The 72,089-nt window shown below is 41.1% G+C and overlaps 1 protein-coding gene across 3 annotated transcripts; it reads left to right on the forward strand.

The window, feature by feature from the left end:
- The first annotated feature begins 4,429 nt into the window (after positions 1-4,429).
- Positions 4,430-50,186, forward strand: ERLIN1 (ER lipid raft associated 1). Of its 3 annotated transcripts, XM_043985286.1 has the most exons (13): positions 4,471-4,560; positions 6,251-6,291; positions 7,730-7,853; positions 10,738-10,819; positions 18,242-18,288; positions 20,029-20,090; positions 22,163-22,288; positions 24,259-24,332; positions 31,089-31,147; positions 40,753-40,844; positions 44,222-44,311; positions 45,804-45,883; positions 49,923-50,186. In XM_043985286.1, the coding sequence occupies exons 3-13, from the start codon at positions 7,741-7,743 to the stop codon at positions 50,142-50,144; spliced, it is 1,047 nt and encodes a 348-aa protein (XP_043841221.1). In that variant the 5' UTR covers positions 4,471-4,560; positions 6,251-6,291; positions 7,730-7,740; the 3' UTR covers positions 50,145-50,186. The 3 variants fall into 3 exon arrangements, with proteins under 3 accessions (XP_043841219.1, XP_043841220.1, XP_043841221.1); XM_043985285.1 differs by lacking the exon at positions 6,251-6,291 and having other exon boundaries at positions 4,454-4,560; XM_043985284.1 differs by lacking the exons at positions 6,251-6,291; positions 7,730-7,853 and having other exon boundaries at positions 4,430-4,560.
- The last annotated feature ends 21,903 nt before the right edge of the window (positions 50,187-72,089 follow it).

Genomic DNA, 72,089 nt, shown 5'->3' on the forward strand with positions numbered 1-72,089 from the left:
GAAACTGAGTCACTAAGTCTTGTAATTCTTTGACGCCTCATGATCAATTTGATCAATTAAATCTACCCCCAACATCACTAACTAGGACTGAAGATGGTTCTGTGGTTAATCTCTGAGAAGAGAATGAGAGAAGCTAGCCAGAGTGGTTCTAGTCAGACACACAGACTTGGTTCTCTGGAGGGAAGCCTCCTCCTCTTCCTCCTCCTCCTTCTTCTTTCTTTTTCTTTCTTCTTCTTCTTCTTCACAATGAGGGTTAAGTGACTTGCCCAGGGTCACACAGCTAGTAAGTGTCAAGTGTCTAAGGTAGAATTTGAATTCAGGTCCTCCTGAATCCAGGGCTTTATCCACTGTGCCACCTAGCTGTCCCCATACAGTCCTTCTAAGGAACCATGTGTAAGCAGAGGGGTTCCTGGCCTCTTACACACAGTAGAAGAAGCTCCTGGACCAAGTGGGAACCATCTCTGAGGAGCAGCAGGAACAGAGACAGAATGAACAGGCCCAAGGCTGGGCTTTGCCTTTCATGGATACTTTGGGTTATATGGACTGTGCTGGTCCAAGGAAAGAGGTCAATTCTCTAGTAACCCTGAATGCTTTTCCATAGTAGGAGGGATCTCAAACTCTAGACCGATAACTGTGAGATCATGTTGTGACTAGAGCTCGCTGGAAAGGGAAGAAGAATTGTCTTAACTGTCGATGGACTTGGACGCAGGTCATTTTATGGCATTTTTTGGTTCAGTTAAAACATGCCCTAAACCTGATGTTCTATTAGCCCGAGTATCTTGCATGAAAACTGAGGGTCCTTTTCTATTCTTGTGGAGACCTAGACTGGAACCTTCAGCTGTTCACAGTGGAATTGCTGGGGCAATTGTGGTGCAGACCAGAGACCACTGTTGAGAATGCTCTCCTAATGGAACACAGTCCAGGTGAGGTACAATCTGGGCCTCTGGAGCTAGAGCAAGACTGAGAGGCTTGAAAGCAGCAAGCCTGTTTATCCAAATTGCCAGAAGTTTTGGAAAGGATTCTTTTGTAAAACTTTTTTTAAAGTGCAGTTACCTCGGGGGCAGCTAGGTGGTGCAGTGGATAAAGCACCGGCCCTGGATTCAGGAGTACCTGAGTTCAAATCCGGCCTCAGACACTTGACACTAGCTGTGTGACCCTGGGCAAGTCACTTAACCCCCATTGCCCCGCAAAATTAAAAAAAAAAAAAGTGCAGTTACCTCAACAACAACAACAACAAAAAAGTGCAGTTACCTCCAAATTGGTCTCTTAACATAGCCTGAGGGCTAGGTGGTGCAGCAGATAGTACTCTGGGCTTGGAATCAAGAAGACTTGAGTCCAGTCTTAATAACCAGGCACAGTGCTAAGTTTGGTTGGTCCTCACAACAACCCTGGGAGGAAGGTGCTATTATTACCATTTCCATTTACAGATGAGGAAACTGAGGCAAAGAGAGGTTGAGTGACTTGCCCAGGGTCACACAACTACTAAGTGTCTGAGGCTGGATTTGAACCCAGATCTTCCTGACTCTTAGGCCCAGGATCACCTAGCTACTATTAGATACTTGCTAGAAGTGTGATCCAGGGCAAGTTACTTCACCGCTGTCTGCCTCAGTTTCCCCAACTGTAAAATGGGGATAATAATAGCACCCACCTACCCACCAGGGTTGTTGTGAGGATCATTGGAGAGAATATTTGTAAAGTTACATAGTGCCAAGAAGTGCATGTTTCCTTCCTGAGTCATTCTTACAAGGGATGGCTTGCTTAGAAATACTGCCCCAGAACCAGGAGTTTATAAGCCACAAAGCCCAATCACGACTAGTTAATTAGGGGACTCAAGACGCCCGGCCTCAAAGATTGTCTAGTAGACCAGTGAGGAAATTAAGACCTATTGAGGTAAATTGGGCCTCAGACACTTGACATTTATTAGCTGTGTGACCCTGGGCAAGTCACTTAACCTTCATTGCCTTACCCCCCCCCAAAAAAAATATATGTGTGTGTGCACACACACACATTTGTGTTGGGGGGTCAGATTATTCTATTCAAGGATTGGGGCTCAGGCTGTGAATGAGTTGTTAGGGCACCATTTGAGGCAAAATGAGGGCTTGGCCTGGTTCCATGTTTAGAGCTCAGTCCATGAGTAAGATTAGAGGAGAATATGATTGTGTGGCCAAATTTCCAAGTGATTCTGTAGCCAAAGAGAGGGATCCTTCTGGTGAACTGAATTGCCTCTGGGTTAGGGATGAGTTTTTGTGGCTGGGAAGAGGTTATGGTTGAGATTCAGTATAAAATTCTGGATGCTTTTCAAGCTGAGTCAGCATCCAGGAGGTTCATTCAGCCTATGGCTGCAGTTAAGGCTTGGTTAGTGGCAAGATTGAGGGATCAGTGTATTGCCAAGTCTGTGAAGTCAGTGGTCAGGAATAGGGCTAGGTCCATGATGGGGTTAGTTTTATAGGTTGTGCCTGAGAAAAGCCAATCTCATTCTGGGCTTCAGCCTATGGTGGGGGGGGGGCTCTGCCACTATCACCACTATGAAGATGGAGGCCCCAAACTTTATTCTTTACCGTCTTCCAAGGCCTTAGGCCAATTTTTCCAACTGACTCCTGGGCATATTCACTGGGCCATCTAGTTGGTATTTTAAGCTCAAAACAGTCAAAACAGAATTCTAAGTCTTCCCCTTCCTGCAACCCCTCCCCCAACCTGCCCTGCCCTTCCTTTTAACATCTGTTTCTTTTGCTGACATTACCATCTGCTCAATTATTTTTGACTTGCCTAGTCCTGGCAATTATATCTCTCTGTAATATTTTTTGCTCTCTCCCTTCTTTCACCTTCCACTCTAACGTCCTTTCAAAGTCTCTTCTAGGCTATTTAAATAGGCTCCTAATTGGTCGGTTTGCCCTAGCTCCATTCTCCTGACCCCCCCCCCCTTGAATGTATTTGTTGTTATCTGAATAATCTTTCTAACCCTAATTTGCAGTGATCTGGTTATTTTAATGACAACTGACATTTTTCTATCCCTTTAAAGTGTTCAGAGTAGCGTGTATACATTATCACATTTGCTCCTCACCACAAAGCTAGAAAAATGAGGGCCTGGGAGATCTCTTCCATCTCTGCAACTATGAGCCTGTGACTTCAAGTTCAGTGGTTTGTTTTGTTTTGTTTTTTCTCCCAACTACACCATGCAGTTATCTCCTTGTTGTTCAGTAGTTTCAGCCCTGTCTGACTTCGTGATCCCATTTTGGGATTTTCTTGGCAAAGATAAGGTAAGGGAATGGTTTGCTATTTCCTTTTCTAGCTCATTTTACAGATGAAGAAACGAGGGTTAAGTTACTTGCCCAGGGTCACAAAGCTAGTGTTTGAGACTGAATTTGAACTCAGGTCTGACCTGGCTTTCTATCCACTGTGCCACTTAACCAGCACTCCATTCCCTCCATTGTGCTAAAAAACCTTCAGGAATGCCTCATTGCCTCTTTGCATTTACCTACAATCTGGTTCCAATTTACCTTATAGCCTTATGTTTATGCTCATTCTCCCATTTTTACTCCACTTAGTCTATCTCCTTGCCTCTTTACTTATGTGTGCCCCCCAATGGCTCTCTGCCCACAGTGGATGTGTATCTTTTCCAGAGGTAGCCTAAAGGAAGTGGAATGAGAAGAGGAGATAGAGAGAAAGGAAGATTGATAGAGCCAAGAGAGAACTGGGTGGGTGGGTGGGAAGGTGAAGAGGGAGGGAAAGCTGGCCCTGGACTCAGAAAATCCTAGGTTCTTAGAACTCTCACACATACAGATTTCATGACCATGAACACTGGCTAGTTTTTCAGTGCCTCACACAACTCTGCAAATAAGAAATATATATTTTCACATTTTAAGTAGGGAAAATAGATATAATTATAGCCAGCTAGGCATTGGAGTCCCTCTATGTGTGTGTACGCACACAATGTATATGTTATATTGAAAATGCATGTTTATGCGTGCATGTATGAGCACATGTGTGTTACATGCGTGCGCGAACAAATATGTATATTGTGTTGTGCATGTGAATGTATCACAGTGGTTTGTGCATAGCAGACAGTTAGGATTTCAGTATTTGTTGGATTGACGGGACAGCTGAGTTGGGTGGGAGGCAGGCAAAGCTGGGGAACTGCCCACCTAGCTGTCTGCGCAAGCCTACAGACCCGGCGTGAAAGAGAAAGCCTCATAGAAATTGACGCGGTTCAACGGGAACGTCACGGTCAGAGTCCCTGCCCCACCCTTCCTCGGAAAGCCCAGCCAGCTCTCGCACTCCCACGCCTATGCCACGTGGGTCTAGGCTCCTAATCCTCGTCTCCCCGCCAGGAGGAGACAAACCCAAAGAACGCGCATGGAAAGCGAGAAAACAGCTTTGTCCCTGCTCGCTCGCCGTCTCGCCTGCCGGTCCCTACGGGATGCGACTGCGCATGCGTATACCCGGGCGCCTGCGCAGAAGCGCGGGACTGTGGGCCCGCCGGCGGTTGTGGGCGACCGGTGGTGCCTGGAAAGGTGGGCGAAAAGCTCGGCGTTCCCCGCCGGGGAGATGCGCAGCCGATCGGTGAGGCTGGGAGCAGGCGGGCAGCGGGGAGGGCGGGCGGTAGAGGTCTCCTGGCTGCAGCAGCCAGCGTGGTCTCCTCCCTCCTCTGAGGGGTGTACCTGACCGGGAGGCGGTGTCCTCCGGGCTGGGGGCGTCACTGAGGGCCGCGGCCGTCACAGCAGCCTCCGCCGAGTCGGGGGCCGGGGAGACGCGGCCCCGGGGAGTGTCACTGAGGAGGCGGGGTAGCCGGCCTGGGTCCGCCGCTGACGACCCCAGGGAGCGGAGGCGATTTCAGGAAGGGGCGGGGGCTTCCAGCGGGGAGAGAGCAGGTGTGGAGGGCCCGGGGAGGGACCTCGGGGTCATCTAGTCCGATTCCTTCTCGGTCCGGAGCGGGGAGGTCAGCTCCGGATGGGCGTCCTGGGGCTCCCCACGAGGAGGCCGGAGCCCAGAGGCTTCTCTGGGGGAGTGACTGGTCCCTGAGAGGAAAGGGGCGTTAGGGGATGGGGGGGGGGCGTCACTGAAGAAGCTTCTCAGTAAATTGGGTGAAAAGTCAGCGCAGGGGGCGGGGGGAACGTCGGGGGAGCTGTCACTGCCCAGGAGGAAGGGGCGTTGCTAAGACCGCCTTGGGGCTGGAGGGGGAGCTGGACAAGGCATTGGAGGACAGAAGAGGAAGCAGGTCCGGAGACTTGTGTCTTTGCTAAGCGGGATCCGAATTCGAGACCAGGCCTTCAGACTCCGCAGTCCCGGGACAGTCCGGAGTGGAGGGACAGCTATTGGGAGCCGGCTGCTGAGGAGGGGGCGGCCAGTCACTAGTGGGAGGATCACTGGGGGCTGGGGGAAGAGTCAGGCCGGGGGAGAAGATGGGAATGGAAGGAGGCGGACATCACCGAGGGGAGTTAGGTAGACGTGGAGTCCAGAGGGAGTGAGGGTCTTAGTGAACGGGGTGTTACTGAGGCCGAGCCACTCCTTAGGTGGATAGAAGAGGGGAAAGGAGGAGTCACTTGGGCTTCCTGGCATCTCTGAGGGAAATTGAGAAGTCCGAGAAGAAGCAGGACCAAAGAAGTGGATGCCCCGATTGGAGAGAGGTGTCACTGATAGTTTGCCACTAGACTTGGAGTCAGGAGACAGGGGGTTGTTGGGCTCCCACTCTGATACTAAGTGACCCTGGACAATTCACTAACTTCCCTGACACTGTCCAACAGGGATAAATACTACTCCTATTCCTTACCTCCCAGCATTGTTGTGAGGATCAGGTGAGATCAGGTATATGTGAAGCTGTGTACCTTAAAACCCCCTACATAAGCATTGGCCATTATTTTCTCTGAAGGGCTGTCCCTGAGGCAGAGTGGGGCGACCATTTGTCAGGGAGAGAGATTGTCATTGAAGGGGAAGGAAGGAATATAACTTAAGATGTTATAGTTTCTGAAGGTGTCTCTGGAGGATATAGGGTGTAGGAGGAGTTTTTTGCTGAACCAGAAGTTCAGTACTGGAACAGAACTGATCTAGGAGGAGCTGTATGTAACTGAGGAGGAGGGAAAGGAGGGGTTATCACAGGTAGGAGTGAGGATCTCTGAGCAGAGAGAATGATTTTCTTTTTTTTTTTTTTTCCAGAGAGAATGTATTTCAATCCTAATAGTATTTTTTTTCCAGTTGCATATAATGATAGTTTTCAACATTCTATTTTTTTAAATTTATTTTATTTTTTTAACAGGGCAATGAGGGTTAAGTGACTTGCCCAGGGTCACACAGCTAGTAAGTATCAAGTGTCTGAGACTGGATTTGAACTCAGGTACTCTTGAATCTAAGGCCAGTGCTTTATCCACTGCGCCATCTAGCTGCCCCCTCAACATTCATTTTTATAGGATTTTCCAATTTTTTTTCCTCTTCCCTCCCCCCTCCACAAGACAGCAACCAATATGATATAGGTTACATATGTACAATTGTGTTAAACATATTTCCACATTAGTCATGTTGTGAAAGAAGAATCAGAACAAAAGGGGAAAACCTCAAGAAAGGAAAAAAAAAACCCAAAGTGAAAATAGTATGGTTCAATCTGCATTCAGACTCCATAGTTCTTTTTCTGGATATGGAGAGCATTTTCCATCATGAGTCCTTTAGAATTGTCTTGGATCATTGCACTGCTGTGAAGAGATAAGTCTATCACAGCTGATCATCCCATAATGATGCTGTTACTGTGTACCACATTCTGGTTCTGCTCAATTCACTCAGCATCAGTCCTTTAAAGTCTTTCCAGGTTTTTCTGAAATTTACCCGCTCATCATTTCTTATAGCACAATAGTATTCCATTACATTCATTTACCACATCTTGTTCAGCCATTCCCCAATTGATTGGCATCCCCATAATTTTCTAATTCTTTGCCACCACAAAAAGAGCTGTTATAAATATTTTTGTACATGTGGGTCATTTTCTTTTTTTTTTTTAATGATCTCTTTGGGATACAGATCTAGTGGTATTGCTGGGTCAAAGGGTATGCATGGTTTTATAGCCATTTGGGCATAGTTCCAAATGATCAGAGAGAATGTTAAGAGAAGTGACTTTGTAGTTGGGGTATGTCACTGAGGGGAAGGAGTTAGTTCGGGAAGATAAGTAGGGGAAGGGATATCTGAGCAGACTGAAGTTCATTGAGGGAAAAGGATATGTCATTGAGGAGAAAGTAATGAGCATCATTGAAAGGGAGATTCTAGAAAAGTGATTGTTAGTGAGGAGAGGGTGTCTTGGGAAGATTGCTATTAATTGAAGGAAAAGGATATTTGTCAAGAGATGATATGATTAAGAGGGATAGAGATTGTCACAGAGGGATAGATGGGAGTCTGGGGTGGGGGGCTTTCTCTGAAGGGGAAGTAAGGGACTTCTGTTTCATTTGTAATTACTGAATGAGAAAAAGGAGGTCATTGGAGAGGGAAGGGGGTGGAGATATGATTAAAGTGGGTAATGGGGGGTTTTGTGGGGATAGCTATTGGGGAAGAGGGAGGTCACTGGGTGGGATAGGGTTGGGTTTGGGGCAATGGGTGGGTTGGAGAAGAAGGGATCATTTCTATTGGTGCAGATGGGAGGGGAGGAAGAGGGGCTCCTTTGGAGACTTAGGTTTCTCATCAGTCTTTATAGAAAGGGGACTGCACACCACCTGGGGAAAGGGAGATCAGGACTATTGGTTCGCTCCTCATATAGGAAGAGCCAGGATGAATATGACTCAAGCCGGGGCTCTGGGGGCTGCAGCTGCAGGGCTGGTGGTTGTTCTCCTCTACGCCTCCATCCACAGGATCGAGGAGGGACACCTTGCTGTGTACTACAGGTGAGTGCCAGGCCATGGGAATCCAACAGGCCAGTGTGTATTTCCATCCTAGCTTATCCAACAAAGACAACTATGATCCCTGGGAATTTGGGGTCTGAAGTTGTTCTTACTACAGTATTATCTTCTAGACCTGGAATTGTGTTCATTATCATCAAGCAAGCCTTTGTGAAGTGCATAATATTGTGGGGGGTGATACCACTGACATTGGTTACAACTGATTTGATTCATACACTCAGTAGAGACCCAGGGACTGCCCTTGATCTTCAGCAGCATTCACCATTTGTGGAGCTTGGTGCTCTTATTTGTTAGCTTCTTCCTAACAACTTCTTTCTCTAGGAGTTCCCCTGAATCTGAGCACTACAGATAGTAACTGTAACATTATTATGAAGGATGAGATGCAGATCAATGTGTAAACAGTCTTTTGTACATTCAACTTTTCCTCCTTTTCATCATGCTAGTGCCTGCAGGGTGAAGGGAAAGTCGTGTGGAAAACATAGTTTCTCTTAGATGTTCTTGCCAGAATTTCTCATAGATAGAGACTTGTTTATATGCAGAGAGATCAGACAATGGTTGCCTTGGGCAGAGAGGTCATTAAAAGAGTATCTACCACTCCCAGTTTCAGTGTATCCCTACTCCTAACTCTTGAGTTGGATACATTCTTCTGATGGAAGAGAGACATATTTTATTTTTTTTGTTTTTTGTTTTTTGCAGGGCAATTGGGGTTAAGTGACTTGCCCAGGGTCACACAGCTAGTTAAATGTCAAGTGCCTGAGGCTGGATTTGAACTCAGGTCCTCCTGAATCCAAGGCCAGTGCTTTATCCACTGCGCCACCTAGCTGCACAGAGACACATATTTTAAACGTTTGTTTTTGAGTGTTTTTACTGGTAGGTCACTAATAGGGGGAATTTGGTAGGAGAAATGACAAACTGTGTGAGTAGCAGTCAGAAACAGTATTTTATTTCTAATTAAGAATGACCATGGATGCCATCCAAGATCTAGGCCTATCAGGTTAGAGATCTTCCCCCCCAACGTATCATTATCCCATAAAAATTGTCATGATTTCATTATCCATGTATTTATTACAGAACCTGTTTGCATTTTCAGCATGTTATGCTTTTTTTGCCTCCAATAAATTCCAATGTTAATATCTCATCATTGGCATGGAGATAGATTTTTTAAGACTCTGCCAGGGAAATCTTAAATTCTGGTAAACCCTACAAAGTCAGAAATATCAGCCCATCAACAACTTATCTATGCTATCTGATGGCCAGCCTAGCTGAGTGTGGAAAGGCTTCTCACCAGAAAGTTGACAACCAGGTGATTTTGGGGGGGGGGAGGGGTACCTCTGAAACTCACGAAGACCAAATACCTCTGGGGAATACTCGCTAATGAAATTGTGGATCTTTTGACATCAAAGAACTAGTTCTTGGAGAAATCAGTTCTATAAGCATACCTGGTAAAATAGAACATGGGTATAACAGATGTTTTAATAAATGTTGAAATAAAATTAAGTGAAATTTGTCTAAAATGACTTCCTTTAAGTTTTCAGACTTGGTCCCAGTTTTCTTTGTGAGCATCCTGGGATTTGATTAAAAAAACCATTTTGCCTCTGTACCATTTCAACCTTCATATTTCTAATTTAAATAATTTTCTTTTTTGTTTTTTTGTTCAAAGAACTCTCCCTAAAGGGGTTGTCAGGCTTGTGGGGGGGAAAGTGGGATCAATCATAGTGCTTAAAATTAAGTAGATAGAATATTTACACCCAAAATGTGGTCATTAATGGTTCAATGTCCTCTTGCAAAGGGGTCTTCAGTAGAATGCCCCAGTTACTTGTGCTTTACCCTGTACGGTTTAACATTGGTGACTTGAATGAAGGTATAAATGGTAACACATATTTGCAGATGACACAAAGCTGGGGAAAGTTAGCTAGCACACTGAATAACAAGAATCCAAAGATATTGGGAGTCTAGAATAATGAGCCAGATATAGTAAGATACATTTAATAGGTCAAAATGAGTAGGGATCAATGAAAAGTTCTTCATGAGTTCAATAACCAACTGCCCAAGTATAGAATGGTAGAGATATGGCTAGATAACAATCCAGGTAAAAAACCTCATCCATCCAGTAGACTGCAAGCTCAAAAGACATTGACTGTGATGTCACAGGCAGAAAAAGTGAATGCTACATTGATGGATGCATAGTGTCTAAAGTGAGAGTTTAGAATCCCACTGTATTGTGCATTTCTGGAGTGTTGTGTTCAGTTTCAGATACAAGAGTTTAGGGAAGGACATTGTCAAATGGGAGTATTTCCAAAGAAGATTAGCCAGGCTAGTGGGACACTTGAGGTAGTGCCCTTTGAGGTGGGTTGTTTGGAGGAACTGGAGATATTTAGCCTGGAGAACAAAAGCCTTGATGGGAGGAGGTGGGCAGGTGGGGCATGATGGCTTTGTTTAAAAGTATTTGAAGGGCTGTCATGTGGAAGAGGGATTTGCCCTGTTTTGCTGTGTTCTCAAGGGCGGAACTAGGAACAATACACTGAAGTTGCTGAGAGGTTGATTTCAGCTTGATATCAGCTTTAATCCCAATTAAAGCTCTCCCTAAATGAAAGGAGCTGCCCTCCAGGGAGGTATTGGTTTCCCTTTTAGGTTGGAAGGTTTTAGGCATAGACTCCATACTTTTCAACAATGTCATTGAGTGCATTAAAGTCCTGTTCAGATACAGGTTGGACTAGGTGACCTTTAAGACCCCTGTGCCCCTTCTAATTCCTCCATCCTCTGATTCCATAATGAGTTACTGTTGAAGATTTTTTTCTGAACTCTAGGTTGGAAAGGTAATCTCATTTTTCTTTAATAACCTTGACACATTGAAACATCTTTTTTTCAGGGGAGGAGCTTTACTTACTAGCCCCAGTGGACCAGGCTATCATATCATGTTGCCTTTTATTACCACCTACAGATCTGTTCAGGTGAGTGATTCCTAGAGAAACCCAAAATTTGGACAGGTAGGTGTGAGAGGAGTAATGTGAAGCCACAGGGATGGGGATCCCGCCTCCCTTTCTTTCCTAAATAAATAGAATTATTTTTAATTGTTTTAAAATTTTGAAGAATCATTGATTTTAAATGTTCTTGTTTCTCTATGTTATTTGGGCAGGCAGTTTAATCCTTAGTAGAAATTCTCCAAGGTAGCCCTTGAGGTTTTCTTTCTCTAAGGACTTATTTCATTTCATCTTGTCTGTCAAATAAAATATTGTCAATATTTCACAAAGTACAGTTCTAACTATGACACTTAATAACCGCTAGTGGCTCCCTATTACCACTAGGATCAAATAGAAATTCTTCTCTTTGGCATTTAGAACCCTTCCCGATCTCCCTTTCTGACCTTATTATGCTCAATTCCCCTTCGCAGGCTCAGCAGGTCAGCTAAGTAGGCTTCCTTAGTATTCCTTTTATGTGGCATCCTATTTCCTTGCTCTACACTAGTTGTCCCCCATTTCTGAAATTTACCCTCTCTTTGCTTCAGCTCACCACTAAGAATCTCTGGTTCCCTTCAAGCTAGCTCAAATGCCAATGTCTGCATGAAGTCTTACTCCATCAACAGTCATTGCTTTTCCTAGCAGAAGAGTTTACGTATTGATTTTGTATACATGGTATCTGAATATGTACATGTTGTGTCATCCTTTCCCTTTTCTCCCTTTTTCTTCCCTTCCCCCCTGTAGAATGTTAGCTTCTTTAAGGCAGAGACTGTTTCTTTTCTTTTTTTTGTCTTTGTAGGTCCAATGCCTAGCACAGTCCTGGAACATGGTGGACACTTAATGCTTATTGGTCATTATGATACCTTTTTATGGTTGAAAAACAGGAATAGTCACACTTAAAATACAGGTTAAGTAATGAATTTAAAAGTATGTTGGGTATTCATAGTGACTGCGACAGGGGACTCCATTAGTATAGAGGACCTGCATTCTCATAAACAGTGAGATTATCTTAACACTTTTTTTGTCAATTACATTATGCAGAATTGTATTTGAATCATTGTTAGAACATTTATTTTGACAGTGCCCCTAAACATTTTGCAAGGGCATCCAGTAAGATGAAGGCTCTTTGAAAACAAGTCCTAGTTTTCTTTTTTATTTTGTATCTCCAGTGCTGAGCATGGTGGTGGTCGTAGGTGCTGAACAGATAATTGTTGAACATTTGTCGATCAGTGCCTTGTGCATAGTAGACACGACGATTATGAATGAAAAGGATTGACCACATGGAAGTTGTTCATGGCCAGTTGGTGCCTTCAGATATCTTTTTATTCAAGAGAACTTGGCCACCAGCTGTTTCATTTTAATTTTTTTTTTATCTGCAATGTAATCTGTAATCTATTGTTTGCTGTAACTTTTCCTCACCCCTTTCAGGAAGTTGCAACCCAAACTCACCCTTCCATCATTATAATTGTTATCAATTCCAAATTATTTGAGCTGCAATCTTCTATACGATTGACACTGAGAACTCTTAGGGGTCATTCTTATCATTCTCATCCTATAGCTTAAAAACTTAATGGGTGGATCCTTAGCACCCTTCGTGGTCAGAAGAGGCGAGATGGTTGCCAACAGCACTTCTGGATGGTCATCGAGAGAGAGAGGGAGAGAGAGAGAGAGAGAGAGAGAGAGAGAGAGAGAGAGAGAGAGAGAGAGAGAAAGAGTGTGTGTGTGTGTGTGTGTGTGTGTGTGTATATGCGCTCGTGCAAAAGGTGTAAGAAGACTAGAAGAGTGAGGAGGGGTTAGGTTCTGAAGGGCATGTTATTTGATCCTGGAGGTGATAGGCAGCCACTGGACTTTATTGAGCAGGAGTGGCATGATCAATCAGACCTATGCTTTAGGAAGATTAATTTGACAGCTGAGTGGAGGATGGTATGACATGGGGAGAGATTTGTGGCTGACAACCAGCCAGCAAGCTAGTACAGTAGTCCAAATGTGAGGTGGTGAGAAACAAGGTAATGCCAGTGTCAGGGAAGAGAAGGTGGTGAATGCAAGAGATATTACAAAGGTAAAATTGACAGGATTTGGTAACAGATTGTATATGGAGGGAGTGAGAGACAATGAGGATTTGAGGTTAACATCTAGGTTTTGAGTTTGAGTAAGTAGGAAAATGATGGTACCCTCAGCAGTAATAGGGAAATTAAGAAGAGGGCAGGAATTTGGGGGGAAAGATAATGAGTTCAGTTTTGGACACGTTGAGTTTAATGTATCTATGGAATATTCAGTGCCCAGTAGGCAGCTGGAGATGTGAGTTTGGAGCTCAGCAGATAGTTAAGATTAGATAAGTTGATTTCAGAATCAATAGCATAGAAATGATAATTGAATCCATGGGAGCTGATGAAATCAAGTGAAATGGTACAGAGGGAGAAGAGAAGAGGGCCCAGGACAGAACCCTGTGGGATACTCCTGGTTCTTGGCTGTGATCTGGATAAAGATCCAGCAAAGGAGACTGAGGAGTGGTCAGATAGGAGAACTAAGAATGCTGTGAAAACCTAGAGAAAAGAGAGTATCAAGGAGAAGTGGGTGATTGCCAGTGTTAAAGGCTGTAGAAAGGTCAAGAAGGATGAGGATTGAGAAAAGATCCTTAGATTTTCTAATGAAGAGATTGTTAGTAAGTAACGGTGGAGAGAGCTGTTTGGGTTGAATGATGAGGCTGGAAGCCAGACCATAGAGAATTAAGAAAGTGGGGGCAGCCTTAGCAATGTGTTTAGCCACAAGACAGGAGAAATGTGGGAAATAGGTTGTAGGGATAGATAGATCAAGTGAGGGATTTTTGAGCATGGAGGAGATAGGAACACGTTTTTTTAGACAGTAGGGAAGCAACCACTAGACAGAGAGAGATGGATAAGTAAGGGAATGGGAATGATAAAGGGGGCATCTTTGGGAGAAAATGGAATGGAATGGAGGTGTCTGCCTTGGCAAGGAGAAAGGGCTACCTCTTCATGTGAGACAGGGTGAAGGAAAAGAGTGGGAGAAGGCTTCTGGGCCTGTTAAGTACCCATCCACATCCTCCCTGTCTGCCAAAGCATAGTTCAAATCCTCCTCCTTTCATGAAACTTTTCAGGTAGCTCACCAGCATAAATAGCTTTCCTTTGTGACTACGCTGACTTCAGTTTTGGCACTTAATTATATTTCATTCCCAAATGTATTCTGTATTTTTGTCTTGGTTTCTGTTATCACATCTTGCCTTACCAACAAGTTTATTGCCTTCTTATGTTGCTGAACACATAGAAAACATGAAATAATACTCATTGCAGGGCAGCTAGGTGGTGCAGTGGACAGAGCACCGGACCTGGATTCAGAAGGGCCTGAGTTCAAATCTGGCCTCAGACACGACACCAGCTGTGTGACCCTGGGCAAGTCACTTAACCCCCACTGCCCCACCAAAAAGAAAAAGCCAAACAAACAACTCATTGAATTGAATTATCAGGAAGTATTGTAACAAAGGAGGGAAAAAAACCCTCTAATTGGAGGTCAAGAGGCCTGGATTCTGGTCTTAGATCTATTGTCTTAGCACAGGTCACCTAATATTTCTTCCTTCTGTAGCCAAAAATGTACATTTTATAATTTGTAAAATGTGATCAAATTAGATAATTTTAAGGAGCTAAAACAATGAGATAGGGCAGGATTATTGTTTTTAAGGCCCTGTTTTACCACATGTTTCTCTAATTTTATTTGGGTGGGCCTCTAAGCTAGACAGCATTCAGTTGACTTGGTGCCTGCTTTCTAGGCATTTGAGATGTAAGCCAGGCTTGTCAGTCAATCACCAAGCATTTACTAAGCAGTCTATGTACCAGGTACTGTGCTAGGTGCTATGGGATAAAAAGACAAAAAAATTCAACAGTCTCTACCACAAGGAGTTCCCATTCTCCATGAGAAATAGACCAAATACATGCAAAGTAAATAGACGGTCATTTTGGAGGTGGGGAAAGCTGGGACCTCTGGTGAGCTTTGAACTTTGGAAGGCTAGGGATTGAGAAAGGTGGAGGTGAAGAAGAGTGTTTCAGGCATGAAAGACAGCTTCTGCAGAGGCACAGGGATAAAACTAGAGGGTAGGTGTTGTTGTGGGCCTGGACCTGAGCAGAGAGTGAGAGGGAGGGAGGAGGTGTGTAGGGCTGGGCATGTAGAACTGACAGTTGTCTTCATAAAGGTGATAATGAAACTCATGGGAGCTGCTGAGGGCAAGTGTTTAGCAATTAGAATAGAAATAATATAGATCTTTGGAAATACGGAATCTGTTGAGAATTAGACTCTTTAAAAAAGTTTATTGTCGTGCTGTATGGCTTTGAAATAGTGGTGACCTCTTCCTCCAACAGTAATTTCCGGACCTGGAATAAAATACGTGGTTTCTCCCTTTGTTCAAACAATTAGCTTGTTTATATAGAAAAGAAAGTATAGACCTTTATGATGCTCTATGATCAGATGAATTAATAGTTTAAAAAACAAACATCTCAGTAAGGGACTTTGTGGGTGAAGGAGATAATGGATTTTCTTGAAACTAGGCAAGAACAGAAAGATACAAACTCATTCAAGGCCAGGAGACTGGGAACTACAGGGAGAAGCAAAAGTGTGGAAATTAGGTTACTTGGTAATATATTGAATCTGCGCTACAACTTTAGGAAAGGTACCTAATCTGTTTGTAGCCTGTGGACTTGGCCTACTCTGCTGAATGCCCTGGGAGTGGAGGGAAGTTGTAGAATTAATGAATGGGGAGATTTTCTAGGAAAGAGGAACAATGTATACTATTGTAAAGGTTTAGCATATTACACACCTCTCTACCTCCCCTCTTCTAGTCCTACAGGAAGAAGAATGAGGCGTCAAATAAGTGGAAATGAATATAGTATAGGTCTGTGTACTACAGGGTGCCCAAGCCTCACCTACGTGTAGAATGAGACAGTGGTTGAGGTATTAAGTATATACCTTTGTAGGTAGATGCTCTTTGCCAAAGTGCCATTCCTGTTTCTGAGCCTGTGGGACCCTGCTCATCAGAGCAAAAGGATTTCCCAGGGAACATCCATACTACTATTCCATGAGCTTAGGCATGATTGCTAAGTCCAGTATCTTCTAATCTTTTGAAAATCTTGAGCAGAGTTCTTCCCCGACATTTCTAGTGCATATAATGAAAAATGAAGGCTTAGAGAAGTGGCATAAAAAAAGTCCAGCCTTCTGAAATAATGTTAGCAGCTTTTAGAAAATTCTCACTGCTATAAATAAAAATCACAAGCAGTGGTGTAGAAGGCGTCACTCCCCTCCCAGTCTCACCAAATATATCCCACTTCTCAGTTTGCCCCTTACTTTCAATAATATCTATATCTTTCCATACTTTAAACCTTGTAGTTATTTTTTATTCTCTTCCTCCACCCCATACCCCTTATTCCATAGTTGCTCTTAGTTTGATCCTCTCCCATTTCCATAGCTTCAATCCAAATCTAGACCTTCATCTCTATCTCAATTACTGCTTCCTAGCTGATTATCTGCTAGTCATCTTGCAAACAGTTGTGGTGTTTTAAAAAAAAATACCATTTCATTATCATTCATAGGCCTCATACTTTATTAAATAAGTCTTTATTGATGTATTTTTTCTTTCTTTCTTTTTTTTAAATCTCCAGAATTTCCTCCAGCATCCTCTCCCCAGAGAACCATTTGTATAACTAATGGTATTTTTTAAAAATTATGAATCAAATTTATGGACCCAATCATAAGTCCTGTCTCTTAGAATCAGAGAGCATGAGCTAAGAGGAAACATCTAGAGAAATGTGACTTGTTTTCATGTAGATTTTATTAGTGACAAAGCCAAGTTTTAATCAGAATTTGATTCTGGCATTCTTCCCATTCTTCACACAAGAAATTCCATCTCTTGTTTCCACTCCTTTGGTTTTTTGGTTTTTTGTTTTGGTGGGGCAATGAGGGCTAAGTGACTTGCCCATCGTCACACAGCTAGTAAGTGTTAAGTGTTTGAGGCTGGATTTGAACTCAGGTCCTCCTGAATCCAGGGCCAACTAATAGTATTTTTTTTTCTTTTTTTCTTTTTTTTTAAAGTGAGGCAATTGGGGTTAAGTGATTCGCCCAGGGTCACACAGCTAGTAAGTGTTAAGTGTCTGAGGCCGAATTTGAACTCAGGTACTCCTGACTCCAGGGCCGGTGCTCTATCCACTGCGCCACCTAGCTGCCCCTAGGCTTCTCTTTAATAGTATTTTTTAAGGACCAAAAAGGAGAGGAAGAGGAAAAGAAATCAGTATAACTGATCAATACAAGGGCTGAAAATATGTGCAATGTGCAACATTTGTGGACCTACCACCTCTGCAAAGGGGTGGGATACGGGAGTGTTTTGTATCTTTCTTTCAAACCATGACTGTTCTTTATAGTTTTGTAACATTTACATAATTTGGATATTTTTTTGGAGATTATTTCTCTTTACATTGTTGTAGTCTTGTGTGTTATTTTCTTGACTCTGCTTCATTCTGCATCAGTTTATGTAGATTTTTTCATGCTTTGTATTATCGAATTTTGTTATTATTCAGTCATGTCTGGCTCTTTGTGGCCCCATTTGGGGTTTTCTTGGAAAAGATACTTGAGTGGTTTGCCATTTCCTTCTCTAGCTCATTTTAGAGATGAAGTAACTGAGGCAAACAGGGTTAAGTGACTTGCCATGGGCATACATCGAGTAAGACTCTGAGTCAGGTATGTCCTGACTCCAGACCCAGCCTTCTACCGCCTAGCTGCCTTTATAGCATTTATCATTTCTTAAAGCACAGTAATATCCCATTACACTGATGTAAGTGAAGTTCAGATGTCCCCTACTGCAAAAAGCCTTCCTTGATTCCCGTAGTTGTTAGTGCTCTCTCCCACTTCCACTTTCCTTGAACTCTACTTCTCTGTGTAAATGTATCTCCTACTAGAATGCTAGTTCCTTAGGGGTGAGGCCTGTCTTGTTCATGTGCTCCTTGTACTCAAGATAACAGCATACAGTAGCTTTTCATACAGAAATCAGTTAATAAATGTTTGTTGAATTGAACTGACTCAATGAATCCCTTAACTATACCTTAACATAAATGATTAAGTCCTTCGGAAAATCTGTGATTGCTGAGGTCATAGGATTCTTTCTGCTGGTGCTACACATCAGAGTTCCTGTAAAACTGGGAGATAGCTTTTGAGAATGGCTGTGGCCAAAAAACTCATAACTGGTGGTGACCTTAATGTACCCCCCAGTTTACATAGGGAAATGACATAGTAACGGGACTCTTTCTCTCCCTGCTAGCTCAAGAACTGTGCCTGGTACCCTGCAAAGGCTTGCTTCTGGAGCATGTATTTCTTTGGGGAGCACATGCCTCTATTTTGACTACCGATTCTCTTTTTTTCCTGTAGACAACACTACAAACTGATGAAGTTAAAAATGTGCCCTGTGGAACAAGGTAAGCTTACCTTTGCCTGCTTTTGGTTCTCATTTGTTATAGAGGAGGTTCCTACCATTCAGAAATCTGGGAATTGCTTAGAAAGCTTTCAGAAACACATTTGAAAAGCTTAGGGATTTTTCTGGACTCAGTATTCCAGTGGAGGCCTGTCTATAAGCAGAACCGTTATATTTTATCCCTAACATCAGTCTTGTCTTAAATTCTATTAAACCAAAGGGAATTCCATGACAAAATTTCAGTAACACAGCAGTACTGTGTTAAATCTACAAACCATTTATAGGGGCTTCTTTATGGAACAATATGCTTCGAAGATGCAAAAGAAGGACAGGCAGTCTAGGCCCAAAGTATGTGTAGAATGAAATCAGCATGTTGAATTGTGCAAAGAAAAGAATATAAACTATAAAATCTCAGACACTAAGTTCAAGTAGATTAATAAATAATATTAGATACCTAGCAAGTTTTTGTATCTGTAAAGGGAAGTAATTGCCTATGGAGAATGCAGACTTTTTTTGTTTCTTATGTTAGTCATGCTTTCTATAAAAGTGGAGACTTTCTTTGTTTTTTGCATTAGTCACATTTTCTCTTTTATATGGATTGCTTTTAGAGGTTATTTGGAAGAATCACTTGATTCTATTTTTTTTTTTTAAGTACTCAGGGTTGAGTGATTTGACCGGGGATACACATCTAGTAAGTGTCTCAGCCTAGATTTGAACTCTGGTGCTCTATCCACTGAGACACCTAGCTGCCCCTTCTATTGTGTGGTTAACCATCTTAGTTAATTACCCATGTTAAATAAGGTTTTTTTCTCATGTGGTCTAATTCACTAATCATAGACTACACTTCCTACCCCTATAGTCATCTAAAGAGGGATCCTGTCAGTCCCCATCTGAAGATTCTGTATTTCAGTTATGAATTTTCCTACTTGCTAAAATTTATTTGGAACCCCCAAATCCATACTCGTGGCACTTTCATGGTCATTTGTGGACATAGGCAGAGTGGTGAAAAATTGGAGTTGCCCGATGTATACTTTTCCAGCTGAGACTGAACAGTGTGACCCAGTCTGCCTTCTTGTTTCAGCCCTCACACTATAAACAAGCATCCTTTTTGTTGTCTGTGTAGTGCCATGTTTTCCCACATTTTCGTGCTTTTTGTTTGTGATTTTGCTGTTTAAAATGGCTCCTAACGGTAGTGATGAAGTGCTGTCTAGTGTTCCTAAGTCCAAGAAGGCTGTGCTGTGTCTTACAAAGAAAATCTGTGGGTTAGTTTTATAATGAGTTTTGTTTAGGCCTGAGTGATAGTGTTGCTGGATGTGAGTTCGGTGTCAGCGCAGCAGCAGTACAGGGACATCCAGAAAAAAGAAGAGGAAATTCACCAATCTGTGAGATTGCTCCAGAAATTGCTAAAGGAAATGTTGTCACAAGAGGCTCGCAGGAACCTAACCTTGTATTTCCCTGAGCACCACTGGTTCAGTATTCCTAATTCCATGTTTACTGTGATGGGCTGTGCCTTTGATTACAAGAAAAACCAGGTGAATGTGGATGGATAGAGCAATACAAATACATCTCCATTGCTGGTAATGCCATCTTAGTGTGTGAAGGACAGAATATGTTTCTAGATTTTCCTGTCTTGTTGAGATGATTCATTGTATGTAATATATTTGAGCAAATGGTTTTGCAGGTCTTTTTATAGCCAGGTATCTTATAGTTAACTCACTTTTTTCATGTCTTTTTTTTTCCCTAGTGGTGGGGTCATGATCTATATTGACCGAATAGAAGTTGTTAATATGTTGGCTCCTTTTGCAGGTATGGTGTCCATCTCTTCTATTATTGCTAATGTCAGAATCAAAGTATACATAGCTGATATCTGGGAAAGTTGTTAACTTAATAGTCTTAAGGTAGGTGTAATACTGTTAGTGACAATTTCATGAAATTCCTTTTGAGGACATTTTAATTTTACCCAAACCTAACCTTTTTCCTTAATAATTTGGGAAGTCCATGTCTAATAGGTATGGGGAATAGAAGACTATCCTATCTGTATAACCTTATTTCTTGATCTTTTCCAGCCACTAAATCAATTTCTTTACTATTTCCCCAACAGACCTAACTCTGTTCTATCTCTCTGCCTTTGTTCATGTTCTTCACTTTGCCAAGAATATGCTCACCTCATATTCTCCATCTTCTATCTATCCAAATACTAATAACTCTCCTTGGCATCCCAGTTTCAGTACTACTTCTTTCCTTCAAACTTCAGCTTACATTAATTTTTTCAGTTCCTTTTATGCATATTATCCATACCACACAATTAGTACTGTTTACTTACACACACACACACACACACACACACACACACACACACACACACACACACACGCTACCTTGGGGTCATACTTTGTATAATTTGCAACTAAACTCCTTATAGGCAGGAGGACTGTGTCTTCTATTTATTTTGTACCCTCAGCTTACATAGTCCAGTGTAGGCATTTACTAAGTGCTCAAAACTCGGTTCACTTAGGAAATAAGTAGCCGCCCAAGAACCCAGTGTTCTCTTTCTTGTTATCCCCTACTTTGACTCTCCCAAAGTGTACTTATTCTGAACCTTCCTGGTCATTAAGGACACCATTCAGGCCTTTGCCTCCTCTCTGCCATCTCTTTCTCTCCACTACGGTCAGGCATTTGTACACTACACATAGGAATGCCACCGTTGTTTACAAACAGATTACAGAGCTGCCCCCCTTCTACCACTCTTAATAAAGCAACTGATGCAAAGAGTTTGCTTAACTAGTATTTCATTCATATATAATAAAGAATCTGTTACAGTTAAACAAAATATAAATTTAAATGTATAAAATAATAGCATAATATATATTTATAATAAAGCATATTTCCATATATTATATAATTTTAGATAGAATATTTACTATTATTGTCAATAAGACATAACCTTATGAGATTGTATAATTATATGCTACATGTTGATATATAAAATAAATAATGAAAATAAAAGTATGTATAAAATCCTAAATTTTAGGATTATAAATAGATTTGATCATCATCATCTGGTTCAACTCCTTATTTTATCTGAGGCTTAAAGAGATTAAGTGACTTACTCAAGATCACACAGATAGGAAGTGACAGAGCCAGGATTTAAACTCAGGTCCTTTAAATCCAAATGCAGCGCTTTTCCCATTATACCAAGCTGCCTTCCAAAGACAAAGGAGAAATTATGATGATGAGCAAGCTCCTCAGTCTTTAAGCCTCCATACCACAACATACTCTGTACCTGGGACTATGGAGAAAAGACACAGTTGTCCTCGGAGTGGCCGGCCTGAGAAAGGGTCTCAGTCCTCTCTCACCTCTGTTTGACCTGGTCCCCCAGGAACTTCTTTCACCATGGGAGATGAGACTTGGGACCAGGGAGGGAGGCTCAGGAACGCTACCCGTTTCAGGCCACTCGGCCTGAAAAACAGTGATAACCCCCTGCTCTGCCTGGTGAAGAAGCCTCCAAATCCAAGGTCTGCAGAGAGCTATATGGGCTGTTGGGGGGACACACGTTATCCTTCTGGGACACAACTGTTCCATAAGTTTCCACTGCTTCCCTGCATCAAATTCTCCATGTTTCTTGATTTTGTTTTCTTTGAAAAAACAAAAACGAAAAAGGATTTATTTATATGGTTGTTGTGCTTGAAAATGTCCTAATTTTGGCCATCGCTTTGTGCTCCCCAAAGCTCTGAGGGTACACCCTATGGTTGGAAAACTCTGGCTTAGGTAGAAGCTGCATTCTTGCTTGAGTACCGCTAAAGAAGCTGTGAGACTCTTTTCTTCTCTTTGGCACTGGGGATTGTTTTGGAAACCTGTCTTCTGTACTTCTCTTTCAGTATTTGATATCGTGAGGAACTACACTGCAGATTATGATAAGACTTTAATCTTCAATAAAATACACCATGAGTTGAACCAGTTTTGCAGTGCTCACACTCTTCAGGAAGTTTACATTGAATTGTTTGGTGAGTGCTCCTCCCTCCCCAGACTTTGACCGTGCAGATGGGCACCTCGGACGCTGATGCTAGATTATGCTGATTTTATAAAGTAAAAATTTACTAAATGTGTTTTATCGAGAGCAATTCTCCTAAACTGAGGATAAAAATAGCTTTATGTCTTTAAAAGTAATACTGTTAAACTACCCTGAATGGTTAACATGATTTGAGGTTAAATTTTTTTATTATAAGTTTAGATTTTAAATGTTTTGGGAGAAAGTCATTTTAAGGACAGAAATTATTTTCTTAAACTCATGGTGTATAATTAAGTAGAGATTGGGTAAATTTTATCTCCTTGTAAATTCTTTTACACCTGGAGTCTCTTCTTAGTGAAACAGATATCTGGGAGTCAGCAGGGGTATTCATTCTGCAGTCTCTGGTTTGAATAGATGAGTGTTCTTGAAGTCTGAGTAGAATGTTTTCTTTGGATAAACTAGATCCTTAAAGAGGAGTTACCTCACTTGTTCCTGAAGCCTCAAACTCATTTTGGGGTGGGAGAAAGTTAATAGTAAAGTCTTTCATTAGTGGAGGATGTGCCAGATTTCGGGGATTGCCAATCTGGGTCAGGGTGTCTTAAACTTTTTCCATTCTTGATCCCTTTTCACCCAAGGAAGTCTTACATGACTCTGGGTATACTGGCATATAAAATAGGTATATGTAACCTTTTACTGTTGCCAAATTTTTTGTGACCACCACATTCAGTTATGCTATCCCTTATGGGATTACAACCCACAGTTTAAGAAGCTTTGATCTAGGCAACAGTTGGCTAGAATGTCTACCAAGTAGAGCATTGAGAATTGTGAACTATTAGTTGATTCAAATCTACTGACCTAGGGCCCCATGGAATAGAACTGATTCTGCTTGACCTTATAGGGATGGAGCAATTTGTTCTGTCCAGATTTGTTATGTCACTTGTTCACTTAATATTGGTAAAGACACTAATGTGGTAATACAGAAAACATGGGTTGAACTTGTGGAAAGTAAATGTATTGGAGAGTAAACTTTATTAAAAGGCTTTCCTGTGGACCTGTATCCCAAATCAAAATAAGGCTGATAGTGGTAGAAAAGTGTTATCATATTATGTCTTATGGAAAAGAGACCTATAATTATTAGAGTGATGTAAAGTTCAACTTGGTACAGATTTATACATATATGGTCTTCGGAGTAGTGACATTTATGACTTCATAGACTAAAGACAAATTCTCTACTGATTGAGCAGTTGAGTGAAAGTTTCACCTCTTCCATGATGTGATCATCTCTGCCACTTTTCCCACCACAGAAAGCTATATTACAAACATAGAATCATAGATTGAGGTCTAGAACTATATTGTCCCAGCCTCTCATTTTGTAAATGAAGGTGCTAAACTCAAGAGAGGTTAAATAGCTTCTCCAACATTACCAGGTCATGAAGTTAGCAGAGCCAGGTTTGGAAGCTAAGTCCACTAACCCTAGTGTTCTTTTGCTCTGTAACACTACTTTTTTTTAGTGAGGCAATCGGGGTTAAGTGACTTGCCCAAGGTCACACAGCTAGTAAGTGTTAAGTGTCTGAGGCCGGATTTGAACTCAGGTCCTCCTGACTCCAGGGCTGGTGCTCTATCCACTGCGCCACCTAGCTGCCCCCAACACTACTACTTTTTTTTTTTTTTTTTTTGCGGGCCAATTGGGGTTAAGTGACTTGCCCAGGGTCACACAGCTAGTAAGTGTCAAGTGTCCGAGGCCGGATTTGAAATCAGGTACTCCTGACTCCAGGGCCAGTGCTCTATCCACTGTGCTATCTAGCCGCCCCAACACTACTTCTTTAAGAAGAATGTTAAACTTCACAAAAGAATCTAGCTCTCCAAAGCCCAGGATTGATTATGATAGTAGTTGCTTAAATTTTAGTGGTCTAGCAAACATTTTACGTGTTCTAACACTTGCTGTTTTCTTGCCTCCAAAACCAGATCAGATAGATGAAAACTTGAAGCAGGCTCTACAGAAAGATCTGAACGTCATGGCTCCTGGTCTCACTATACAGGTAGGCCCCATAAACTGGGAAGACTTTGGAGGAGTTTGAGATTATGAATTCAGGTTTCATTCATTCAACAAATGTTATTCAAGAATGGTAATGAAATACTGGGTTAACTCTAATAAAGCTCTCGATAGCTTTATGACTACATTACATTTAAGAATTATTATTGCTTACTTTCACTACCAATTATTCCCTTTTGTTTTTTTTTTAATGGAATCTTGTTATTGTACTGGTATGTACTCATTTCTTCAAGAAAATCAAAGGACAAATTGATGTGATGTACCTTAGACCATGGCTAAGAGGTAGCAAGCAAAGCTCCTCAGGCAGCTTGAATGCTTTTAAAAGGAAAAACTGAATATTATTTAAAAATTAAGTCTGCGCTCGCATATCGCTTTCCAAGACAGTTTCACTAATTTCAGTTCTATTGGGATCTGGCCCTTATAAAAAGAATTATGTCTTGATTAATAATCATTCATTGGGACTATATACCCTATTTATTTATTAAAGAGGGGGAAAAAAGACCTTCCTATTTAAAGATATTTATAACAACACTACAACCCAAATGTCTAACAACTAGGACATAGCTGTTGAAACATACATTGATGCAGTACAATTACAGATGAGAAATATGAGCAATCTCAAGAAATACTGAAAGACTTGTTTGAAGTCTGTGTGAAAGAAATGGAACCATTTGAGCGTACTTATGTGCTCACATGTGCGTGCACACATGGACTATGACTGTAAAAGGAAGAAATGTACACTAATGTGGGGGCAAACAACAGAAACAGTGGAAAAAGGGATAGAGTGGAGGGGGAAGTAATTAATGTGATATTACAGATGTTTGTATGGTGAACTTAATCTAAAAAGTGTAAAGTAAGTAAAAAGTTCTTTTTATTATTGTTTAAGGTAATTTTCATAGGCAATTACTTTAAACAAAAAACACATTGATATTTATTGAATGTCCTATATGTAAGCCAAAGTACTATAATGTGCATTCATGTGGGTTTTGAAGGAAGTATGACCTATGATCCCTGCTTTCAGGAAACTTATATTCTAGTTAGGAAGATAAGACATAAAGGTCTGGAGATAAATTACAATAAAAAGTTAAATAATATGTCCCAGCAACAACAGATGATTTGACAAGGCCTGAATTGCAACGGGCATCATACAGTCTGTTGTTACTGTGAATTCTCAGAGTGGAGGAGATGCTTTAGCCTAGTGCAGTTGAGGGGGGCATTATTGAGATGGGGTTTGAGATGAGACTTGGTAGAGGAGTAGCATATGATTAGACCAAAAAGACTGGGGGCAAGAGCATTCTGGGTAGATCAGTATACATAAAACCATGAAGGCTGAAAATTCTGTCCTATGGAAAGGATATGGGACTTACCGCCATGTCGTTGTGAAGGGCTGACCCCACCTCTCTGGACTTGAGCTTCTTCCACGGTAAAGTGAAGAGTTGGATTGTGGTGTTCACTAAGGTGTCCTTGCACCACTGTATCCTTGAATCCTAGAGGTCAGGCATGGTGATCTGCCATGAGTGGGTTTGTGTTGGGAAGTAATGAAAGGTAGACTGGGGCCAGCTTGGAGACAGCAGCCCATGCCATTTTGGATAGCTGCCATTGGTAGGAAGTTTTTCTTAAGGTTGAGCCAAAATCTGCCTCCTTGAGACCAAAAAGAACAAGTTAATTTGACTGTAATAGTCTAACTTTAATTATGTGAAGATTGTTGTTATTGGCTCTTTTTGTCTGAATGTCTCTGGTTCCTTTACTACCTGATCCTTGAATGTATGACATACCTTTTTTTTTTTTTTTTAAAGGGGGCAATGAGGATTAAGTGACTTGCCCAGGGTCACAGCTAGTAAGTGTCAAATGTCTGAGGCTGGATTTGAACTCAGGTCCTCCTGAATCCAAGGCCAGTGCTTTATCCACTGCGCCACCTAGCTGCCCTCAACATACTTTTTTTATATGGAAGTTTTTTGAGTACAAGAGCACCAGTTTTGGTAGTATTATTGGGAAAATAGTTTGGCTTGGGTGTGTAGGATAAAGATTAGAGGCAAGAGACAGCTGTTAGGTTATTGAAATAGCCCAAAATAAGGGTCTCAACTGGGGTGAACAGGTGACATGGTCAGATTCTATGAGCTTTAGAAAAATCACCATGACAGCTCAGTGGAGGATGTAATCGCACTGGGAGAAAGGGGAAGCAGGGAGACCAATAAAAGATTATTTAGCCTCGTCAAGAGGCGACAGGGGCTTGCATTAGAGCTGTGGCTATATGACTGGAGTGAAGGGGACCTCTGAGTGATGTTGGGAAGGTAGAAATGACAAAATTTGGTGATGATACATGGGGTGAGGGAGAAATCAAGGATGACACTGAGATTTAGGCCTTGGTGACTGGGTGGATGGCATTACCCTAGATAGTACTAGAGAAATTCAAAAGTGAAAGGAAATTTGGGGGTGAAAGATAAGGAGTTCTGTTTCTGTGACAGGCGGTTTTCCAGTGACTTCCCTCCAGGAAGTACCGTGTACTCTTATGGTCTTTTGCCAACCCTATAAAACCATCGGTTCTTAACATTTTTTGTTTCATGGACCCCTTTAGCAGCCTGGTGAAACCCATGGACCCCTATCAGATTATCAAAGTGATATTTTTAAATGCGTAAAATTATCAGAATATTTTTAATTGCATGAAATAAAATGTATAGGATTGCAAAGGAAACTAATTATGTTAAAATATAGTTAACAAAATACTAAAATAAAACAACAACCACAACAAAAAACTTCCGACCCCACCAGAGTAAGAACCCATGCTCTAAACATTGTTTCATGGCATAGGCTTTTCATCCTGAATGCCTTTGTTGTATTAGATGACTCCTGGTGGACAGTTGGTAAGAAACACTGTTCAACAAAGTCTCAGCAGGAACTTGAGCCACAATTAGCATCTTGGGAAAAGAGGCTAAAGCTTTAGTCCAGCTACTATAAACTTAGGTTGGACCTGGGTGTTAGGAAAATTTAAGTTCAAATTCAGCCTCAGACAAAGAATTGGAAATTTAGGGAATGCCCATCCATTGGAGAATGGCTGAACAAGTTGTGGTATATGAATGTAAAAGAATACTGTTAGGGGGCAGCTAAGTAGCACAGTGGATAGAGCACCGGCCTTGGAGTCAGGAGTACCTGAGTTCAAATCTGGCCTCAGACACTTAACACTTACTAGCTGTGTGTGACCCTGGGCAAGTCACTTAACCCCAATTGCCTCACTAAAAAAAAAAAAAAAAAAAAAAAAAAAAAAAAGAATACTGTTGTGCTGTAAGAAATGATGAACAGGTAGATTTTAGAAAAACCTGGAAAGACTTAAGTGGACTGATGCTGAGTGAAGTGAGCAGAACCAAGAGAACATTTTACACAGTAATAGTAACATTGTATGATGATCAACTGTGATAGACTTAGCTCTTAGCAATACAATGATCCAATTCCAAAGAACTCACGATAGAAAATGTTATCCACATCCAGAGAAAGAACTATGGAGTCTGAATGCAGATTGGAGCATACTGTTTTCACTTTTTTTGTGTGTTTTTGGTTTTTTTCTCTCTTGAGGGTTTCCCCTTTTGTTCTGATTCTTCTTTCACAACATGACTAATGTGCAAATTTGTTTAATGTGATTGCTATCTTTGGGAGGGAGGGAGGGAGAAAAATTTGTAACTCAATCTTATAAAAATGAATGTTGACAACTAGCTTTACATGTACTTGGAAAAAAAATTAAAAAGAAATTCAGCCTCAGATACTCACTAGCTGTGTGAACCATGGGCAAGTCACCTAGACTCTGTCTTGGTTTTCTCATATGCAAAATGGGGATACCACTTATCTCCTAGAGTTGTTGTAAGATCAAATGAGATAATATTTGTAAAGCACTATATAAATACCAGCTATTATTATTAAAACATATTCAGGGGCAGCTAGATGGCGCAGTGGTAAAGCACTGGCCTTGGATTCAGGAGTACCTGAGTTCAAATCCGGCCTCAGACACTTGACACTTACTAGCTGTGTGACCCTGGGCAAGTCACTTAACCCTCATTGCCCTGCCAAAAAACAAAAAACCATATTCAGACAATTGGGAGGAGCTGTATAATGATAAAGTGAGAATGTTCTCATGAGGCAGAAGAAAGCAGTGGCCTTTTAGAATCTTCATGTCCTCAAAGGGTATGGAGAGAGTTAAATAAGAGCAACAGAGATCTTGGCGGGGGGAGAAAGTGGTTTTGTTCTAAGAAAGGGAAGGGAAGGGGAAAATGGAAAATTCTTGAGCGGTATAGAAAGGAGGTTGGGTTTGGGGGGAATGTGCTACTTTCTCATAATATTGGGGTGAGTGAGAAAAGAAGAGGATAGAGACATGGAGAAAGGGGTGAGAGGAATGGGTATCAAATGAACCATACTCTTCTCTAAAATTAACAAAGGAGAATTGGGTACACACAGAGTTTCATGTAGAGATACAACAAATTCAGCAGAGAAATAAGAGGTGGTAGAGTGGTTAAGAGGTAGGCTGATATTGGAAAGGGACTTGCAAGCAAAACCACCTCCCTAATCAGTTAGGAGGAACCGAGAAAAGAAGAGAGAAGAGGGAGGGTACAACAAATTGTGGTGCATGAATGTGATAGAATATTACTACACCAGAAGAATAAACCAAAAAGATGACTTCAGAGAATCTGGGGGAGTATGAACTGACCCTGAATAAAGTGAGCAGAACCAGAACAATTTATACCAGGATAGCAACACTGTAAAGAAAAAACAATGATGAAAGACTTAAAAACTCTGATCAGGGCAGTGACCAACCATGATTCCAGAAAACTGGTGATGGAGCAGCTCCCCCACCCCCTGACCAAGAGGTGGTGATCTCAAGATTCAGAAGGAGACATACCTTTTTGGACAAGGTTCCTGTGTGGATTCATTTTACTTGACTGTGCTTTTTTTTTATTAGAGGTTCCCACCCCCACCCCCCTTTCTCTCAGTGATCAGGGAGCAGCCCTGAAAAAATACCGTATTTGGCGATTAAGAGATCTTTGGTAACTTTTTTGGGGGGGGGGTGAGGCACTTGGGGTTCAATGACTTACCCAGGGTCACACAACTAGTGTCAAGTGTCTGAGATCAGATTTGAACTTGGGTCCTCCTGACTCCAGGGCCAGTTCTCTATCCACTGCACCAACTAACTGCCTCTTGGTAACTTTCAATTGATAAGTAAATGACAAGAGAGAAAGTAGGGGGTAGTGAGAGTAAACAGCTTTTTCTAAGAGTTTGGCTCTGAAAGTGAGCTAGGAGAGAGAAAGAATGGGAAGTCGTGGGTTTCATTAGGGTTAAGCACAGGTTGTTTTTGGTTTATTTGTGTTTAAGGGACTGGAAGACTAGGCATGTTTTTAGACAACTGGGAAGGAGCCAGTAGATAAGGAGAGATTGAAGATTAGCAGAAGGGAGTGGTTGGGATCAATGGTACAAGAAGCCAGAAAAAAAGACCTTCAGTATCTTGGGGAGATCCTTCACAGACTATTTCTGGAATGATTTGGACAAGAATTATGTGTGGTTAAGAAAATGAAAGAGGCCGTGGAGCTTAGTGTCGTCAACAAACATTAGCATTTAACAATTGTCTTCTTCCTGACAGGTACTGCTAAGAATTGGGGAGACAAAGGCCAGAGAGAAACCCTAAAACAGAAAAAAAAAAAGATAGTTTCTGCTCTCAAGGAGCTCCCTGTCTAGTTGGGGAAAGCAACATGTAAGCAGCTATGAACAAACAAGATCTATACATAATGAACTGGAAATAATCAACGTAAGGAAAGCAGCACTAACATTAAGGGCCATTGGGAAGGCTTTTTGTAGAAGGTGGGACTTTAGTGGTTGGAGAGTCTGCTTCAGAGCCAGAAAGAACTGGATTTACGTCTGCCAGGGACACGTACTTTGTAACTGTGGACACGACATTTGATCTCTCAGTGTTTGAGGCAACTCTCTAAGCTTCTATGTTACAGAGCAGTTGCAGATCTTCATTGGAAGAGAACCTTATTTGTGGCACGTCTTGTTGCTGCCTAACCTTCCTGGATGTTATCTTCCTGTCACTTAGATATACAGCTATCATCTATGGTGAAGTTTGGGAGGAGAGGGAAATACATTCATTGTCAAATCTTTATAATTACACTAAATGACCAGAATTCTTTTCAACTAATAGTTATGTATCAGCCTTCCCAAATCCCGTCTTTGATCTGTAGTATTTTCAATCTTTATAAGATAGCAAGAAAGTCAAAAGTCTTTTGAGTAGCATCATGTAGCATACAAAGTGTATCCTGTGTGTTTGTTGGTCAATAAAGGTAGTTAGGCAGTAATGGTGTTGATACATTATATCTAAACCCTTATATAGTATCATTCCCTTGATTATCCAAGACACAAATCGAGTGGTTGGTAACAGTCAGGGTTAGTGCTTGAAGTGCTGGCCACATTTACTCCTTTGAATCTCTATGTTATTGCCATGTCACTTATTGTGCATGATCATTGTTCATGAAATTAAGTGCTCCAGGCAGTAATGTTTCACCTAACAGTCTGTTTTTGCTAAGCCAATTAACAATGTTTGGTAGGGTGTGCCTGTGTATGATTTTCCAGGAGATTCTCTTCTTTGCTATTTCTAGGATTCAGAATTAATTGTGGTACATTTGTAAACACTTCAAGGCTGCAAACCTGTCAATCTAAAGATATCTTTAGATATATTTTAAAAATATATTTTGGCTTTTTTTCTTAATAGGCTGTGCGTGTTACAAAACCCAAAATCCCAGAAGCTATAAGAAGAAATTTTGAACTAATGTGAGTAATGTTCATGAGATCACATTGTTTCCATACAGGGTTGTCTGAAGACCAGTGCCAGCAGTCTAGGGAAGATTTAAGCATGAAACTGTACCCAGCAGTTGGGGGAGGGAGCAGCAGAGCATGTGTTCCTTTGTTTCTTTATTAGTGTCATATATGTTATAGACACCTTCAAAACATCATGTCACTAGGGTGATGTTGCCTTAGTTTCTGTTTTTCTTAGAAGGTATTTTCTCTTCTTTCATTTTGGAACACAGCTTATGGCTTTGTTTTTAATAGCCTTTTGAAATGTATACCATCCTATACCCAATTCTTTTAACTTGAACCACATAAGAAAACACGGTAGTAGTAATGCAGGGGACTCTCAGGAGAGTGGGTACGTGCTCTTAGCCCAGAACCATTGTTGGAGGCTGAGAATAGGGACTTGAGCAAAGCCATCAATAGAATCTCCTGATACGATAGAATTTGTCCTCCATGTAAGCTCTCAAACCCTGTTCCTTTATCGTACTGATTATAGTAGATGCATGGTTCACCTGAAGTTTGGCTATCTAGTGTGTGCAGATGTGCATTCAAAGTGGCATTAGAATCATTAGCATCTTCCAGGGGAAACTCTTCCTTGAGTAGATTCTTGTTTCTGAATACCATTTGCCTGGTTTGCATCCTGGGCTTGACTCGAGATTTGGGGGTGTAGGGTAGAGATAATAGATAACTTGGCAAGTCCAAAATGGAATTAATTATCTTTTTCTGAAATCCCTCCCCTCTTCCTAACTTAGCTATTATTGTTGAAAGTACCACCGTACCCAGGCTTAGAACCTAATGAGGGGTAATCCACAACCCCTATATAAAATCAGCTGCCAAATCCTGTCATTGCTACTTGACTTTATTTACCACCATTTACCACAGGTCTTTCCTGTTTACCAGATCATTATAAGGTTGTTGAATTCCTTGTTGAGTTCCAGATAATATGCTACACTCTGTGGTTTATTAGTCCTGGACTGATTAGGAAAAAGAACTAAGGTTACTTTGGCTCCATTTTCTATTGCTATACCACAAGCACTACAAATTTAGTATGCCTTCAGAGAGACTGATCCTTCAGGCCTTTGTGACCATGTTCCTGGTAGTATCCTCTCTAATTCAGCCTATCTGTTGTTGCCAGACTAAGCTAGATCATGTCATTCCACTGCCAAAAAAATTCAGTGACTTCCCAGTGCTAATAGAACAAAGGCTAAAGTCCTTGATCTGGAGATTAAAGTTCTCTATAAAAAGGTTCCATGTTTTCTTTCCACTTAATGCTGCTTGTCCAGTATTTCAGCATACTTTTTGGGGGGGCTGGGGGGGGTGGGAGAGGGGAGGTCAGAGTAGATACTGGAGCAGGGAAGAGGAGACAGGATCAGCTCTTCAGTTAAGATCAGAGTCAGAACTAAAACAGTTGGGTTTATGTTCCAGCATCCTAATCCTTGCTTTGATATCTTAGGTTGTCCAACCCTTTGTTTCAGGAGTGATGTGAAGCAAGGGATCCATAAATGTCAGAAGTTATCTTCTTCAGCTCAGATGTGTGTGTGTGTGTGTGATATTCCCCTGTAAAAATGATGCTACTACATTTTGACTTAGAAAATACAATAATTTTAATAATTAAATTCCTTAATAGATGTTCAGTGTTGTTAAGTGAGTATGTTGAAGTTGTGGAAATGGAAGAAGCAATTTGAATGAGAAGCATTTAGGGTTAGCCATTTTAGAGCTAATTTTTTGAATACTGGCTTTGCCCAGGCCAGGCTTTGTCACTGATCACTTAGGAGACATTGATCAAATCACTGTTCATCTCTTTGGTCCCAAGTTTGCTTCAGTCTGCATTTAGACTCCATAGTAGGACCTGAGTTCAAATCTGGCCTCGGACACTTGACACTTACTAACTGTGTGACCCTGGGCAAGTCATTTAACCCTCATTGCCCTGCAAAAAAAAAAAAAAAAAAAGGAATTGCCTTGGATCATTGTATTGCCAAGAAGAGCTAAGTCTATCACTGTTGATCATTGCATAATGTTGCTGTTACCTTTAATAAAGATTTTAAAAGAAAAAACCAGAAGTTTGAAAGATCTAACCACCACATCCATAGTATCTTGACATCATGTGCAGTATTCTGTGTTCATGATCTTCCCACTCCCTTTCCCACTTCTTTCACTGAAGGGGAAGAAAGTATATTTTCTCTTTTTCTAAGGCCAACCTTGGTCAATATAATTACAATATTCAGGGTTTGTTGTTGTTCCTTCCATTTACATTAATATAGTCATTGTGCGTTGTTTTCTTGGTTACGCAGCTCTGTCTGTTCATATAAGTCTTCCCATACTTCTCTGAATTCTTCATATTTGTCATTTCTTATGGTACCTCTGAGCTCTTAGAGCACTTAGTATCTGTACATTTGGTGTTTCTCAGAAACAGGATTATGTACCTTTCTATATGCAAATGTTCTTTTTACCTTAAGAGAAGGTTCTGTTATATGTTTTAGGCTCCCAAAGGAATATAAGCTCATGGGTAAGGTACTTAAGAAATGCTTGTTGGGATGAATTGTTATTTATTACGCTTTGCTTTTCCAGCACTAGCAAAGTGCCTCGCACATAATGTGTGTATCGTAAATGTTTGGCATTGATGATGACAGTATCAAAGGTTCCTTTGAGTTCTTTTTTTTTTTTTTTTGCAGGGCAATGAGGGTTAAGTGACTTGCCCAGGGTCACACAGCTTGTAAGTGTCAAGTGTCTAAGGCTGGATTTGAACTCAGGTCCTCCTGAATCCAAGGCCAGTGCTTTATCCACTGCGCCACCTAGCTGCCCCCTCCTTCGAGTTCTTAAAAAAAATTCTTTGATTCTATATTACTTCTTAAGAGTCTAGAAAGCTTCTAGTTTGTCCCAGTAGACACACTATATTTTCTTCTTAGCCTTAATACACAGATGGCTAGTCAAAAATCACCAGGTTCACCATGGACTACTTATTTCTGTAGTTAAGGTTCCGAAACAGACTGACTTACCTGTTGTCCCAGCATAAGCCAACAGACAGAGCTCCTAAAGGAAACTGTTTCCCAGGGAATCATGATGATAATGATAATATTTTTGGTTTTGGTTTGAACTTGAAATTTCATTGGTATAAAGAACTTGCAGTCTGTCTGTTCCCTTCATTGATACAGCCTGGCAACTCACCTGTAATGTATAGTTTCACTTGTATAGTTACTGATGTATAGACTTACTTACCAACAGTCACATGGATAATGCTTAGGGGGTAGAATTATAACCCAAGACTTCTTGGCCCCCTATCTACTGTCATGGTGCCTATAGTAACAATTAGCAATAATAACTCTAATTTATCTAGTTCTTTAAGATTTACAAAGCATTTCTATCAGGACAGTCTGTGAGATATGTGGTACGAGTAATATTTCCATTTTACAGGTTTGGAAACAGGGTTAGGGAGCTCAAGGAATCAGTCACGTAGCTCATATATAGCAAGGACAACTATGGAAACAAACTTAAAACCCCTCTGGCTCATATTCTTCTTCTGTACAATGAGAGTGTTGAACTAGATGATCTCTAAGGTTCCTTCAAACTTTTGGGGGGGAGGCAGGGCAATGAGTTTAAGTGACTTGCCCAGGGTCACACAGCTAGTAAGCGTCAAGTGGCTGAGGTCAGATTTGAACTCAGGTCCTCCCGAATCCAGGGCTGGTGCTTTATCCACTGCGCCACCTAGCTGCCCTCCTTCAAACTCTTTAACAGATTATTTTATGTTATGTTTCTTTCTGTACAAATCCTATTTCCTTTTAGTACATTATAAGAACCTTGAAAGTAGGAGCTATCCTATATATCTTTTCATCTCTCAGTATACTATACAATACATATATTTGCAACAGAGTAAATGCTTAATAAATACTGAGCAAGGTGGAGCGGTCAGGACCTACTTAGCTTTAAATCCTGTTTCCAACATTAATTTAGGGTCTGATCTTATACAAGTCATTTAGCATTTCTGAGCCTCAGTTTCATCTTCTGTATAATAGAATCTAGTATTTGTATGAATTAACTTACAGGGTGATTGATTGTTAGGAAAGTAGTTTGTAAACTTTAAGTGCTATATCTTAGGTTCTTTGGAATTGTGTTGGTTATTGCATTGATATGAGTTTTACTACAAATCATCAGTGAATTGTTAAACTGCATGTTTGGTCAAGAAGATGAATAAGGAAGGACCAGAAATACTGCATGGAGAGAATAGGGTCATGTTAACAGATGACCTAGAGAAAGCATAATCACCCTGCTCCTATTTTGCTTCTGTTCATCAAGAAGCAAAATAGAAAAAGGAGAATTGAAACCCAAGATGAGTGAGGAGATAGTAAGAAAGCACCAAACATCTTAAGTGCGTTTGAATCTACAGGTCCAGACTAATTAAATCCCATCTGACAGATTCTGCAAAGGACGATCTCCAGTAATTGGAGCACAAGGCAGTGTATAATAAAGGCCACGGGAGAGAGAGACAAAATACTGTTGAGTGAGCCAGAGGAGGAGAGTTCAGAGTTAATTGGGTGGAGAGGCGGGGTGGAATGAGAGATGGAGAGAGAGTGAGGTGGTGTTTGTTGGACCTTGAACAATGAGTTTTTGAAATTTCAGCTTTTTCTGTTGGTAACTTTCTTGACATTCTGGATGATCCCCAGCATTGAATACCTCTGTAGTTCTTCCTTATGTTCTACAGACCAGAACTGTAGGAAATTCTGAAACTGCAATGACTGGGGCCACTATAGATTTACGCTGGCTAATCTCAGCTGGGGCCTTCACTACAGCAAAACAGCCCTCCTCCTCCCTAGTTGATTCTCTGTCATATGCAATACACTAGCAATTCCACACTTTCTTCTCAAGCCTCTCATACCACTCATTCCCTACACATCCTACATCCTTACTTCTGAGGACCTTGCCTTATATTTCGAAAAAATTCAGTCCATTCCCTGGGAGTCCTGTCTTCAGCTCAGATTGCTCAAACATCTCATTTCTTATTTTTTTGTTTTTTGTTTTTAGTGAGGCAATTGGGGTTAAGTGACTTGCCCGGGGTCACACAGCTAGTAAGTGTTAAGTGTCTGAGGCTGGATTTGAACTCTGGTCCTCCTGACTCCAGGGCTGGTGCTCTATCCACTGCGCCACCTAGCTGCCCCATTGCTCAAACATCTCACCCCCACTATTTCCTCCTTTACGCCAGTCTCTGATTATCAGAAAATTTCCCTTATGTTTGCTCTTTGTCATGTCAAACTCAAATAGAAACAAGGGCTACTAAGCCATATTGACTTAGATAACCACACAATAACATTTTCTGTTTTATTGTATTTTTATTTACTTTGTTAAATATTTCCCAAATCCATTTTAATTTGGTTCAAGTCTCATGTTTGATACTTCTGCTCTACATATACTCTTTTCCTTTTTTTTTTTGTGGGGCATTGAGGGTTAAGTGACTTGCCCAGGGGCACACAGCTAGTAAGTGTCAAGTGTCTGAGGCTGGATTTGAACTCAGGTACTCCTAACTCCAGGGCCGGTGCTCAGTATCCACTCTTCATCCATCATGTATTTTTTAAAAAATAGTTATGAATATTTTTATTTAAAATTTTGAATTCCACATTCTATCCTTCCTTCCCTCCTTCTCCTCTGCCCTCCCTGAGGTGGTACACAATTATTATACTCTATCATGAATTGAAATATGACTTGTATCCCTTAATAACCCTATGTTTTGTCACTTTGCTAAAACCCAACCTTGAGTTCTCTGCATCATCTGCTTTCTCTACTCCTTGCACACTCACACCCAAAGAAAATCATTCAACCATGCTGACCAACCCCACTGGGAATTCTGGGGTGTCATTACAAGGAAAGCCTTTTATTTGTCCCCATTTGACTCTCATTCCTTGCAATGGCTAGTCTTTTTTTTTTTTCCAAGTTTTTTATTATAAACTTGACCATCAAAAAAGAAATCATTTCCATTCACAAAGCAGAATATAAAAAGTGAATTCTACATGAAACCGTGACTCTCCATTTCATACTACAGTAGCTATTCTAACCTTCTAATTCTCTTCTCAAGCTCACAGCATCATCCCCTTCTCCCTCCATCTTGGCAGAGGACCTTGCCTCCAACTTTGCTGAGAAGCCATCCCTCGTTTTCTTATTTGCTTTTGTTCCTGACAAAGGCTAAGCATGCTCCATTCCTTCTGGTCTCCTTGAGGAACTTGACCTCTTGAACATTTTTCCTTCCATGTTGATTCATCTTTTGCCTAAAAACATGATCAGGTGTGTCCCCCAACCTCAAAAAGCCAGTTAGCCTTCTCTTTACCCTGCTATTCCTTCAAGACATTTTCCTATCACTCTTTTTTTTTTTGGCGGGGCAATGAGGGTTAAGTGACTTGCCCAGGGTCACACAGCTAGTGTCAAGTGTCTGAGGCTGGATTGGAACTCAGGTCCTTCTGAATCCAGGGCCAGTACTTTATCCACTGCACCACCTAGCTGCCTCTCACTCTTCTTTCATAACCACTCTTAGAAAGCTTTGTCTATACTCATTGCCTCCATTGCCTCATTTCTCACTTCATTCTTGCTCTTGGTACCCCCCAATCACTTGACTGAAACTGCTTTTTTCAAGATTATTGCAGTTTTTGACTTGGGTGACCACACTGTCATTCTAGATGGGCTTTTCTCCTTTTGGCTTCTTTGACGCTGTTTTGCTTTGGTTCTTAATCCAGTCATTCCTTCTCTCATCTCCTTTGTTGTATCATCATCTGTTTGTTGACCATTAATTGTCAGTGTCCCTAAAGGCTCTGTTCTGGGCTTTCTCTTTGTACACTCTCTTGGTATGATCTCTTGCTATTTCATCAGCTCCCATGGGTTTGGTTATTTAACACTATCAAGTTGATTCAGTTCAGTTCAGACCTGCAAATTCACATGATACAGTGGTACTTGTTAAACAAAGAACTGGAAGCAAAGTAGATTTCGTATCAGTAGGGAAATGACTGAACAAACGATAGCATATTGAAATAAAGGAATACTAACTGGAATAGAAGACTTCTGTGAACTGAAGTGGAAAGTGAAATAAAAAGTCCCAAGACTACAATCTATACGATGATCAGTAACATGATGAATCACAACTTTCAGAAGAATGGTTCTGACTTCTCAAAGAATCTGAGAGTTGGAGGATCACCTCAGTGACCAGTGAGTCCAGTCTGCGTATGAAAGTCCAGCTTCTTTGCTTGAAGACCTCCAGGGTAGGGGGAACCTTCCACTTCTCTAGGCAGCATATTCCACTTTGGGACAGCTTGAATTGCCAGTGTGGCAGTGCCCTCCCCCCACCTCCCCAGCCAAATCCCTGATCCTCCTTTTATCTCATCTCTTTGTCATCCTCTGAGGAAATGACTCTATGAAGAAGGGACCAGCCATCCCCACTAGCTGCTAACCTCGAGCATTCGAGGCAGCCTAGCTGAAGCAGCAAGGCACCCTGAGGGAGAGACAGGAATCAGTTGTTGCCAAGAAAGTTAAACCATCACCACCATCACCTTGACTAAAGTTTCCCTTCAGACCCTGATGGAGACAGTCCAGCACCCTGAACCCCAAAGAGCCTTGGGAATAGCAGTGTCCCCTACACCATACACCATGAGACCTATTCCAACCCAGTTCTTGGCAGTCATTATTGAGGGGTGAAATCTTTGCAGAGAAAGAATCTGTTTTCCCTAACACTACCAGCAACAGCTACTGACCAACTGCCACTGATAGCCAGATAGGTCAGGGAGCCCCAGGTTTGGCAGCACTTCCAAGTATTCTCATTTAATTTACAAAAACTTTTTTAAAAAGTGTTTATTTAAACTCTTGCTTTGTTTTTTTGAGTTGAGTTTTTGCTCAGGCTGTTTTTCTCTGAGGCGTTGCTTGTAGATGTTTGGGAGTCATTCTCCTGGGTTTGTGTCTTGAGATTCCCTGCCACCACAGTAACTTTTTTTGTGCGCTTCTTGTTTTGTTTGTTCCTTCTTCTCGCTTACTTCCTGATGTAGGACTTGATGTTAGGACTGGACTCTGCCATTTCTGGAGGGAAGGTCTGGGCTGCTGGGCTGGCCCTCTTGCTGCTTCCTTGGGTACTGAGTGCTGTGTTACTCGAGGATCTCAGGGACAGGCTGGGGGCCTGCAAGTTTTCAGAGAGGTTTGATCCAGAGCAAAATCTGACCGCCGCCTGCCTTAGTCTCAGCTATGCGAGTTCCTGACCAGGGTTTGGTCCTGAGCGAGATTAGACTGCTGCTGGACCCAGCCCTAACAACCAGTTAGAAATCTTGGTTTAGGGAGGCAGAATCATAGGCTTCCATTGGTCTGGGATTCCTGCACTTTGTAGATACTGATCGATGCACGTGGTACTTCTCCCTATAGAATACAAGCTCCTTGAGGACCCAGACTGCTTAGTTCTAGTCTTTCTATCCCCAGTACTGAGCAGAGTCCTCGGTCACATACATCGTAGGTGCTCAGTACATGCCTGTGGAGCTGAATTATATTGAATGACTCCCAGACTTATATATGCAGGCCTTATCTTTTCTTGAGCCTCACCAGCTGCCTGCTAGACATCTATACCCGAATTGGTCCTGTACGTACCTCAAACTGATCATGTCCAAAATGAAACATTATTTTCTCCTCCGAAATCTCTTCCCAACTTATTCTTCTGGGGATTTCACCATCCTTTTAATCACTCAGATGTGAAACCTGGTACAAGTTTTCCTCCATCAAGTCCTTCAGTGCTGATGTCACCACCATCATCACAACAACTAACATTCATATAGTACTTTAAAGTTGGCAGGCGCTATGATTATCCCCATTTTACAGTTGAGGAGACTGAGGTTGAGAAGGGTTAAGGGACCCCCAGGGTCGCACAGCTAGTAAATGATGTAGGATGCGAACTCAGGCCTTCCTGCTCAAGTCCGTGCTCTATCCACTGTGCCACCTGTCCGCCTGCAAATCAGGTGCCAAGTCTCAGTGACTCTGCTTCCCATTCCTTCCTCAAACATTGATCACTTCCTAACCTGCATTACTGCAGTAGGCTTTGAATGAAATGCTGTCCTTGCTTCCAGCTACTCCCCTTCCCAGTCATTCTCAACTGCCAAATGACTCTTCGAACTCTCTTTGGCATTTAAAGCTCTTCTCCTGGTCTGCACTTGCCTTTGAACATTTATTTCCTAGTACCTTCCTTCATGCATTCTAAACAAACTTGTCCACTGGCTGGGAGCTCCATCCCCCATCCCTGGAATGTGCTCCATCCTCACCTCTAGTTTTAAGGATTAAGTGAAATCCTCCACTTCCTTCTAGGTTCAGCTGGAAAGCAGCCAGCCACGCAGAGCTTTCTTTGATGCGGCCCCCCCCCCCCCTCCCAGGCATGGTTTCTCCTCAGTCCCACCGAAGATTTTGTTGAATGGTTTTGTTTTCAGTACCTGTTGTATCTTCTAGTAGAACACAGGCTTCTTTAATGACAGCTTTGTGTTTTATCTTTGTATTCTCAACATCCAGCACAGTACGTACACATTGTAGGTAGTTTAAAAGTGCTTATTGAATCGAGCCATTCCTAATTTTAAAAATATTCTACTCCACAGGGAAGCTGAGAAGACCAAACTCCTTATAGCTGCACAGAAACAAAAGGTGGTAGAGAAAGAAGCAGAAACAGAAAGGAAAAAGGCTATTATAGGTACCTCATTTCCCATTTGCAATGAGTGTCCCTGATGGAGAGGTGTGTGGTGAATGAGTTTGTACTGTTCACAGATAACGAGCCATCTCACAGTGAACTTTGTCATGTCCCAGTCATACTTTGGGGGGAGGAGGGGGCGGGGAGGGGAGAAGTATTTATTAAGCACCTAGTGTGTGCCAGGCCCTCTGGCAAGTCCTTTACAAATATCTCATTTGATCCTTATAATCACCCTGTGAGGTAAGTGCTCTTATTATTCCTATTCTACAGTTGAGGAAACTGAGATAGACAGAGGTTAAATTACTTGCCCAGAGTCACACAACTAGTAAGTTTCTGAGGACAAATTTGAATTCAGGTCTTCCTGACTCTAGGTTTATCACTATCTACTGTGCTACCTAGCTGCCTCCTTGGAAATACCCCTAATCCCCACTCTTTTCTTTCTTTCTTTCTTTCTTTTTTGGTGGGGCAGTGAGGGTTAAGTGACTTGCCCAAGGTCACACCACTAGTATGTGTCAAGTGTCTGAGGCCGGATTTGAAAACTCAGGCCCTCCTGAATCCAGGGCTGGTCCTTTATCCACTGCACCACCTAGCTGCTCCCATCCCCACTCTTTTCTCACCAGACTTATAACTCCCTAAAGTAGGTATGAAATGAGGCCATACTTAACTCTAGCCTCCACTATGCTGGTGGGAGTGGCTACTGTTCCACTTGTTTCCAAAGATATTTATAGTAGACTTTATTGGTAGTATGTCGTCTGTGTGTGTCTTCCCTTCTCTCCTCCTCCCCCTCCCCCCCCCCCTGCAATGGACTTAAAAAACCCAACAGTTATGAGACAAAGAAAGAAAACGAATGTGGTAAAGGTTAAGAAACATACACTGAATCTTTGGTTTCCCTTAGCAGTGCAAAGCATTCATTTATAATGTGCATCCTGTTGCATTTGGCTATACAAATGCTGCCAAAAGTAGTCTTGTTGTCATGGGTAAACAAACTGTCCACACCCTCATCACTTTGTATGACTTCCCCTGCTTGACTAGCACATCACTGGCCCCTTCTCTGTCTATTGCTTTACATTTAAGGGTTGCAGAATTGTTTTCATATTAATTTGACCAAAGCATAGTTTGACAGAGAAATAAAATATAAATTGTATTCAAAACCAAAAAAAGGGTTTTGCATTTTCATTAGTATGGATATTTGTTCATTTTTTTCCTCATTTTTATGGGAGATTTGTTTGTAATTGTATATATACCCCAACTTTCCACAATAACTTCGTATTTTAATTTTTTCAGCTATTTTTAAAAAACACAAAACTCAGTATTCTTGATAATTAATGGAGATCCTGAATTCTACCAGGGTTCCCTCCCTCTAGGGAAATGTAACCAGAAGGGCCAAATCAATATAGCTATTGTTTCTTTGGTTTATTTTTAGAAAGAAACATGGAAAATATCTTTAAGATTTTTTTAGGACAGGGAACATAAGACTTTATTCATCAGATAGAACAAATATATAAAAAGAAATAGATTTGGGCAGCAAGGTGGCGCAGTGGTTAGAGCACCAGCCCTGGAGTCAGGAGTACCCGAGTTCAAATCCGGCTTCAGACACTTAACACTTACTAGCTGTGTGACCCTAGGCAAGTCACTTAACCCCAATTGCCTCACTTAAAAAAAAAAAGAAATAGATTTAATTTCATGTTATGACTCACTCAGGGAAATAGAGGGTGTTGGAAACATGTAGAAGCAAGCAGGCTTTGCGTTGTAGGCCTCTCATCAGTGCCCTTTGAAATTTTGATTAGGAGCTCTTAATTGTTTATCCTTGAAATTTCAAAGGTCAGCTATGAATAAGATCGCTTCAGGAGGTAATCATCAAGAAATTGTTCTCCTAAGATAATTATTCTTTGTATTCGAATGTGGTTGGCAGAGAAGTTTCACCATTTTGGAAAGCCCAGGTCCTGCATGAAGTTCAGAGGTTCTCCCATGACTTCAGCAGATTCCCTTTTGTGCAACACTGTGCTAGGGGTTGGGGATGCAGGATGACAGATGACACTGGCCCTGTTGAGTTTCTTTTCATATTTATATTTCTAATCAAAAGTCCAGACATGGTGTTAGATGATAAAAGGTTAGTCTGATGTTGGATGCTTGATGTGGTGGAGAAAAAGGAAGCTATGCTACACTGTATTCAGCAAGCATGTTGTCTTCTGGAAATAAGGCCAAGACATTCAGTTGGGGACTTCTTTCCATTTTTGTGTTTCATTCTGGAGACAGAAACAAGGCGGCATGAAACCCGAGTTATGTCCCATGAATGGCAGTGGGAAGGATTGGGGCAGCTAGGTGGCGCCATGATGCAGAAGGCCTGGCCACTAGCTCTGTGACCCTGGGCAAGTCACTTTGCCTTTGTTGAAGGCAGCTTCCTCAACTGTAAATTAGGATTAATCATTGCACTCAAATTCCAGAGCTGTGAGGATCCACCGAGACAGTAATTGTAAAGGCACTGAGCACCTTGCCTGGTCCATAGGAAGTGCTATATGAATGTGACTTGTTATGTTTAGTATTATTTTCCAAGTAAACAAATGCTCTCGGTGGATTTTTCCTGAAATTGGTTGTTGTGCTCTTGGTCTGTATGTTGTGCTTAGTTGGTCAGCCTTGCCTATGAAAAGACTGCTTGCTGTGAGTTCCACAGCTCCCACTTGAGTTCTTGGTGGAATTCAGGAGCTATAGCTGCCCAATAATGCTCCTTAAACGTGGTTTTTACCCTGCACCTCCCTTAAGCACCTCCTTCTTTCAGAACCTTGTGCCAAATGAAACTATCAAGCAGAGTTTGAGCCTCGTGTTTCGTTGCTCTTCTGTCCAGCCAGACCAAGTCTCTCAGCCGTGTCCTCCATGGGACTGCTCAGACTTAGCTCTAGGCCTCTGCCCGGGTTGCTCCTAGTACCAGGCTATATTCCGTCAGTTCTTTGCCCATTTACAACCTCTAAGACTCTATTACCAGTTTGCCTTTTCTTTCTTTGGTCATCTCCCCATTCCTCTTTATCTCCTGACCTGGGCATGTGGTCATGCAGTTGTGTTATTTGGGGTATTGCCTATCCTGCTGTTTTTCATGTCTGTATATGATGTTCCCTAAACAAGGATTAGGCTCTTCAAGGTCAAAGACTGTGTTTAACCTGTTTTCTTGCCTTGCTGCCTCAGAACAATTCAGTAGCAATTGTGTCTTCACTTTTATTATTTTGGCAAGTATTTATTAAGCAACTCCTTTGTGCTGTCTTTGAGGGGTTTGTTAGTACAGTTGTGGGCACAAGATTTACATGTTGTAATGTACCTAGTGCCACATTGTATGTGTGCTGCTAAATACTGCTTTTAAAGGGACTTTTTTTCCGTGTTCTCAATTGTAGAGGCAGAGAAGACTGCACAGGTGGCAAAAATCCGGTTTCAGCAGAAAGTGATGGAGAAAGAAACTGAGAAGCGCATTTCTGAAATTGAAGGTGTGTTATTGCCGTTGAGGGTCACCCCTGTTTTATTATGCACTGTCCTCCTGTCTAAGCAAAGGAGAATTCTTGGCATCTCACTATGAATACATGGCTACAACCATGTCTTCTCTTGATTGGCACCAGCACCAGGCAGGCCAGTTATAGGCAGCTCAACAGAACCTCTGGCTTATGTTCTCAGCTGCTGCTCTGTGACTGGGTAAGTCATTTGACTTCAGGCCTTCATTTGCTCTTCTGAAAACAAGACTGATGAGCTAGCTGCCTTTTTCTTCTCATGTAGACTTCGTATGAGAATTACCCAGAAACATTTGTAAAGAAAATAGAAAAATAACGTATGTTTCCTGTGACTTGATTTTTAACTTTTATTGTATATTTTCTACCATAATTGAAGAAACAAATGTTGGGTCTTCAGTAGATGCCAAGGATGCTTTTGATTTTACAAGTTAGCTTCTTTCAACTCCCAAATATTTTTTGAATATTCAGATACTTTTTGTTTCCACCCTATTCCTTTTGTCTCTCTTGCCCCTAACTGATTCTGGAGTAATTGTTTCTTTCAGAACTGATTGGTAGGAGATGGTTGGGATGGGTTTGACACAACATAAGGGAATGGAATATTCCACCAATGTTGATTGATTCAGGCATTCTGTCTGGTGCTCTTGAAGGTGCAAAGAAATATTAAATATACCTCTTCTTTTTTTTCTTAATTTTTAAAAAATATACCTCTTCTTAAGGCCAGGAATGTCCTTGTTTCACCTTTAGATACCTTTAGAGCACTTCCTTCAGAGAGAGGGAGAGCAGGAGTAACTTTGTTTTTTTTTTTTAATTTTGGTGAGGCAGTTGGGGTTAAGTGACTTGCCCAAGGTCACACAGCCAGTAAGTGTTAAGTGTCTGAGGCCAGATTTGAACTCAGGTCCTCCTGAATCCAGGGCCGGTGCTCTATCCACTGCGCCACCTAGCTGCCCTAAATTTGTTTTTAAAATGTAAATGGGCTGTGGCATTGCCAATACTAATTTTATTGTAGTGGTAACTAGGACTGCATGAATGGAGAGAGAAAAAGGAGAGGAAAGAGAAAGGAAGAAACAGCAAACTGAAAATGAGTAGAATAATAAGGCTTTAAAAAAAATTTTTTTTTTAATTTTTTGTGGGGCAATGAGGCTTAAGTGACTTCCCCAGAATCACACAGCTAGTAAGTATCAAATGTCTGAGGCCGGATTTGAACTCAGATCCTCCTGAATGCAAGGCCAGTGCTTTATCTACTGCACCACCTAGTGGCCCCCAATAAGGCTGCTTTTATCGAAAAATGGTTAATTAAAGGGCTAATTTTAAAAGCTAAGTCAGCAAGCTACATCTTGTACTCCTTAAATGTCCTCCGATTCTGGGGTGTGCAACTCTTCCTCCCTCATCAGGAGAGGATCTGAAATCTTCCCCAACTGGGGGACAGTTTAGAAACTTTTATTTTAGTATTCATTCTCTGTGCTTTGCCTACTAGATGCTGCATTCCTGGCCCGAGAGAAAGCAAGAGCAGATGCAGAATACTACACTGCACACAAACATGCCACTTCAAACAAGGTGACTGGCTTTGACCCCCAAATCTTCTTTTCCTGGTATTCTGGATTTGGGGAAGAGGGGCAATGGAGGAGTAGAAAGGTGGCATCTGGCCTGAAATTTCCCTTATGCTACCTATTGGCAATAATAGGATGGAGGTGAATTTATCTCATGTCTAGGAAAAAAGAGGTTATTGTATTGTCTCTGCAGCCAAGTACACAGGGGAAAGGTAGCTTTTGGTTGGCCTGGTTTCCACGTTTGGGCAGAGGAAAAGAAGGGGATATAAGGCCAGCGCTTGGTGTAGTCTGAATGGACTCAGAATTGCTGCTCCAGGAGAAATACAAGCAACAGCAGCCAGGGGACAGTACTTAGATAGTCTTAAGAACTAGACTTAGTCAGGAATTCAGTTTTAGGCAACTGAGTTGTGTGATGTTTAAAATCTAATGTGGGCCCTTACCTGCCCCCCCCCCCCCAGTTTTGGCAGGGAAACTGGTTAAGATTACTGATAAATTCAGCAAAAGTTTAGGCTTTTAAGTATTTATTAAAGTGTTATTAGAAGTTAGTGAAGAGAGAGAATGGAAAACTCTAGCTTAGATCTATTTGGTCTAGCCAGAGAAAAAAATCATCCTTTCCTAGCAGCCCACGTGAAGTTCTGCCACCAAGCCCATGTCCTCAATGAAAAAGCCTGATCCAGCAAGCCACCCTCACCTTCCTACTTCCTGTCTCCCTCCCCAAAAGGGGAGGTCCTTCAAGCTGATTGGTTGAGGGTGGTCTCCTATCGATGTCATAGTCCACAGACTGAGAACAACACAGCCAGGTGTGGTCTCGATTTAACTTTAAGTAGGTTCAACTTCTGAGAACAACACCCCACTCAGGGCCAGCCAGGTGTGGTGTCGATTTAATCATTCTTAAGTAGGTTCTCAGTCAGTTTCTCAGTCTCACCCAATTCAATCAATTCCAAATCAATCTTCAGGTGGGGCCCCTGGGCGTCTGCCAAATTCCATTAATTTATCACAGTTGGGAACAGGGATTGGATAGAGGATATCCTGGCGTCACACATGCCAGAGCTGTTAGTCCATCAAGAAGCCAGGCCACTGGAGCCATGGGAGAGCTGCTTGCTTTGAAGGATGTTATTTGGTCCCTGGTGGAGCTCCTGCTGAGATGTGGGAGGAACGTAGGATTCCAGAATGGGAAAAGGCTCTTGAAAATCATCTAATGCTAAGAGTTGGTACTTGGGAAGCATAATGCACTATAGAAAGTTCTTTACATATATTATCTCATTTGATCCTCCTCCAAACCTTTTGAAGTGTAGGTACTGTTGTTACCCCATTTATAGGTGAAGAAACTGAGGCTGATAGAGTTAAGTGACTTGTCTAGGGTCACACAGCCAGTAACTGTCTGACAGGATTCAAATCCAGGTCTTCCTGACTTCAGGTTTAGTACTTGATCCACAGTGTAATCCTGCCTCTCAGATCTGATCAAACTCTATAACCACTATCCATTTCTGTTGATTCCCATGAGGACAAATGATCCTGCTAGCAGGAATTTAGAAAGCATTGCTAGGGATGATGATGTAGGTACTGGACGAGAAATGAAAGATATGAAGTAGGTGTTTGTTTCATTGATGATCCCAGCTTAACTTAAGGGGCTTCAGAAGATAAAGAGACTGGTAAAACAAACAACTAGTGAAGAAGAAAGGATTTTGAATTGGGGTTGGTGGCTTAAAAGACAGTGATGGACTCTTGGCCAGGTTCAACTAGAGCTAGTAAAAATGTATTTTCTCTTGGAGATGTATGGATCTGACAGAAGGCATTAAAACTGAAAATGGAGGAGGAGGGAGAAAACTCTGTGTGTGTGTGTGTGTGTGTGTGTGCGTGTGTGTGTGTGCACAGAGAGGAGTACTTTTGGCCTTGGAGGAGGACTGTCATTAGACTAGTTCAAAAATTCTCAGCAGACAGTGCCCAGGAGGCGGGGTAGTAATAAAACTCACGGCCTTCAGTGTTGTTACACAGACACATAACGTGGGGAAAATAAAGTGAGTTGGCGAGCTTAATGCAAGGAAGAGTAGACCTAGCTGTGGGATGTGACTGGAAGAAAGTGGACGTTACTCAGGCATCACAGGTTAGGCAGAAGTGGGGTGGAGGAGTAGCAATGAATATTTTTTTAAAAATTTTATTTAAAGTACTCAGGAATCATTTTTTTTTTTTAATTTTTGCAGGGCAATGAGGGTTAAGTGACTTGCCCAGGGTCACACAGCTAGTGAGTGTCAAGTGTCTGAGGCCGGATTTGAACCCAGGAACTCCTGAATCCAGGGCCGGTGTTTTATCCACTGTGCCACCTAGCTGCCCCCTGCAGCAATGAATATTAAGAAGATATGCCCTCGGGCAGCTAGGTGGCGCAGTGGATAAAACACCGGCCCTGGATTCAGGAGTTCCTGGGTTCAAATCCGGCCTCAGACACTTGACACTCACTAGCTGTGTGACCCTGGGCAAGTCACTTAACCCTCATTGCCCTGCAAAAATTTAAAAAAAAAAAGATATGCCCTCCTGCAGAAAGCTAGGTATCAGCATGGTGAGATATACTGGAAATCATTGTAGAGAGAAATCAGTGAATTTTGTAATCCCAAATTGATTGTTTTAGTGGAGGATAGGGATGGAGAAGAAAACTAACCTGAGGGACCAGGAAAGGCATTTTGTGAGCAGTGGCATCTGAGGTGAACCTTGGAGCAGAAAACTCTGAGATTCCCAAAGATGGAAGCAAGGGTGGAGCACACTCCAGGCTTGAGTGAGGGACTGGCTGGAATGGAGAGGGCATGAGGAGAACCATTGGACGCATTTGGAACTGAATTGTAAAGGACTTGAGATGTCAGAGAAAGGAATCTTTGATCCTAGAGGCTGAAGGGAGATGCTGAAGCTTCTGGGAAAGGGGAGCGATGTGCTCAGTCCTCTGCTTTAAGGAAAATGATTTTAATAGGTGTGTAACAGATAAAAGAAGAGAGACTGGAAACAGGGAAGCCAAGGAGGAAACTGTTGTACTCTTTGAAAGCCTTAACTGGAGTGGTACCTGTGAGGAGAGAGAATGGGACACATGTGAGAGATGTCCTTGAGGAAGAATAAACAAGACGTGGTAGAGATGAGCTAGTGGCCTAGATGCTCTCTGAGGCCTTTTTGAGCTTTACGTCTGATCCCAAGATCCTCAGAACTAGAGGCCAGACTCCGATGAGATCAGGAGGAAACTCGTAGAGCTTGAACACCGTGTGGGCAGCATACTCCAAGGGAGTATATGCATCTCCTCAATGTGACAACAGGTGACAAGGATGGAAGAGGCTAGTACAGCTGGTTTGAATGGGCCTCAGGGCTGGTGATGAAGATGTTACGTGCAACAGAGGTTTGGAACCTGGGGTCCATGTCTGTAAATAGATGTCTGGGGGTCTGTGGACTTGGATGGGGAACAAATTACATCCTTCTTTTCACTGACATCTGAAATTTATTGTTTCTTTTACTTGTGAATGTAGGCAACAAACATTCTGAGAAGGGGTTCATAAGCTTCACCAGATTGACAAAGGGGTCCATGACTCAAAAGGCGAAGGACCCCTAGAGTGTGCAGATAGCAATGGGGAACAGAGAGTGGCCCCCCTCCTTTCAGCCCATTGATCTTAGAGGAGTTGCTCCCAGTGGAATGGGCTACACAGGATGCAGTCTTCTCAGAGGACAGCCCCATTTTTGTTCAAGTGAAGAGTAGAAGGAAATTGGATCGGAAAGCCTGAGCATGTGGGGAACTTTGGTCAGCAGATTTGTGGTTCTAAAGAACAGAATGCAGTGTGCTAGGTGATGAGAGAATGGAGCTGAAGGCGTGATATTGGGGAGGAAGGGGACCTGAGCAGTGAGGTGTGTTGTGGTGTGTAGATGGAGGGGAAGACAGGGTCTCTGCTCTGGGCAGGGCTCAGAATCATTTCCCAGCAGTACTCAGAGGAACAGGGTGGAAGGAGAGGAAAAATCCTTTTATAAAAGGAGGGGAGAGGTTCAAGTGTGCTAACAGCATTCCTCTTCTTTGCTCCATGCAGCTCAAACTAACCCCGGAATATCTGGAGCTTAAAAAGTACCAGGCCATTGCTGCGAACAGTAAGATCTACTTTGGCAGCAGCATCCCTAGCATATTCATGGACTCCTCTTGTGCTTTCAAATATCCAGATGCCAGGACTGGGAGAGAAATCTCTCTCCTCTCTAAGGAGGCCCCACAGCCCTCTGAGAAAAGCCCCATTGGAAACAAAGCAAGCACAGGTTGATGCAAGAGCTGGAAAAACTCGTCTGTACCAAGATATGGCAGTCGGGAGGGTGGGTGGGTGGGGGCGGGCAATAATTGGGACAAGGGTTACAATGACTGCAAATTAATTTACAGAAATACTGCTCAGTCTACTCTGCTCTCCTGGGATAGGCCTGGTTTGTCCACTGTCTGCAGGACACAGCTCCCTGGCAGGCAGGTGGTTTTCTTCAACTACAGTTCTTTCAAGCTCCCTCTGTGTGTTCCTTTATAAGCTAGGTACTGGCGAATAAGGAAAAGACTAATGCTAAGACACTGCCTGCACTGGAATGTTAAACACCAAAATGTGTCTGAAGTATTGCTTTTCTAAGTGGCGATCTGTAAATGTTTACATCCAACCCTGGGAAAAAATGTGTTTCCAGGCCAAAGGGACCTGGGGGTGGTGTGCTAAGTCCAGTCAAGAGAGACTCTACAAATGACTGGGTCCTAGGGCTCAGCATTTTCCCCTTTGGGCTCCAGACCCAGAGTTCACGGAAGCGATTGCCATCTAGTCCATTGAGGTTCTTTGGGAAAGGACCTTCTAAGTGAGTGGATTCTGTTGTCCAGCAGCAAAGTTTGTGGCCAGAGTTTGTGGTCCATAGACCAGAAACTCCTGAAGATTTCTTGCTGCCACATCTTAGGTGTGTGGAAATTGCACATAGGTGGGGAGATTGAGCAGCAACAGACTCAGGGACAGGGTGCTCCTGATTCTAATTAGGGTCATTAAACTAATCTTCTCTTCTATGGACCGAAGTACTGCTGTTCCTGATTTCCCCTCATTTGGGTGATTGTTGAGCTATGTTTCTACCCAGGGAGTTTGTAGCAAGCCGTCATATGACACTGACTTGGGTGTTGCTTGTTCTCAACTCAGCAGCTGCCTGAGAATGGGGTAAGGCTTTGCTATTCACTACACATTTTGAGCCTGAATGAAAGCAGTTTTGTTGTTAAAACTGGATTTGGGGGCATCGACGTGCCTCAGCACTCTTCCTGTTTCTGAGGCCAAGCCCTGTGGCGGCCCTGGTACAGCTCTGTAGCACAATGATTCTTGCTACTGTTCATCAAAAACCCAAATGTAGTAAGAAGTATCGGTTACTGCACTTTGACATCCCTTCCTTTCTATGTCCTCCTCACTGGCTAGTTGGTAACTGCCTGGTCTCAGGAGACTAAAGTGGTCAGCTGGCTTGTCCTTCACAAACTGTCACTGGGAGGCCATCGTCCTGCCAATGGTGCCTGAAAAGGAAGAAGAATCCCTTTTGGGCAATGCCACAGAGAGATTCTGAATTGACGCATATCCTATTGGTCTGGGGGACATTACCCAGACTTCTAAAGACCCTGATATTGGATCTCCCAAAAGCAACAGTAACTGAGTGTGCGGTTTCTGAAGATGTCTCTAGTTGGATAAAGAAACCAGACAAGAAAATCATTTGTCTACTCTTGTAGGTGGTGGTAGAAGATGCTCCAACTGAGCATCCGTTGTGCCAAGAGGATAAAGCCCAAATCTGAAATAGAACATTTGTTCTCAAGATCTGTTTCCTGGCCTGTGCACTCTGGTGGCATTGTAATTGGAAATTTGTTTTTATTCTTTGCTTCCTTTATAAATCCCATTTTCAATTCCATTTTGCATCCTCTATGCCTCCTATACCTGTAAAGTTTCTTGGTAAGTTGATCAAAATAAACTAGGCAGTCCACATGGCTTTATTGTTGTTGCTGATTGAAGTATCTGTTGTGGAAAAACTTGTGTCGATTCTTCGTGATTTTAGTCCCAGAGATTCTCCTCCATCTAATAAGATAGAGCCCTAAAAATCACCCTAAGGTGATGGTGACGGGTTCGCCTGCCAGGTCTCAGAAATGGGATGCCACTGTGGAGGAAATCTTCTTTCAAATAGGAAAGAAAATAAACTTAAATTTAAACTCCCCAAGAAGCTTGTTTCCCAGTGCTCACTCAGTGGGCTTTTGATTCTGTCCCTTCTTTGGGGATGTGCCTTTTGGTAAATATATGCTATAATCTTGAAGTCGAAATTTATATGCAAAATGTTACTTTTTGGAAAAAAACCTAAATAAAATGATTTTACTATCCCTGTTGACTGATGTTATCTGTCTTGGAACTCTAAGGGAATTTCATAAGAGAATCAGACAGACTGGTAATGTATAAAGCCTCATGTTATATATGTTTTAAATCATAAAAGGAAAGGCTCAAGGCTTAAAATGAAACATGTAAGGGGCAGCTGGGTGGCGCAGTAGATAGAGCACCAACCTTGGATTCAGGAGGACCTGAGTTAAAATCCGGCCTCAGACACTTGACACTTACTAGCTGTGTGACCCTGGGCAAGTCAATTAACCCCAATTGCCTCACTAAAAAAAAGAAAAAATGAAGCACGCAGGGGCAGGAATGTGGGGGAAAAGGAACAAGAATGGAAGGCTATAACCAGGCCATTTGCAAAGGACCTTGGGCATGCTAGTTTTCAGGTTATAGCAAAAGGAAGAAGGCTTCGGTGATGGTCTTTTGGAGATGGAGCAATTTACCTACAATCCTTCACAACCTGGCCCCTTCCTTCCTGGTCATCTTACGCTTAATTCTCCCAGCCCACCTGGGAGACTTGGTGGACCTGCTCCTAGAAGCATGTGATGACGTCTAATGAAAGGCTTCTGCCCCTAATTCAAAGCATGGATAGGTATTCTGTGATTATTTCCTATCTGTTTCATTGTGTAGTGAAGAAAAACCTTTTAATTGGTTCCTGAGCTAGAGGGTACATACAAAAGGCTCTAACTGAGACTAGCTCTCCCTGGTGGCTTTTGAGAGGAAAAAGAACTGCTGAGGGCCTTTGAATGGGAAGAAAGGCAGTCACTTTGTCTGTACTCTCCCACCTAGGCCAAAGGTGTGAGGCCATGAACACATGGTACCTCTTTGTGTTTATTCTTGCTTTTGGATAAATGAGTATCAAAAGGAGTAGACAAAGGCCAACCTTGTGAAATCCAAAAGGTTTGAGGGAGCCACCAGAGGCTCAATAATGGGAGTCCACTGCAAGAAGAGGTTAGGGGTAAAGGGCAAAGAGAGGAGGATGGTGGGAAGGACCCCCTAAGATATTGTACTGTGACTGTAAACAGACCCTCCTAAAGTATGGAAGAGCTTCTGAATACTTTTTTAGATGGTCCTAGTGGGCAGTGTCATAGACAAGACTAGGCTCTTCTTCATAAATTTGAATTGTAGTAGAAAAAGAATGGTGGTGCAGTGGATAGAGCACCGGCCCTTGGAGTCAGACACTTGACACTTACTGTGTGACCCATGGCAAATCACTTAACCTCAATTGCCTCACCAAAAAAAATAATAATAATTTAGGTCTTTTGGGCAATGGATGAATACATAAAGATGGAAGAAGAGGGTCTGGAAGGAAGACTTGATAATCCCAGTTTGACATCTCATTAAAAAACCTGAATTCCCTCGTTAGTTCAGGGTTGTTTGGTTTCATCATTATCAATTATTGCTGGCCATACCTTCACAAAAATTGGCCATGTATTAGAATATAAAAACCTCAGGGGCAGCTAGATGGTGCAGTGGATAGAGCATTGGCCCTGGAGTCAGGAGTACCTGAGATCAAATCCGGCCTCAGACACTTAACACTTACCAGCTGTGTGACCCTGGGCAAGTCACTTAACCCCAATTGCCTCACTAAAAAAACAAAAAAGCAAACAAACAAACAAAAAGAATATAAAAACCTCACAAAGAAGAAATGCATCTTTTACTGACCATAATGCAATTAAAATGACATTAAATAAAAGGCCTTTGAAGCAAAGATTACAAATTAATTGGAAATTAACAATCCTAAAGAAGGAGAGGGCCAAAGAACAAATCAGAAACAAAAAAAATTCATTAAAGAGAATGACAACAATGAGACAACATAACAAAATTTGTGGGGTGCAATCAATGCAGTACTTAGGGGAAATTTCTTATCTCTAAATGCTGAGAGAGCAGATCAATGAATTGGGCATGTAAAAATTAAAAAACAAAACTAGGAAACCAAATTCCAATTAAATACCAAAATGGAAGTATTGAAAATTAAGAAATTTACAAAATGAGGGTAAAAAAATTGGCCACTTAGGGGGCAGCTAGGTGGTGCGGTGGATAAAGCACTGACCCTGGATTCAGGAGGATCTGAGTTCAAATCTGGCCTTGGACACTTGATACCTACTAACTGGGTGACCCTGGGCAAGTCACTTAACCCTCATTGCCCTGCAAAAAAACAAAACAAACAAACAAACAAAAAGAAAGTCCATGCCTTCTCAGGTTATGGTATTAAGGGCAGCTAGGTGGCGCAGTGGATAAAGCACTGGCCCTGGATTCTGGAGGACCTGAGTTCAAATCTGGCCTCAGACACTTGACACTTACTAGCTGTGTGACCCTGGGCAAGTCACTTAACCCCCATTGCCCTGCAAAAAAAAAAAAAAATGGCCATTTGTCACCAGATGATACAGCCAAGAACAACAGCTGATATTTCTATAGTGCTTTAGGGTTTTGTAAAGTGCTCTTTATATCTTTGGTCCTCAAGATATCCTTGATACGGGTCAGTAAAGACTTCTTTCTCCCTGGCTGGGGTTATAGGCATAAATATGAATTCCTGAGTCTTGGAGGTGTGGTTCAATATAGAAAGTTTTGGGGGCTAATAGTAACTGCTCTTATTCTCTCATTGTAAAGTGGGAGAAACCAAGCTGGTAGTTGTCTTCAAAATACTTGTACTTTGGAGGCATTATGCTGACTGTGGCTGATCATGTTCATAGTCTGCTCTTCAGCTGTTCTCCCATGCAGATAGTTTGGCTGAGATAGGAAATAAAACAAGCCTGGACAAGAGAGGCATTAGACAAAAAAGACAAAGACACTTAGGAGAGAATATGCATTGTGAAGGTGGGAGGTAAAAGTGCCTATCATAGAGAAGGAGTGAAGGTACCAAGGAAGCTACAAATTGGGGGACAACCTTGCAGAGTTCATCCACCTAGATTATAACCACGTTCTAGGAGTTGTCCCAGGCCAAAGGATCATATACCTTGGCTATGGAAGCCTGGGGAGAACTTGCCAACTCATGTTGTAATTCAATGATGGATTTTTTTTGGATTTGTTCTTCAGCAAGTTCAGCTTTGCTTTTGAATATTACTTTTACAGACTTAACAAATAGGCAAAAATTCAGGGTATTAATTCCAACCTTTTAAAATCAATGTGGCAAGGGGCAGCTAGGTTGCACAGTGGATAAAGCACTGGCCCTGGATTCAGGAGGACCTGAGTTCAAATCCAGCCTGAGACACTTGACACTTACTAGCAGTGTGACCCTGGGCAAGTCACTTAACCCCAATTGCCTTACCAAAAAGAAAAAAAAATCAACGTGGCATCAGGAGGACCTCTCTTTTTCATGTGTGGTTCCCCACAGAAGCTACCTTGGGTTTAACATGCTTTAGTCAAAGGCAGAGTCAAGATGTTGGAGAAAAGGCAGGGACTTATCTGAGCTCTGAAAATCCCTCTGAACAAGTTCAAATAATGCCTCAAAACAAATTCTGGAGCATCATAACCCACAAAAGGATGGGCTGAAACAATTTTCCAATCCATGACAACTTAGGAGGTTGGGAGAAAAGGTCTGTAGCACCAGGATAAGAGGAGAGCTCAGTCCAAACACAGGCCGCACCCCAGCCAACAGCAGTAGACCGTGGGGGTGACTGAATCAATGGTGGCAGTGATGGTTTCTGGACTTCTCAGCCCACACTAAGCTGTCTTTATAGTTCACACTATGGTGTGTTGGAAAATGGAAAAAATGATCCAGTTGGCAACAAATACACAATACATTTAAAACAAAATTTGCGGAAAACTCACCAATTAAAAACACATTCAATTGAGTTACGGTAAAATCTACTGCAACTCTGAGGAGAATGAGGTCAACATGGGATGATAATAGCTTTGTTGGGGGGCAGCTAGGTGGTGCAGTGGATAAAGCACTGGCCCTGGATTCAGGAGGACCTGAGTTGAAATCCGGCCTCAGACACTTGACACTTACTAGCTGGGTGACCTTGGGTAAGTCACTTAACCCTCATTGCCCTGAAAAAAAAAAGTTATGATAATAGCTCTGTTGATTTTTATTTAGATTGCAATGTGAGTGAAGTATTTTAAAAGACATTCTACCAAATAATGATAGACCTGCATTAGAGGAGACTGTCACACTTATAAAATTCGTCTTGGATGAATAGACAGATTAGATTAACATGGAATTGGGAAGAAAAGAATCTATTTTAATAATTTTTATGGCTTTTTGCAACATGGCAAAATATTACAACTTAAAACATCTCATAGAGTAGGAAAAAATTTTGAGGTCAAATTAAAATTATAAATTATATTAAATAAAATGTATATAATTATTAAATATATTGGATTAAACCATTGAATTATTAAATTTTTGAATAAATAAACAATAAGGCATAAATCATAAAACAATTATTTAATGTTTATAGTTATATAAATTATATTTAAATTAATAAAATTATAAAACCTTAAGATCCACTTACTCAGTTTGGAAAAGTGATTCAACAGCCTTATAAATTCTAGAGATGGAGAATTCCTTTTCCTTTTTTTTCTCTTTAAGTGCCTTGATTGGCTGCATGACCTGAAAACATAATGAAGAATTTAAGGAGATTATAGGGGTCTCTTTGGTGGTACTTGGGGTAGGGCTGTTGCACCGCCCATACTTGGATCTGAGTTGCAATCTTGGGCCACAGTCCCAGAATATGGAGGAGCAGTAGGACACCAAAGCTCATGGCCACAGGGGAGCCAGGACACTGGTCACAGTTCTAGGGTGGAAAAGAGTGCTTGGGGTTATTCATAGTTCAGGAGAGTAGTAAATATACCTTTCCCTAGATCATACTACCTTGGAAGAACCGAAAATTTACAAGTCCCCAGAATTATCTCTGAAAACAGCTAAACAAAATCCCTTAAGTTCCCCCTCCACTCTGGAAGCAGAGCCCCACTTGAGTATAGAATTAAAAGTCAAGAAATAGGCTGGAAAAATGAGCAAATAGCAAAAAAAAGTCCTGACTAAAGAAAGTTGCAATGGTTTCAGGGAAGATTATAACAGACTTAGAAGACAACAAAGTCAAAACCACATCCAAAGCCTGAAAGAAAAATATAAATTGGTCTCATGCCATGGAAGAGCTTAAAAAGAATTTTCAAAATCAAGTAAGAGGGGCAGCTAAGTGGCGCAGTGGATAGAGCATCAGCCCTGGATTCGGGGGGTCCTGAGTTCAAATCCAGCTTCAGACACTTGACACTTACTAGCTGTGTGACCCTGTTCAAGCCACTTAAACCCCAATTGCCCCACAAAAAAAAATCAAGTAAGAAAGGTAGAGGAAAAATTGGGAAGAAAAATTAGTGATACAAGAAAATCACAAAAAAAGTAAAAAACTTGGTAAAGGAAGCACAAAAATACTGAAGAAAACAACACCTTAAAAAACAAAATAGGTCAAATGGGAGCACAAAAATCTAGTGAACAGGGGCGGCTAGGTGGTGCAGTGGATAAAGCACCGGCCCTGGATTCAGGAGTACCTGAGTTCAAATCCGGCCTCAGACACTTGACTCTTACTAGCTGTGTGATTCTGGGGAAGTCACTTAAGCCTCATTGCCCCGTAAAAAAAAAAAAAAAAAAAATTTAAATCCAGTGAACAGTGCTTTGAAAAGCAGAACTGGTCAATGGAAAAAGATATACAAAAATTCACTGAAGAGAAGAATTCCTTAAAAAGTAGAATTGGAAAAAATAAAGTAGAATTGGATAAATGGAAAAGGAGGTACAAAAGCTCACTGAACAAAATAATTTCTTAATAATTAAAATAGAAAAAGTGGAAACTAATGACTCTATAACACATCAAGATATGAGAAAACAAAATAAAAAAGTAAAAACATAGAAGAAAATGTGAAATTTCTCTCTGGAAAAAGAACTGACCTGGAAAATAGATCCGGAGAGATAATTTAAGAATTATTGGGGAGGGGCGGCTAGGTGGCGCAGTGGATAAAAGAACCGGCCTTGGATTCAGGAGTACCTGAGTTCAAATCCGACCTCAGACACTTGACTTACTAGCTGTGTGACCCTGGGCAAGTCACTTAACCCCCATTGCCCAGCCAAAAAAAAAAAAAATTAAAAAAAGAATTATTGGGGGGGGGCAGCTGGGTGGCACAGTGGACAAAGCACCAGCCCTGGATTCAGGAGGGCCCGAGTTCAAATCCAGCCTTAGACACTTGACACTTACTAGCTCTGTGACCCTGGGCAAGTCACTTAACCCTCATTGCCCCGCCCCCCCCCAAAGAAAGAATTATTGGACTACCCAAAAGCCAAGATTAAAAAAAAAACACAGTCTAGATATCATCATTTAAGAAATCATCAAGGAAAGCTGCCCTTCTTGAAAGGGATCCCAATATGAAAAATCCCAGGAATATTATATAGCCAAATTCCAGAACTCACAGGTCAAGGAGAAAATATTACAAGCAGCCAAAAGAACAAAAACAAAACCAAAACAATTTAAATATCATGGAGTCACAGTCAGGATAACATAAGATGTAGCAGTTTCTATATTAAAGGATCAAAGGGCTTGGAATATTATATTCCAGAAGGCAAAAGAGCTAAGAATTCAGCCAAGAATCACCTACCCAGAAAAACTGAATATAATCTTTCAGGGGAAAAAGTGAATATTCAATGAAATCCTAATGAAAAGACCAGATCTAAATAGAAAATTTGACTTTCAAATACAAGGCTCAAGAAAAGCATAAAAAGGTAAACAGGAAAGAGAAATCATAGGGGATTCAATAAGGTTAAACTGTTTATGTTTCTACAAGGGAAAATTATACTTGTAACTCCTAAAAACTGTCCCATTATTAAGGCAGTGAGAAGGGGTATACATAGGGGGCATGAGCATGAGTTGAAAATGATGGGATAATTATTAAAAAATAAAATTAAGGGGTGAGAAAGGAATACATTGGGAGAAAGGGAAGGGGAGAGATAGAACGGGGAAAATTATCTGACACAAGAGGTTCAAAAGACCTTTTGCAGTGGAGGGGAAGATAAAGGAGAGGGGGAAGTATGTGAACTTTACTCTCATCAGAATTGACTCAGAGGGAATAGCATACACACTCAGTTGGGTATAGAAATCTGTCTTCCCATACAGGAATGTAGGAGGGGAAGGGGATAAAAGAAGGGTGTGTGTGATAGAAGGGAGGGTGGATTGGGGAAGTAAAAGTCAGAAGCAAAACACTTGAGAATGAACAGGGTGAAAGGAGAGAAAGAGTAGAATTAATGGGGAAAATAGGATGGAGGGAAATACAAAATAATCACAACTGGAAAAAATAACATTGAGTTTCTCTCCAAAGACATCATTTCTAAAATATATAGAAAATTGAATCAAATTTATAGAAGAGCTGTTCCTCAATTGATAAATAGAAGAGATAAACAGTCAATTTTCAGACAAAGTAATCAAAACTATCCATAGTGATATAAAAAAAAAATGCTCTAAATCACTAGTGGTTAGAGAAATGCAAATTAAAACGACTCTGAGCCATGGCCCCTATTAGATTGGCTAATATGACAGAAAAGGAAAATTATATGTTGAAGGGTCTGTGGGAAAATTAAGATACTAATGGACTAGTGGTGAAGTGGTATAATGATTCAGCCATTATGTAGAGCAATTTGGAACTATGCCCAAAAGGCTATAAAACTATGAATAAATACCCTTTGGCCCAGCAATAACACTACTAAGTCGGTATCCCAAAGAGAGTATAAAAAAGGGAAAAGGACCCACATGTACAAAAATATTTAAAGCAGCTCATTTAGTAGTAACAATGAATTGGGAATTGAGGGAAAACCCATCAATTAGAGAGTGGCTAAACAAGTTGGTGTATGTGATTGTGATGGAATAATATTGGGCTCTAGAAAATGATGAGCAGGATGTTCTCAGAAAAAACCTGGGAAGACTTATATGAACTGATGCAAAATGAAATGAGCAGAACCAGGAGGTCATTGTATATAGTAACAGCAATATTATATGATCAGGGGGCAGATAGGTGGCTCAGTAGATAAATCACTGGCCCTGGATTCAGGAGGACCTGAGTTCAAATCTGGCCTCAGACACTTGACACTAGCTGTGTGACTCTGGGCAAGTCACTTAACCCTCATTGCCCCACCAAAAAATATATATTATATGATGATCAATGCTGAATGGCATAACTATTTTCAGCAATACAATGATCCAAGACAATTCTGAAGGACTCGTGATGAAAAATGCCATCCATCTCCAGAGAAAGAACTGATGGAATCTGAATGCAGATTTGGGGGGGGGGGGGCGCGGTTTTTTTGTTGGTGTTTTCTTTTTTTTTTAATGAGGCAGTTGAGGTTAAGTGACTTGTCCAGGATCACACAGCTAGTAAGTGTTAAGTGTCTGAGGCCGGATTTGAACTCAGGTACTCCTGACTCCAGGGCTGGTGCTCTATCCACTGCGCCATCTAGCTGCCCATTGTTTTCTTTAATAACCTGGAAAATTTTCCATGAGTGCACATGTATAACCTATATCAAATTTCTTACCTTCTCAATGAGGGATGTGAGGAGAAGGGGGGAAGGAGAGTATGGAACCCAAAAACATTTTTAAAAGAATGTTACAAATTGTTTTTACATGTAATTAGGGAATAAATAAAATATTAAAATTTTTAAAAATGACTCTGTATCATCAAAAGAAACCATAGCTTGTGAGCACCCAAAGATACATTTACTTTTATTTTAGGTTTTTTTTTTCTTTTTTAGTGAGGCAATTGGGGTTAAGTGACTTGCCCAGGGTCACACAGCTAGTAAGTGTGTGTTAAGTGTCTGAGGCCGGATTTGAACTCAGGTACTCCTGACTCCAGGGCTGGTGCTCTATCCACTGCGCCACCTAGCTGCCCCTGATATATTTACTTTTATGAGTTGCCCATAGGAGACAAAGCAAAGGTATATGATTAATAGCTTAGTAAGAGAATAAATAAATAGCATAGTAAGAAGAGTAGTAATAAAACATTTCCCCCATAAACCTCAGTACACATCGTCAGTGGAAAGCATGAAAATACTTATGAAAGGACACATAAATAGATAGCATGTAGCCAGGACACATGTATGGGTTTCCTTTTGTTTCCCATCTTGTTTATTTGATTTTCTGCCCTTTACTTTTTTTTTTACATATAAGGTATTTTATTTTTTTCTGTTACATGTAAAGATAGTTCTCAACTTTTGTTTATACAAGCTTTACAATTTCAGATTTTTCTCCCTCCCCTCCCCTCCCTCCCCCCTCCCCTAGATAGCAGGTAATCTGATATAGGTTATATCTATATATCTATATACATATACATATATATATCTATATATCTATACACACATATATATATATCCATAATAACATTAATCCATAATTCTGCATTAATCCTGTTATAAGAGAAAAAATCAGGGCAATAATGCAAAACCTCAAAATAGAAAAACAAAACAAAACAACAGCACCCAAAACAAAAGAAATAGTATGGTTCAATCAGCATCTATACTCCACAGTTCTTTTTTTTTTTCCTTGGATTTGGAGATCCTCTTCTATTATGAGTTCCCTGGAACTCTTCTGTACTATTGCATTGGTGAGAAGAATCTAGTCCATCACAGTAGGTCAACACTCAATGTTGATGATACTGTGTACAATGTTCTTCTGGTTCTGCTCATCTCACTGCCCTTTACTTTTAATTAATTAATTAATTAATTTGTTTGTTTGTTTGTTGCAGGGTAATGAGGGTTAAGTGTCTTGCCCAGGGTCACACAGCTAGTAAGTGTCAAGTGTCTGAGGCCAGATTTGAACTTAGGTCCTCCTGAACCTAGGGCCAGTGAATTATCCACTGCACCACCTAGCTGCCCTGCCCTTTACTTTTTAATTAGATTGGCTAAATGTTTATCAATTTTATTAGTCTTTTCAAATAACTAACTTTTAACTTTTTTCATTTTGATAATTATTTAAATTTTTAGTTTATTCTCTCCTAATTTTTTTTTTTTAGGGCAATGAGGGTTAAGTGACTTGCCCAGGGTCACACAGCTAGTAAGTGTCTGAGGCCGGATTTGAACTCAAGTACTCCTGAATCCAGGGCCAGTGCTCTATCCACTGCGCCACCTAGCTGCCCCTCTCTCCTAATTTTTAATATCTCCTCTTTGGTGCTTATTTTAGGTTAATTGGTTGGTTTTCTAATTTTAAAAAATGCACATTCAGTTCATTAATCCCCTCCTTTTCTATTTTGTTAATGCATGTTTGTGGGGATATAATTTCCCCCCACCCATAACTACATTAGCTGCATCTTCAAAATTTAAGTGTGTTGGTTCATCATTGTTTCTTTTTTTGTTTCTTATTTTATATTTTTCTCAATTACAGTCCTCTTAGTTGCCTCATATAATTTTATGGTCAGATCTATCAAATTCTGAGAAAGTAAAGTTGGGATCCTCCAGAAGTATAGTTTTACAGCCTATGTCCTCCTATAATTCATTTAACTTTTTCTTTAAGAATTTGACATTGGGGCAGTGGATAAAGCACTGGCCCTGGATTCAGGAGGACCTGAGTTCAAATCCGGCCTTGGACACTTGACACTTACTAGCTGTGTGACCCTGGGCAAGTCACTTAACCCCCATTGCCCTGCCAAAAAACCAAAAAAACCAAAACAACAACAACAAAAAAGAATTTGACATTATTGGGGGCAGCTAGGTGGTGCAGTGGATAAAGCACTGGCCCTGGATTCAGGAGGACCTGAATTCAAATCTGGCCTCAGAGAGTTGACTCTTTCTAGCTGTGTGACCTTGGGAAAGTCACTTAACCCTCATTGCCCTGCCAAAAAAAAAAAAAAAAGAAAAGAATTTGACATTATGCCATTTAATGAATATGTGTTTAATATCGATATTATTTCATTGTCACTGGTACCTTATAGCAAAATGTAGTTTGGCTGCTTATCTCTTTTAATTAGGTCTATTTTTGCTTTTGTTTTGTCTTAAATCATAATTGTTACCTCTGGTGTTTTTTTTTTTCTTTCCCTCAACTGGTGCATAATAGACTCTGCTCCAGCCCTTTACTTTAATTCTTTGTGTGTCTCTCTGTTTTAGGTGTGTTTTTTGTAAACAACATATTGCTAAATTCTGACTTTTCATACATTCTCCTATATGCTTCCATTTTATGGGTGAATTCTTCACATTCAGTTATGATTACTGTGTATTTCCTTCCCTCCATCCTATTTTTCCCTGTTTATATTCTCTCTCTCTCTCTCTGACTCTGTCTCTGTTTCTGTTTCTGTCTGTCTTTCTGACTATCTCTGTCTGTCTCTGTCTCTCTCCCTTCCCTCCTTCCCTCCCTCCTCAAGTTTGTTTTTCTTCTGATCACTGCCTCCCTTAATTCATCCTCCCTTCCACCAGCATCCCTCCCCACTTCTGTAGAGCAAAATAGATTTCTATACTGAACAGAGTATGTATGTTATTCCCTCTTTGGGCCAATTTTGATGACAGTAAGGTTCAAGTGTTGCCTGCCACCCCCTCCATTTCACCCTCTATTCTTTTAAGTTCTTCCTTTTGTGTCTTTTTTATGCGAAGTAATTTTCTCCATTCTTCCTTTCCCTTGTCCCAGTGCATCCCTCTTTCTCACCTCTTAATTTTTCCCCCAAATTATCCCATCATAGTCACTCATAACAGTTAGGTGACACAGTGTATAGAGCATCGAGCCTAAAGTCAGAAAGATTCATCTTCCTGAGTTCAAATTTGGCCTCAGATATTTACTAGCTTTGTGACCTTGGGCAACTCACTTAACCCTGTTTGCCTCAGTTCCTCATCTATAAAACAATCTGGAGAAGGAAATGGCAAACCACTCCGGTATCCCTGCCAAGAAAAACCCCAAATGGGATCAAGAAGAGTTGGACATGACTGATATGACTTAACAACAGTCAACTCACACCTCTGCCTTCTGTCTGTATACTACTCCCAACTACCCTAATAATGAAAAAGTTCTTAGGAGTTATAAGTATCATCTTCCCATATAGGAATGTAAAAGCTTAATCTTATTGTGTCCCTTATGATTTTTCTTTTATGTTTACCTTTTTAAGCTTCTCTTGAATCTTGTATTCAGAAGTCACATTTTCTATTCAACTCTGGTCTTTTCATCAGGAATGCTTGAAAGTCCTCTATTTCATTAAATATCTTTTTTTTTCCACTGAAGGATTTCCTTGGAAGTTTCCTTGGAAGTCCCCAGTTTTCCTGGGAAGGCTATTCTTCATTATAATCCTACCACCTTTGCCTTCCAGAATATCTTATTCCAAGTCCTTTGATCCTTTAATATGGAAGCTGCTAAATTTTGTGTGATACTGACTGTGGCTTCATTATATTTTCATTGTTTCTGACTGCCTAATTTTAATTTTAAGGGAATTACTTTTTTCAGTGAGCTTTTGTACTTCTTTTTTTCATTTGGCCTGTTCCGCTTTTTTTTTTTTTTTTTTTTTTAGTGAGGCAATTGGGGTTAAGTGACTTGCCCAGGGTCACATAGCTAGTAAGTGTTAAGTGTCTGAGGCTGGACCCGAATTCAGGTACTCCTGACTCCAGGGCCAGTGCTTTATCCACTGCGCTACCTAGCTGCCCTGCTGTTCTGCTTTTTAAGTTCTTTTCTTCAGTGAATTTTTGTTCCTCTTTTACCATTAGACCAATTCTGTTTTTTAAGGTGTTATTTTCTTCAATATTTTTGCCCTCTTTTATCAAACTACTAATCCTCTCTCTCTCTCTCTCTCTCTCTCTCTCTCTCTCTCTCTCTCTCTCTCTGCTGGGCAATGAGGGTTAAGTGGCTTGCCCAGGGTCACATAGCTAGTGTCAAGTGTCTGAGGCTGGATTTGAACTCAAGTCCTCCTGAATCCAGGGCCAGTGCTTTATCCACTGTACCACCTAGTTCCCCCCCAGTTAATTCTCTCAGTTTTTTTAGTTTTTAATTTGTATTTATTAATTTGGTTTTTGCCAGGCAATTAGGGTTAAGTGACTTGCCCAGGGTCACACAGCTAGTAAGTGTCAAGTGTCTGAGGCCAGATTTGAACTCAGGTCCTCCAGAATCCAGGGCCAGTGCTTTATCCACTGCGCCACCTAGCTGCCCTGGTTAATTCTCTTTTAATAATTTTCTTGTACCACTCTTGTTTCTTTCCCCAATTTTTGCTCTACCACTCTTATCTCTTTATTTAACTCTTCCAGGAATTTTTGTTGGGCTTGGATCTAATTAACATATTTTGGTGAGGCTTTGGCTGTAGCTATTTTCCCAATAGTGTCTTCTTCTGAGTTTATGTCTTGGTTTTCTCTGACACTGAAGTAGCTTTTTTTCTTTTTTGCATATATATATATATATGTATGTATGTATATGTACACAATAAATATATTTATAAATATATGTATAAATGCATATATAAAACCACAAATAAAAAATAAATGCATGCAAATAAATGTTTGTACAAATATATACATAATAAAATACTATGTGTATAGTATTTTATTTTTTTAATTACATGTAAAGATAGCTTTAAATATTCATTTTTGTAAAATCTTGAGTTCCAAAATTTTCTCCCTTCTCTCCCCCTCCACAAGACAGCAAGCAATCTGATATAGGTCATATATGTGCAATCCTGTTAAACATATTTCCACATTAGTCATGTAGTGAAAGAAGAATCAGAACAAAAGGGAAAAACCACAAGAAAGAAAACAACCACAAAAAAAACAATAACAAAAGGGAAAATAGTATGCTTCAATATGCATTTAAATGCCACAGCTCTTTTTCTGGATGTGGAGAGCATTTTCCAACATGTGTCTTTTGGAATTGTCTTGAATCATTGTATTGCTGAGAAGAGCTAAGTCTATCACAGTTGATCATAATACAATATTGCTGTATACAATGTTCTCTTGCTTCTACTCACTTTACTCAGCATTAGTTCATATAAGTCTTTCCAGGTTTTTCTGAAATCCACCTGCTCATTGTTTCTCATAGCACAATAGTATTCCATAACATTCATATACCACAACTTGTTCAGCCATTCTCCAATTGATGGGCATCCCCTAAGTTTCCAATTCTTTGCCACCACAAAGAGAGCTGCTATAAATATTTTTGTACATACGGGTCCTTTTCCCTTTTTTTTCCCAGGGCATTGAGGGTTAAGTGACTTGCCCAGGGTCACACAGCTAGTAAGTGTCAAGAGTCTGAGGCCCAATTTGAACTCTGGTACTCCTGAATCCAGGGCTTGTGCTTTATCCACTTTGCCACCTAGCTGCCTCCTCTTTTCCCTTTTAAGGATCTCTTTGGGATACAGACCTAGTAGTGGTAACTGGGTCAAAGGATATGCATAGTTTTATAACCCTTTGGGCATAGTTCCAAACTGCTCTCCAGAATGGTTGGATCAGTTCACAACTCCACCAAAAATGCATTAGTGTTCCAATTTTCCCACATATTCTCCATCATTCATCACTTTCCTTTTTTGTCATATTAGTCAATCTGATAGGTGTGAGGTGGTACCTCAGAATTGTTTTAATTTGCATTTCTCTAATCAATAGTCATTTAGAACATTTTTTCATATGACTATAGATAGCTTTAATTTTTTCATCTGAAAACTGCCTGTTCATATGCTTTGGCCATTTCTCAATGAAGTAGCTTTTTATGGTCAATTTCTTTTTTTATTTGCTAATTTTCCCAGCCTATTTTTTTACTTTGAATTTTATGTTAAAGTTGGGCTTTGCTCACCTTGGGGTGGGAAAGCACTGTCCCAAGCTTCAGGCTTTTTCATGCTGCTGTTTTCAGAACTAGTTGGGGGGAGGGGGGGGGTCTACATGTTTTCAGTGCTTTCAAGGTGGTGTGATTCAGGGAGAGGTGTGGTCATTGCTCTCTTGGTCTATACTTTGGTCTTTACTAGGGAAGAGCCCCTGCTCCCCTGCAATTGCAAGTGCTAGTGCTCTTCTCTGCCTTGGAACTATGCCAAGGGCCCCTTCTCCATTGTGATCAATCACTAATGCTTCTCTCTGCCCTGGAACTGTGAGCCAGAACTTCATTTAAACAATAGAATTGTTACTAATAGTTGTCACCTGAACCCAGTGCCAGCAAAGGATCCCCCTGTAATTTCTTTCTGGCCAGTTGTTGAACCCTCTCCCTGTCTCTAGGCTGAGAACTCCTGAAGCTGCTGCTGCTATTATGATTGCCTCCAAGGCCCACTGCTACCTGTGTTCTAGGCCTACACCTACCCCAGTATCATAGACCTCTCCTGCAGACCTCCTAAGTTGTCTTAGGCTGGAAAAAGTTCTCCCTCTGACATTATGTTGGCTCTGCCTCTCCAAAATTTGATTTGAGGAGCTATTTTTAAGTTGTCTGGTTGGGAATTTTGGGAGAGTTCAGCTGAGTTGCTGCCTGTAATCCACCATCTTGACTCCACTCTCCACTCTCTGTAGTTGTTTGAAATGGAATTTCTCTTTCTATGGGGTTTTATTGGTAATGTTCGGAATGCTGATGCTTTTTATGGGTTTATTTTATACTCTGCCACTTTGCAGAAGTTGTTAATTGTTTTGATTAATTTTTTAGTTGTCTCTCTAAGGGTTCTTTAAGTAAACCTCATTCCTCATTGCCTATTCTTATTCTTTCAATTTCTTTTTCTTTTCTTATTAATATAGCTAGCATTTCTAGTACAAGATTGAATAGTAATGAGCTTAATGTACCTATGAATGCAACCCTGTTCTCGATGGCTCTCTTCCCTTTACCCTCAAGCTTCTACCCTCCCATTTACTATACTTTCTCCTAGTTTTGATATTTTTTTCTTAATTCATTTAAAATTCCATTTTCCTTTTTTCTTTTATCCAGTTATCTCATTCTTCCTCTCTTTTTCTCTCAGTTAAGTAAAACCCCCTTTCCTTGCCTCCATTCAATTTGTTTTGTATTAAAATTTTAATTTTCTGAGCCTTTCTCTAAGTAGGATTTCTCTCCCTTATTCTCTTCATTATTTATTTTTTCTTTATGTCTATTCTATACTTTTATTCTTTGATTTATGGTCCTTATACTTATTTAGTCCTCCTTTGGTCTCTGTATTCTTCATGGAATTAATACTTCCAAGGTCCTAGAGCTCCCAGACTCACCAGAACCCCAAAATCCCTGTCCTTTTCTGAGTCCTGCAGCACCTGAACAACATAATGTATTTTGTAGATTTGACAGTGCCATGGTACCATTGATTTTGGAGTCGGGTTGCATGAGAGAAGGGCCAAGTGGCAAGTGGAGCCTATCTGTCTCCAGGTAGTAGGGAAGGAGTCTTGGTTGGAGGGAGGAGGGACATAGCTAACACCAGAAAATGGAGTTTTGTACTTTTTTCTCCATTAAAAATGAAAAGAAATAGGTCCAAAAAAAGAATTAATGCTTCCATGGTACCTATTTTTGTTTTCCTATTTTAAACACTTTGTATATTATTGCTAATGCAAATCTGTCAGTCAATAAACATTTATTAATCACCTCTGCTAGGCTGTACTATGTCTTGGGGATACAAAGATTTTAATTTCTGGCCCTCTTTTTTCTATAATGCCCCATTCTTAGAAATATCCATTTCTGTAGGTGATAGGGAGGATATTGCTCCATCATAGGGTTTTTCTTATGCCTCTGAGTGTGTAGTTATTACTTTTTTTTTTTTTGCGGGGCAATGAGGGTTAAGTGACTGGCCCAGGGTCACACAGGGTCAAGTGTCTGAGGCTGGATTTGAACTCTGGTCCTCCTGAATCCAGGGCTGGTGCTTTATCTACTGTACCACCTAGCTGCCCCCCCATCACATATTCTTCTTTATCTTCTTTGTCCCCTTTTATGTGCCCTCTTATTCTATAATTTAGTCCAAAAGAAATATTGATTTGCTTGTAGACATTGTGTTGTGAGGCCTAATCCATGATATTTTAGGCTTGTTTCTCCAATATCACTTCTTTTTGACCTTTACTTTCATTCTTCTTTCCTTGTGTACTTTTATTTTTTATTTATTTTTAGTGTCATAGCAGCTTTACTGGGGACAGACAGACTACCTGGGCCTAGGAGTTGGCATTGGGGCCCTTCTTCTTGCCAAAGGTAGGCGCCACATTGACAAATCATCTGTTGTAGTGCATCCTCCTCTTGGCCTGCCCCATCTTCTTCTTCTTCTTCTTCTTCTTCTTCTTCTTCTTCTTCTTCTACTTGGCCACCTTGGGAGTCTGACTCCTCACTTTTCCAGCTCAGGCCAAAGAGCCATGGACTTTACCTCCTAGAATTCGACCAGTCACTTCCAGAGTGGCTTCATCCTCCAGCGGGGAGCCGCCGAGAGCTAGAATTTGATCCTCAGGGGCGATGCCCTCTAGGGATGCCACATGGACCTTGATCTGAGCGACGGTCTCCTGCCCGGTCACCTTGAGGGTGTGCAGAGCCTGTGCATGGACAAACAGCTGCATGGTGGCAACTCAGACATATCATGGTGGAGATGGAGACCAGAAAGAACCCTTGTGTACTTTTAGAAAGAAATCTCTTAATGGTCTATCTGTTGTTTTGTTATTGTCCTTATTTTTTTCTATTTGTTGTCTAAAGTATTTGCAAAAATAATTTGTTTGGGTCTGTTTTTTTTTAGGAATGCTTCAAATACCTCTTTTATATCAAATATACATCTTTTTAAAAATTGAGGGTTAAGTTCAGGTTTGCAGAGTAAACACATTTTATTCCATTCTCTCCTGTGAGTTTTGGTGAGTATAGAATAGTTTTGTTATTGGAATTTTCTTTCCTTTATATCTGAAGATCTTTTCTCTGGTTGCTTGCAGAATCTATTGCTTGTCCTTGAAATTGCTAAATTTAACCACTATTCATCCTGGAGTTTGTAACATTAGGTTTTGTTTTGTTTGTTTTTTTGTTTTTCCTGGAGGCAATCTATGGATTATTTAGATTGGCATTTTTTTCTCCTGTGTTCAGAAGTTATGGGCAGTTTTCCTGTATTCGTTCTTGTCCTCTTGTGTGGGTTTTTGTACTAGATGAGTTCCTTGGAGACCTATAATCCTTACATTTCCTCTACAAATCCATGCTGACTGGATCTATTACAAATTTATGTTACAAAGTCTCAACTTGGTGCTCACTGCAGCAAAGCAATCCTTTTACACTTCCCTAATTGATTCACTGTCCCATTCACCAGAACAGCTTTTTCAAACATTTTACTCCCTCAAATATTCCAAGAATCCCTTCTTGCCAACTCCTCTGCTAACTGAGAACTTTTTCCATGTTTCACTGAAAAGATTGAGGCCATTTGAAGAAAATACCCTCTTCTTTCTTTCTTTCTTTTTGGGGGAATGAGGGTTAAGTGACTTGCCCAAGGTCACACAGCTAGTAAATGTCAAGTGTCTGAGGTAGGATTTGAACTCAAGTCCTCCTGAATCCAGGGCAGGTGCTTTATCCATTGCGCCACCTAGCTATCCCCTGAGAATATCCTCTTCTTCCCTCTTTTCTTCTCTCTTCTTCAACTCAGAACATTCATCTATACCTTCTGCCACTATCTCCTCCTTCACTCATTTTACATGAAATGGTGGCCCTTTTCTTTGCCAAGGCAAATCCTGCCATATGCACAAGTGATCCCATTTCATCTCATAGTTTTCCACCCTCTCCATATTATCCCCACTTTCTCACTAATCTGCAGTTGCTCCCTGGATGCTGTCCTATTGTTAACAAACGTGTCCGTGTCTCTCCCGTCCTCAAAAAAACCTCCTCATTTTGTCTGTTCATTCTCACTAGCTGTTTGTGCTACATCTCACATCTCTTTTGTGCTAAACTCCTTGAGAAGTCTGTCTACACTAAACTTCCTTTTCTCTTTTTTCTTTTCTTTTCTTTTCTTTTTTTTTTTGGGTGAGGCAATTGGGGTTAAGTGACTTGCCCAGGGTCACGCAGCTAGTAAGTGTTAAGGGTCTGAGGCCGGATTTGAACTCAGGTACTCCTGACTCCAGGGCTGGTGCTCGATAATATCCACTGCGCCACCTAGCTGCCCCACTTCCTTTTCTTTTATTCTCTTCTTAATTTTTTGCTGTCCAGCTTCCAAACTCATCATTCAATTGAAATTGCTCTCCCCAGAGTTATCATTCATCCCTTGATTGCCAAATCTAGTGGACTTTTTCCTCCAACATTATCCTTCTTGACTTCCCTGAAGATTTTGACACTGTAGATCCCTCTTCTCCTTGATACTATTTTCTCTCTAGGTTTCCATGACACTACTCTATCCTGTCTGACTTTTCCTTCTCAATCTCCTTTGCTAGATCTTCATCCAGTTCATGCCCAGTAACAGTGGGGGTCCCCCAAAGCTTTGTCCTGGTGTCTCTTCTCTTTTCACTCAGTGCTATATTGCATGGTGATCTTATCAGCTCTCGTGAATTCAATGATCATTTCTATTGTTGAATATTAAATATAGTTTTCATACCCATCCTCCTACCAGATAATGAACAGGTCAGAGACATCAATAATATCTTCTACAATTTGTTCACCCAGATCAGAGAAGGCTATTTCTGCCTTTCTTACCACAAGTAGGTACCTCACAGAAAACAGATCAGAGAATGGATAGAAAAACCATAATAATAATAATTTAATATTTTGTCCCAAGAAGAAATATATAACACGTGGTCATGTGGAGACTCCCATCCTAAGAGTGAAGCTCGGGGACTCCCCATTTCCGAGGGTATATATGGTTTTAGTCCACTCATTACAGGGCATTGTAAGTTTCATTAGTATGATACAGAAATCAACCCAGAAGCAAAAAGCAGTTTAACAATTTTAGTTATAACAAGTATGGAGGAAATACAGAAGCATCATGATAAGATTACAGGGTTCCAAAAAAGGGTTTGGCAAGGATGAGGATGCCCAGATGTTACCATAAGAT

The sequence above is a fragment of the Dromiciops gliroides genome, chromosome 2 (assembly GCF_019393635.1).
Source record: "Dromiciops gliroides isolate mDroGli1 chromosome 2, mDroGli1.pri, whole genome shotgun sequence".
Classification (NCBI taxonomy): domain Eukaryota; kingdom Metazoa; phylum Chordata; class Mammalia; order Microbiotheria; family Microbiotheriidae; genus Dromiciops; species Dromiciops gliroides.

Excerpts from the sequence above, each read along its gene's own strand:
- ERLIN1 (XM_043985284.1), top strand. The coding sequence starts at position 4,430 with ATGCGTATACCCGGGCGCCTGCGCAGAAGCGCGGGACTGTGGGCCCGC. Across the intron at positions 4,561-10,737 it reads GGGAGATGCGCAGCCGATCG|GGGAGGAGCTTTACTTACTA; the intron begins GTGAGGCTGGGA and ends TCTTTTTTTCAG. Across the intron at positions 20,091-22,162 it reads TATGTTGGCTCCTTTTGCAG|TATTTGATATCGTGAGGAAC; the intron begins GTATGGTGTCCA and ends CTTCTCTTTCAG.